At 40.7% G+C, this 60182-nt stretch overlaps 2 protein-coding genes across 5 annotated transcripts; one reads left to right on the top strand and one right to left on the bottom strand.

The window, feature by feature from the left end:
* Positions 1-2104: 2104 nt before the first annotated feature.
* SDHA (succinate dehydrogenase complex flavoprotein subunit A) lies at positions 2105-31938 on the bottom strand. The gene is made up of 15 exons (XM_038390731.2): positions 31807-31938; positions 25605-25691; positions 25043-25204; positions 24285-24428; positions 21175-21339; positions 19604-19752; positions 17512-17636; positions 13023-13191; positions 11901-12096; positions 10840-11011; positions 8269-8387; positions 5797-5908; positions 4261-4391; positions 3450-3563; positions 2105-2475 (listed from the first exon to the last, which is right to left on the bottom strand). The coding sequence occupies exons 1-15, from the start codon at positions 31873-31875 to the stop codon at positions 2389-2391; spliced, it is 2001 nt and encodes a 666-aa protein (XP_038246659.1). The 5' UTR covers positions 31876-31938; the 3' UTR covers positions 2105-2388.
* A 14-nt stretch (positions 31939-31952) lies between these two features.
* Positions 31953-58466, top strand: CCDC127 (coiled-coil domain containing 127). 4 transcript variants are annotated; one of them, XM_038390734.2, is made up of 5 exons: positions 32022-32137; positions 35086-35170; positions 36028-36099; positions 40389-40517; positions 57229-58466. In XM_038390734.2, the coding sequence occupies exons 4-5, from the start codon at positions 40397-40399 to the stop codon at positions 57897-57899; spliced, it is 792 nt and encodes a 263-aa protein (XP_038246662.1). In that variant the 5' UTR covers positions 32022-32137; positions 35086-35170; positions 36028-36099; positions 40389-40396; the 3' UTR covers positions 57900-58466. The 4 variants fall into 4 exon arrangements, with proteins under 4 accessions (XP_038246666.1, XP_043364514.1, XP_038246662.1 ...); XM_038390738.2 differs by lacking the exon at positions 36028-36099 and having other exon boundaries at positions 31953-32086; XM_038390737.2 differs by lacking the exon at positions 36028-36099.
* The last annotated feature ends 1716 nt before the right edge of the window (positions 58467-60182 follow it).

Below are 60182 nucleotides of genomic sequence, written 5' to 3'. Positions count from 1 at the left end.
TTGCCGGAAACCAGCCTCTGCCTTGGGAGACCCCGCCCGGGAGAGTTGCTTTGAGCGGGCGGCAGGTAGGAGCTGCCCGGTCCGACTGGTGTAAATGTCAGCACGCACCGAACTGCTGCACCGCTCCCGGGAACGGAGATCCGGGCCCCGCCGCTTGGCTCTGCCGGACGCACCCCTGTGTTGGAGCCGGGACCAGATCGCAACTTCCCCCTTTCTCTCCAGTGAAGACGCCGCGTCCCATGGCCAACAAGCGCCACTGAGGCTTAATTTTAAGGCGCTCAGAGAACAAATGATAAATCCTTCCTTGATTCTTTGAACACCTCCACCATCTCCTGCCTCATCCTCGGAACGCACCTAAAAGACGCTATCTTTCTTCTCAGGCGTGCCTTTGCCAGTAGTACAGGGCCATGTGTAGGACAGCTCCAGGGCCTTGCTTTGTTGACATTTGTTTTTAGCCAGGGGATACTTGCCCCTTCCTTTAAACATTAACCTAATTTCATGAGCACTCATTAAATCTTGGTCCTGTCAATACACAGACCCCCTGCCAACATGTCTATGTACCAGAAATATTTGTCCACCAGGTGCACATATAACCCACTAACTCAAGATCGTTCATTTCATGAGCTGCAATGAGAATTGAAGCACATCTGAATAGACAGCATGTCAGCCACACTAATAGAACCAGTGAGGACTAGACAACAGGCAAAAACAATTTTAAGTAGAAATAAACCATGTCCCATGTTTAAGATTGGGCTTTGAGTAAAGGACAGTTAACCTCTGCACATGAAAGGCTTTAGTCCTTCCTTTTACTTAAAAGTTTTTAAGCTAAGATGAATCATCCCTTCTTGCAAGAAACCTATTTCCAAGTTGTTCATAGTAAAAATCAATTTCAAAAAAATGGTGAAGTGCTTGTAACTCATGATACTAGAATAATTTGATATGTACTGAAAAGGACAGATGGTTGAATATAAATTAAGAGGAGGCGGGGGTCTTGAAGGTTTACCAAGTTCTCAATTGTAGCAAAAATTTTGCTAATATTCCTGAAAGTAATCCATTTCATACAACTTATAACCTGTTTAGGGGGTGGGGGCGGAGGGTTGGGATCAGGACAGTCTGAGCCTGGGTGGTGGGGCTCCAACTGGTCCCTTTATCCCCACGTCCCAGGTGCGCACAGACCTCCTGCATGAGCCCCAGCCACTGCAGGCTGACAGCCAGAGCTCTTACAAAAAGCACATAGTTCGTGCCGCCCTTGAGAGGCCCACCCCATAGTTTTGAAAACTGCTGATCACGAGTAAAGGAGTGTTTCGTAACTCAATTTTAGAGGATTACATATACTGCACTGCAGTCCTTTTGTCAGTTAACAGAAAAGGAATTCTTCATGCAAATACACAATACATAACAGTATTTAATTACAATATTCATGTTTGTCATCCCCAGCCAGATTAGCAGACAAGATGTATTTGTGTATTAAGGAAATTCTGTAGTGTATGTTTTTCATTTTATATTGTTAACATAAAGCATGGTATATGTTTTGTAGCAATGTTAAGCTATAAAGAACCCTGTTCTATATATCTAACCCTTTATTTCTTGGTAGGGAGGAAGCAAAAAGTCCTTTTCTAGGGAATTCAGTTTAATTTATCCATCCTCAGATATATACCCCATAGGAATATTCTGTAAATCTTTAATTTTTCCAGTGGTTTTGACTTGACTAAGATTATGTTCAGCTTATTCAGTCTACCTCTGAGTGGAGAATATTTGCTCAATGGAAACAATTTGCATTGTAGTAAAATAATCAGGTTTCTTTAAATAAATAAAAATAAAAAAGCCCTATTGTGCACTAATGAAGCATAATAGATACTTTAAATAATAGGTTTAGAAATTCAAAGTTATAGTTCCCACAACAACTATAACAAATAAATAATGTGCAACAGGGCAAAGTTACTGTCCTAGAAGCTTAACTTTAAATCTCACCCCTAATCATGAAATGCAAGTCTCAAGCAGCACATTACAGTAGCCCCTTATCTGAAATAAATTTAATGCATTTATTTTGATGTGCAGAGCTCCAGAGGTTAAAAAAAACAAAACTGTAAAAAGTAGGCAGGGCTGTTTTAGATTATTTTATTTTGGCATTAGTTCTGTATGTTCACTTCAGATGTTTTGACAAAGGGATGAAAGAGAATCAGTGTACGGCATTGTGCACTTTGGTTTAATGGGGATATCCTAGCCCAGCAGAGTATGAGTGAGAAATTTCTAGACAGCATTCTTCCATCATCACTAACATAACAGTAGCTTTCTGAATAAGAGAACACTTAAAATGTTCACATATACCAGCAAGCTCTGGCAGACATATACATAATTACATAAGCTAATTTACATAGCTAACCATCATTAGTAGGAACGAATAGCAGGTGGAACTGTTGCACAGTCTTCTTCATTTAAAGTTTTGTCAATTACAGGTCTGTATGTCAAAGTAACCTACAAATATAAGAAAGTGTCTTAATTAATGCAAAGCAAACCACTGCATCAAATCCAGAAGATAACATGAAAAATATTCACAATTATTGCTAAATCCCAATAATGAAAAAATTGGAACTGGCCTAATATTAAAAAAAAAAAAAAAAAAACAGAATTGGTCAAAAATTCCCAGTATCGTGGAAAGTTTAGAAAACAAATTTCTACAGTTCCTCAAAAAACATTTTTTGAGGAACAAAACTTTAGTTTTTCCATTTCTTGTACTGCATCAAAACTAGAAAATTGACTAAAAAGGAAAAAAACTCGCAAAAAAGAGTTTAGTGAAAAAGCAATGTTTTAAAATCTAAGTGTTTCAAATAAAAAAAAATAAAACTGAGCAGCTCTAAGAAGCAAGATTTATTTCTAGTTCCCTTCTTACCTCCTGAGCCAGCAGGGTCTTGGAGCATTTGGAGGCATAGTCTGTCTTTGGGGCAAGAGTGCCTCATGTCACTCAACAGTAACCCTTCTGTCCAACTAAGGAGGTTAATCACTTGGAGGGGGAGGTGATCCTCAGTATTTCACATTGGAGGGATACTGTAGATCATCTCAGGAGGAAGTTTGTAAGACCACAGATTTTTAATACATTTCTTTTTGAATCCATAAATGATATATGCTAAGCATCAAAACACGTATTATCAGTGCGTAATGAAAAGAACTTTGAACTAGTCCATTCTAAGCTGAAAAACTATTCCAATTCCTACTCCAAGTACAAAGTCAATTGCTAAAAAGCAATTCAGTGATGGTCACCAGAAATGGCTCTTGTACCATCTTGTACATTTAGTTCTTCATATACTCAAAGTAGTAGTGTTGTAATTTAGAAAAACTGAATGTGGTACTTTATGGAGAACCTTCAACTCATTTCCGCTGCAATCACACAATTTCCACCCCGACAGCAACAGGATGGGACAAAAACCCCTCCAAGCCCAGAGCTAACATACCTTCCCAGTCTTGACATCCACATAAGAAAGGGTATGTTTTCTCCAATGCTCTTCAAATGGTCTTTTCTGTTGCCCTTGGATTGGCTTGGAAAAATCATATTCATCTACTCTTACCTAAGCAGTAAAAAGAAAGTATCATGCTGTAGACCAGAAATTGCAAATTTCTGCCAGTTTGCAAATGCATTTAATAACATCCTTCAAGATTAGGTCTCTTCCGATTATAATGCCATTATACCAAGTGTAGGCTAATATTAAGCTGTTTTACTAAATTTTATGTCAATTCCTGCTTTTATTTTAAAATCATTTGCAGAGCTTCAGCAAGTTAAGTAGGATTGTAACTGAGTTTGTGGAAATTCTAGAGAGTGATGTCTGCATATAATGCTTAACTGTTTTCAATCCTTTTTACGTATCCAGTGACCAAATCATTACTATTCTTATCTTCTTTATCAGTACTTCAATAGTAAGATTCAACAGGATTGACTAGGAGCTATGCTTTCATCACATCAATACCCAGCTGACTCTGGTTACTGGATCAAGGCATGTAAAAGGGTAATTTGGATTTACTCACAATTCAGACCACAAACTAGTATCACAAGCTTTAAGCCAGCATTAGGAACGCTTAAAAATAAACACTCTCTTAAATAAGAGTCTAATTTATGTGAATTTTAGGAATAAACAATGCACACTGAAAAAAAAAACCACCCCCCAAACTCAAGTACAATTGATTGAGACCAAGAGATATTTGTTTGTTGAGAAAAGTTGGTCCCATGTATGAAAAACATATTTATGAAGTTATAAAGTACATAAGCACCTTGTAGTCTTCTCTGGCATGAGCACCACGAGATTCTTTCCGAGCCTCAGCACCATAAATAGTTTGCATAGCACACAGCATCAAATTTTGCAGTTCCAAGGTCTCCACTAAGTCAGTATTCCACACAATACCTAACAAGATATTACACTAATTTGAAAAATATTCTAGCAATAATTGTAAGAACTTCAGCTCAATTTCTCTCTCTTTTCATTGGTACTTAGGAAACAGAGCAATGTAGTCACAGTGCAAGCTTCCCTATGCAATTATCAGCACATCTCAGTCAGCCTGCAAAGCTCTCTCTTCCAGTCTTGCATCTTTCATAAACTGACAATCCTGCTTAACTGTGCAAAAGTATATAGGGGCTTTGACATATGTGCCTGTGACTACTAGAGACAATTGTGAGACCAAACTCAATTACCTCTGAGTCAAAAAGACATATTATTCAAGACTCTGTGTGCCAAAAACAAGGTAGAATCTTGCATGCTATGTGTCAAAACACAATTCTGTCCTCACACTCAAGCAGTTTGTTTCAGATCACAAGATTTGGCTGCAAAATTAAGGTCACTTTTAAAAAAAATCCTTGGGGGTAGCTGGGCAAAAGAGCTTTTCCAGCAGAATTTTATTGGTATCCTCTATCCATACAGGATGGATGCAGTCTACCTCTTTAGGACACTGTACAATTCAATTGCAGGGATCACAGATGCACTGGCATCATGCCACTCATCCCTAGGCTCTAAGTTCTACATCAGGCTTTTCCTCTTCTTGGTGTTTGGCAAGCACTACAGCCTGTAAGAGGGCCACTTCAGAATGTTCAGTTTAAGGCACATCTCTAAAAGCAGCTACAAAAAGAGACAAATTGCAGAAAAGGGAAAAAAAAAGAATTTACAGATTATCTCATGTCATTTTATTTAATAAACTCATCCTATTTTTTTTTAATTAAAGAAAAAGGTTTAAATCCTCAGAGTTCAGCAAAACTGGATTTTTGTGTGCAATGTCTGTTTTTTAAATATATACCTGAACATTGTTATAAGAACAGGTTGATATTACACTTGCATGAAAAAAACCCGTTTTCACGATTTATTTATAATAAATTGAGAAGACTCCAATAGCTTTCTGTATATTTGAGGTAAAAAATGATACACAAGTTCCCTGGGAGGTAATGGTATTTTCTATAGTTAATTTGAAAAGTGTTAGCTAGCTTACACAAAGTAGAAAACAAAAACCTCACATTCATGAACACCTGACTTTCTAATCTACACACACATTCTTTAAAACATTTAAACAAAATCTCTTTAAAATGTTTCCATGCGAATTCACAATGGTCAAGACAACCAAATAATGCTTTGAAACTGTGGCTCAAGCTAATTGATTTTTATACCTAACTCTTCTTTTTAGCTGAAAATACCTTTCAACGTAGAATTACACAGACACAGACAGACACAGACTTGGAAAATAAGTACACCCACAGGTAACAAAATGAAAATACTCAAAATACATAAACCACTGTAGAAGTATTTTCTAACGATATCTCATTACCTCTGTCAAATGTCTTCAGATCATCCAAATCACGATAAATGTGGCCGAGTTTCTCACAGCCTTCCTGTAGTACTGAGCCCGTTCGGAACACTGCAGCATGGCTTTGCATTGTCTGAAACACATCAAAATTAAGAAATAGTATACTTTCAAAAACTGTAAGAAGTTTCAAGAAAGCCATTAGAATTTGTCTTGTAACTTCACCAGTTTCTGCAGAATTTTAAGCTCTTTTAAAATTTCTAGTCATTATGGTTGCAAACATATTCTGTATGTGTAGTAATGCCATGCTACCATCCTGAACAGAAAGTCTGAAATAGTTCTAAGGGCCAAATATCCCCCCTCCTCATACACTTCTGCAGGCCCAGCAGACCCTAAAGCAGAGGTTCTCTTATTGGGGCACAGAGGAATGTTTGAGAGGGGCACGGCAGGGCATGGACCAGCCCCCCAAGGGGGAAGGGAGGGAGTGCCACCAAGCCCCGCTCCACTCCAAGCTCTGCTCTGGTCCTGTCCCCAGTAGCAGAAGCTCTGGCTACATCCCCAGCCTTAGCCCCCAACTGCAGCTCCACCCTGGCCCCACCCCCCACACCTACTGGGAGCCATGCCTCTGCTCCCGGCGGGGGGGGGGGGAGGGGGAGGAGGAGGACACAACCCTGAGAAGTTTTGGGACCACTGCCCTAAAATCTGTAAAAGCTACCAGGATTTTACAATGCAGTAGGGCAGACTATAAAGGGGTCTCAACAGGAAGGGCAGGATAGAGTGACAGAAAAACACAATTCTAGGATTGTGGGTGGGGTTTGGGAACAATCACCTTTTTGTTCACCAAATTGGATCCCTGAACAGTTTACTGATACTAGGGGCAAAGGTCACCACTTTTGCTATAGCCCCTCACTGGGTTCATGCAAGGCTTGATACATTTGGAATCTCCAATTAGTATTTTGTGATATACAGACTTTTAAAGTGGTACTGACTAAATCAATGAAAGTTTTTGAATCACTGAGCTCAACTTTCTTACAAAAAAAAAGAGGCATATTTCTGGTGGAAGTCAATTCTGTTCTGAGTGAGATTCAGGAGCACTTTAAAATGCCGCAAGTTAATGTAATGACTGCATCCTAAATTGTTTCAAATCACCTTGCCAATATTTTTGCTTACACTTGCATGTGAAATTCCAGTTCAACATGAAATGCTCCATAGGCTTTTACCTAGAGTGGATTAAAGTTCTTGAAAATCATATAGCCTTATGTTTCATTCAGCATCATCTCACTAGGTTCTGTTACAACTAAGAACAACATTCAATGAAGACATTCAATGAAATTAAAAGGTGGTACTCAACACAGACGAGGGAAATATTTTTTTTTTTTTTAATATGCAATTATAGTGTGGAACTCATTGCAACAGCACATTGTTGCAGCAAAAACTCAGCAACATTCCAAATGGGATAGGATATATGTATGGATAACAATATCCACTTATAGAAAAAAAAGTTTGGAAAGGATATTAAATCTCACGCTTTAGGTCTTATGCCAATCTCTACTAGAGATCAAGATGAGACTTAATGTGGTGAGGGAAAGTATCACACGTGTTTACTGCAGGGTTCTTATACCTTCCTCTGAATCATATAATACGGTCAGAGACAGAATATGGGACTAAATGGACCTCAGGTCACATCAAGTATGACAGTTCCTATGTTCCTAACACTGTTGAAATGGCTGTCTTACTACATATCACTTTATGTATGCAGTGTTGCTGTAGCCAAGTCAGTCCCAGGATACTAGAGAGACAAAGTGGGTGAGGTAATGTCTTTGTTGGTCCAGTAAAAGATATTACCTCAGCCTTGTACCTTGTCTACATTTCACTTTTAGTCGGGCGTTTCCTACAGGAAGTAACATTCTTGGCTACCAGTCAGATCTGTGTATGATGTGACTGCTTTGCAAATTAAGTCTTGTCTGAACATACTTACAAAACATGGTTATAGATTTGGCTTCTGGAGACAAGAATTTAGGTTCTGGGTGCCCAAACTAAGTAATGAGCACACAAGAAAACCCCTTATGGATAACACGACAATTCAGAACTTCTGAGCTCTAGGATTTGCCATCAGGTGCTGAGCTTGAAGCATGGGCTAAAGAGTAGAACAGAGCATTCTCTTTGGTAAACAAAGTATTTCATCTAGAAAGAGATCTCTCATCAGGTCACAGACAAAAAGTAGGTCAGAAGAGGAGTGACTGTTTCAAACGGAGAGAGGTGGCATTTCTTATTCCTAATTTAAAGAAAAAAAGATGATCTTTTGGGCAGCTGATTGGAGCAGAAGGATCTTTGTATGGAAAAAAGGTGGATTTTGATACATTCAAAAAGTTTTCCCAAGTTTGAGCTTCAGCTCTACTAAATAGCAACACAGTTTTCATAAACACCTACAGTATATTTTAATATCAACCTCATCTCAAGACACTGTGTTACAGTCATTGGTAGTGAGATCCTTACCTTTTGCATATTAAGCCTCAGTTCTGATGTTCTTATGTTTCCATTGGCAAATCGTAGTTTGTCAAGATTTGCAACAGATTCTTCTCCAGCATTTGGTTTAATTGAGGGAACTGATTCTCCTATTAAGGGTAAACATCTTCAGTTTTCTTATGCAATTATTTCAATAAAATCAAGATTTAATGATCCTCAGCCTGTGGCAAATTTACCCAGGAATAACAATTTTTAGTTCTTCTTTTATATTTTATATTTATCTCAAAATAAGAGAGCCTGTCATTGTTTCTTAATAGACAAGGATAACTTCGTCTTTTTTTTAAAAAGCTGCTGACGACAGTGTCTGGAAAATAATAAACCACACTTTTATACTGAGAGAAGGTATGCACATATATCTTTCCTTATATTACTTCGGATGTTTATATGAAAACAACTTCAGGATTCATCAATTAGCTACATTTATTCTCCATTTGAACTTGTTAGAATCATGTTTAGTGACTAGAGAGAGTGAAGTGAGATCGCTTGCGTTCTATTCCTGTCTGCCACTAAATTAATGTGTGACCTCAGTCAAGTTACAGCCTGTCAGTACAATGCTTCAGTTTCCCCATTTGTAAAGTGCAACTACTACTTACTTGCCTCATGGAGATGGAGACGCTCAGTTCATTTACATTAATAGAGCACTTTGAGATGCAAAGGAATAATTAAGACTGCAATGTATTAAACTTAACTGTGATGTCAAACATAGAATTTTCAACTTTTGGCAGGAGATAAACCAAGATGCATAGATGAACTAAAACATTTCAAAAAAGGCTTTCCATACTACCACTCAGTATGCAGTGTTTTACAGCTTGAAAATATTTTAAATATTAGTGCCAATTCTACAATAAGTTTGAAAAAATATATAACTTAAATAAAAGTGTAAACAGAATGTTAATTAAGATAATTAAGCTCAGAAGTAAGACAACAGTAAAAATTCCAGCCTTTACGGCCACATCATCCTTCATAACACCTCACCAATAGTCACAAAGAATAAACCAAGTTTTATCAGTGTTACAGAAGTATGCCATACCTCCACTCACATTCTGTATTGGGTCCCAGGGGGGATCTAAGGTCAATTTTCCCAGGGTTTATAAGTTATTGTGGGCTCCAGGACCCACGTGTAGGCACATTAGGGCACAAACTGATCTCCAGAACATAACTGATGGGTGAAGTCTCAAACTCATACTGAGGGAGCAAGAGATGTATAGCCCAAACTGAAGAAGTGGTAGGTAAGGATAGAGTGTCATCTCTACTCCCTACATAGAGAAGATGCAATGGTTATCATTGCTGACAAGAAACATGTGGGGGGAAGTCAGATCTCCAGCCTATAGATGGTAGGTGGATTCACAATTCTCGGAGAAACAGGTACAGTTCTAACTAGCTACAGCTTGTACTGGAGAGTTACCAATGGGGAGGGTGAGTGACAACAATTAAGTTGGTCCTGTGAACTAACAGGAATTTCTTTACTTTAATCAAATACATCTAAATTGATATGTTTTGGGTTTTTAAATGTGACGGGTTCTATTAGCATTTAACTTAATCTCAACCTTAATGCTCAGAGTTTTATGGCTGGGATTTATATAATGTCCTGGACTTCAGGGAAGCATAGGAAGTGAGCCTGCCATACAACCATGTTTAAATCCCATTTCTTCTCCCTGGATAGTGTTAATTAAGCCTTTTTAATGAGAGCTAATCCAAATCAGATTCCTAGTTTGAGTGCACATTCTTTCTGTAGCTTGGCCTATGTACCCCTCTTCAGCTCCAGCCCACTACTTCAGTAGATGTGATTTCAGTTACAGGTTTTTGTATGTTTACACCTGTAAACTAATCAGAAATAAAGGGCACTATGCTAATCCTTTTAAAGAAACTAGATGAAAGTGTTCTTCTGATCCCCAAAATCAGAAATTATTAAAATCAAAACCTGCATTAATAGTTTTAGAATGTATTATTTGCTTTCAGATCAAACTATTGAATCACAGAAGTTACAGTGGAAAGTTCTGGGTATTAAGTCAATCTGTAAATTGCCTTCCAAATTCTCAGTTATGTTGCAAACTGAGATGCACCCGAAGGAACGGATATTATGTTAAACGCTAAAAATTTAACATGTTGTATGTACAAGGCTACAGCAAATGCCATCATCTCAGACTAGTTTAATATAAGAATAAACAGTATAAGATGAGTCTGCACTGTATCATCCACCGCAAAATGCAGTATGTTGCAAGGCCTTGTTTCTTAAAACTTGTGATTACGTTAGTAATGTTAAATTTTTCTGGTTTGGGAGAAAAGCTTCTCAATCGTATTTTCCAGTTGCTTTGGCAGAATTATATTTTCCTGCAATTAGATATAGTATGGTGAGTTCTTGGTCAGTAACACTGCATGTTATGTATAACAGTAATAAAAAAAGCTACTGCAATTTTCTAATAGTCTAGCTAATAGCCCTATAATTACTTGCTAAGAGTTAAAGAAATGAGAGTGTTTTAAGGATGAGAATTTGTATCAAGATGAATTGTTATAATTTAAGTTAAACTTGTAGAATCTTACCAGGCTTGCATGATTCTGCAATACTAAGGGCACAAGCACGACCAAAGACCACCAAGTCCAAAAGAGAGTTTGCTCCAAGTCGATTAGCACCATGAACAGATGCAGAGGCTGCTTCGCCACAAGCATACAAACCAGGTACTACTTGATCTTTGCCATTCACATGTGTAATTACCTGTAATTTCAGAAGGAATTCACTCAACGTTTGCAAATTCATTTGTAAAATAAAGATCACTTGTAGTACAGTGTCAAAGTTTCATTTGAATGCATCTGAATGTCACTTATTTGTCCTGAAAGCATGAGGTCAAAGAAATCCAAATAGTAAGTGATAGATTTTAAAAGGGGGGAGGGGGGAAGACTCCATGAGAATAATTAAATTAAAAAAAGTGCTATACAAGAATGTAGTATTAACAGTTTAATTCTTATGTTTTGCCACCATCTCTGAGACACAAAGTACTACAATTCACCAAAATATTTTTGTAGTAAAATTCTGAGTAGAGTGGGAAGAACACTGGACCTTTTATAATGCCAGGCCACATTCACAAGGCAGAATTTTATAGCTATTTTAAAAACTGACTGAAAGGAACTAGTCCAAGAAATCAGACTGGTCCATTCACAGATTCACTCTGGCTGATGCTGGGACTGGTTGCCATTAAAATTTACATTTAAACAGCAGCAAACTGAAGTAACCAATTTTAGCGCAGGAATTGTAGCAGTGGCACAGATAATCCACATAACCTAAACCCTTAATGATTTGTAGTTCAGGACCAGCTATAATCCATTTTTAACGATACAGTACTACCCTCATCTGGATAAGTTTTCACATGGCCAATATAAAGAAATTCTGTAGATTTCATGCATATTTAAAGAATATATTTCATATTTTGCATACTGTCTATAGAGTTCCAGCTCCACCCAAACAACCTGAGAACTCTGACAACTTGTTTACAGGACAAACCAAATTATGATATTTTGCAGATTTTCCTTTAACATTTACTCTTAAGGTTATGTAATTTAACATGCTAGAGAAAAATGGTTTCATAATACTGATCTATGGTAGTTACCTGCCCTTTGTAGTTAGTAGGAATACCTCCCATATTGTAATGCACAGTAGGAAGAACAGGAATAGGCTCTTTTGTGACGTCCACACCAGCAAATATCATAGCTGTTTCTGAAATTCCAGGGAGGCGCATTGCTAGCTGCTGTGGTGGTAAATGGTGCAACTGCAAAAATACATGGTCTTTTTCAGGGCCACAGCCCCTAATGTAAAAGGAAACATGAGTTGCAGGTTGGAATACTGGCCTCTGCAGAATTCTCTCTATATAAAAGCACCCATTTCAAAAGCACCCCGACCATATTATCTAAAAACTATCTAGAAAGACTTTGATCTTAACGAGTCATCTGCATGGTGATGTGAAGCACTAACACCAGGAAAAAAAATTCAGAATTTAAGTCACTTTATTTCTACTCTGTTTCGAGTAATCATTTGACAGTTCAAAAGTTAAGATTTGATTCATGACCAAATTTGTGTGTCTATTTATGCATCCTATTTAGAAAAACTGATGCATCTTCAAGCACAGAAGAGAGGAAAAAAAAAAACTGACATCCTTCCTCAACTTGTGTCCACTTTAAATTTTCCCCTCACTCCACTGTCTTTCCTACCATAATCATGAGATTCATGTATTTTAAACCAAGTTTTCAGAAAACTTCAATATAAAGTCTTCTTGTCCTCCAAAGATGTTGGTGATATAGCAATTTACAAGCAATTACCATACCGTTTAGAAATTATCTAATGAATATTAAGAACATCTGTGGTATCTTATGACTTCAGCAAAATACCAAAAAGTTATGAGTCAGATTTTCAAGAGCACAACAGCTCCTCCCATTGTTTTCAATGAGAGCTGCTGCATGCTGAGCGTTTTTGAGAATCGGGCCTAAACGCTTTAATTTGACTACAACAAAAAAAGACTCTGGAGATCTTTTCTGATTACCATATTAAAAGGGAGCTTGATTTCAAATTCAAGATTTTTGCCTGAAATATATGTAAAATCTTCAGCAACCTACCTATTAAAACTGGCTGCTCAAAATGATCAAAAGACTTCCATGAACTATCATAACTCCCTATCTGCTTTAACCCAATGTAAAGATGTACTCATATCACAATGCCACTGAAAAATTAAACAAACCTTCCTTCACGGATTTCAATTGTCATAGAACGAGACACTACATCTCTGGAAGCCAGATCCTTAGCAACAGGTGCATATCTCTCCATAAATCTTTCACCTTCACTGTTAATAAGAATACCTCCTTCACCACGACAACCTTCTGTAATAAGACAGCCAGCACCATAGATACCTGCAGGAAGTAGCAATGTTATAAAATATTTACATGACAACTTTATAATCAAATTTTTGTAAGAATGGAAGTATAACACAAGTATTTTTTAATTATGGACCCATCCATGACACAGGACCTCTTGGCATAAGGTCCCCTGTTCTTTGCAAACAGCTCTCACCTCAGACCTGACAAATTCACTACATCAAACATGTCTTACAGGATGTTTATCTGTAAAAGTAAAATGTAAGGCTATAGAAAGCTTGTAACTTGTCAAGACTCAATCACTGTGAGATGTATACAAAGATAATATTTACAGATTAATGTATTTACACTGAAAGTATGTTTTATGGACTTGAAGTAAAAATTAGTCACAGGGGTAATGTGTCTCAGTGATGACCCGTTCCAGCAAGAGGGAGTTGTCACTCTACCTAGTCAATCAGTGAGGTAATGCAAGGTTCTATTAGCTACCCTTGCCACATCCCAGAACAGTTAATTAAAAACAAAACAAAAACAAAAAAAACCACAATCAAAGACTACTGCAAATGATTGAAACCACTAGAGAGGTAAGAAGGAACATTATAGCCACCTGGGGATCACCCTGGCTATGAATAAAGATAAAAGACTTTCAGCATACGGGTGGTGTGGGGAAAGTTACTATGGATCAATCCACTATGGAAAACATCTGAATAGGATTGCTTTCATGAAGGTTTGGATATGGGTTCCTGGGAACCCAGCCAGCTCCCAGCTGTATAATAGACTGAACTTTTTGGGGAAAATATACTAGCCATCTAGGTTAGCATTTTATTATTTTGTTTTGTACTTTAACTACTTGTTTTCACCACTCTCTCGTTTCTAGTTAAATTCTTTTTTTTTTAAACCTACCATGTCATTGTATTGTAAGTGCTCACAAGTGCTGTGTGGTTTACAGGAAGCAGCGGTTTAATGTAAAACTGGTAAATTAGGGTATATTGCACCTTTGCGAACAGACAATTTAGAATTTCCGAGAGTAACCAGTGTCAGGAGCTGGATATCACACGAGAAAAATTCAAAGGGCCTTGGGGATTTGAGTGCACCTATTATTAACCTGCAAGGCAAAGACGGGGCTGAAACAGCCCAAAGAAGAGTGCTTGACTTGTTGAAAGTCTGGAGGTGTCAGGGAGCTGACACCCAGCAAAACAAGAAAGATTTCCTCTCCCTGGAGGCAGGGAGTAACAAGGTGACCCACAGTCCTTGTTATCATGAGAACAGTCACACCATTGAATACTCCAAAGTTAATGTTTTAAATTGTTTTCTATTATATTCCACACTTGGTCTTCAATCCTCCTCCTCCTCAAAAAGACTGTCTAAAATTTACATTTGTGATCTCCTGCCAAAGAAGGATTTTTGTACCAAATGCGAAGTTAAAAAAAGCCAGGATTTGGACATAGGAGAGTTACAATAGAGACATTTCAATTGTTAAATTTGACCTTTGTGAACATCATCCCTCAAACTGTCTAAAATCAATTGTTTTATTTATCTGTCCCAAAAGGCAATTAGTACCTTTGAACACTTTTCCTGGAAGGGTGGTGAGTTACTTTGGGACTTGCTCACTATGATCATGTGAAACACAGAAATCTGCAGCGTCCCAGTGGAGCCTGTAAACTCTACAAGGTCTCAATGTTTCTGAACACTCTGTTGTCTGAGGACTTAACTCAAAAACCATGCTGCATACGATCAAGGATTTTATGACCATCTACAGTTCCACGTATTTACTACGACTGTAAGGAAGGAGGAGGAGTGCAACAGGTATGCTTCTAGAAAAGGAGTAATTGTGGTACCTTAGAGACTAAAATTTGAGCATAAGCTTTTGTGAGCTACAGCTCACTTCATCGGATGCACTGATGATTGAATGCATCCGATGAAGTGAGCTGTAGCTACGAAAGCTTATGCTCAAATAAATTTGTTAGTCTCTAAGGTGTCACAAGTACTCCTTTTCTTTTTGCGAATACAGACTAACACGGCTCTACTCCGAAACCTGTCAGGTATGCTTCTGTGGCTCCCTTGGTCACCTGGGGAGTAAAGATTAGCTTAGTGAGTCTTGTCTTCTCTTCCCCCAAACTTAGCAAGACCCACTTGATCATCTCACTCCTCTGGGTGATCCTAGGAAGTGAAAGTGTTGACTGATTAACAAATTTAAGGAATACTGACATTGATAATTCAATAACTTAAACTATGAAGATTCTTTGACTAAAAAAGCCTTAAAGTGATAAATGATGGCAAATATGTATGTATGTATGTATGTATACATATGTATACACAATGAAATCTCATTATAACATTATAGTTATAACACCTTTTAAAGTTAGGAAATTCAAAGATCCAAAAAACTTAACAGCCACACTCCTGATATCCAAGAACGACCATTTTACTCAGCTATGACCAAGTAACCATACCTCATCCACCTTTCCATAAGCCTTCATAACCCATATATTAAATACAGGTCCATGACTACATATAACCAATAGTCCCAAAGACACACTGTCCCTCACTTCAACACCGACAGCTAGTTTCTTACCTTCCATAAACATTTTCTACAATTCCAGTATAAGAGGCAGCCCAATAGATTTCCATCTACCTGAAAAATGCAGTTGCTGGAAGACTCCACAATATTTCAGTATACCTTCCCCTTCCCACTCACGCTGCAATTCACATACAAGCCAATTTACACAGTAGTTATGTCCCTGCACCTTCTGAAATCACAAAAATTGCACTATAATATACTTGTAACAGGCTTGGCAGGATTCAATTTAAATTGTTAATTGTCAGTAAACGTTTATTTCACCTGACACACAGTAAACGTTTATTTCACCAGACCCCACTGCCCAGTGGGAGCTTGAGGGTCAGCTTAAAATGGATGGCTGGCTGCATCCGGCCCATGGGCCACAGTTTGCTCACCCCTGACCTACAGGGATTTATGTCATGAGCCTGCAATTATGCAGGCAGCTTTCTATAGTCCTGCTGTTATGGCTCTGCACCCTCTCACTTAAGAGTATAGAAGCTGTTCCCAGGCAGGAACTGCTCAGCAGCTGGGTTGGCCTCTCCTGCAGCTGGGGGCTGGTCGTCATGGCCCTAGCCAACAACCTCTGCTCTCCCTGCCAGGATCACAGCTTTCTCTGCACCTTGCGCCTGCAGGGATCCAGTGTCACTGGCCCTGCGGGGGGCCCTCTGCAACTCTGTTGTCATTGCCCTGCTCACTCACTCACTGGCAGGCAGCAGAGCTCTCCTGAGCAAGAGCCATTTCAGCAGCGATGTGGCCTTCCCTACAGCAGGGGGCTCATCCTCCTCCTTACATCCCTGGCAGAGATCTCTGCTCCCCAGACCAAGACCGCAGAGTCCTCTACACCTTCTACCTGGGTGTCTCTGAACTCTCAGCTACATAGAGAGCCACCTGCAGCCCTGCCCTAACCCCAAACGCTAAGGCTCTCCTTAATTTCCCATAACTGGGAAAATTGTTAAAAAAAAATATCAAAAGTGCTTAAAATTAAAAAAATTGATATTAATAGTCAAAACTTCAAAACAATAAAAATCAAATTCTGTCAAATATGCTTATATACATTCAGTTCATTGGTCAAGCATCATGAGGAGCATGGACAATACATCAAAGGCAAACTTGTGTGCAGATCCTTAACTATGAAGATCTTGACTTCAGTTATTAGAATGTCTTTAATCAATACCGTATTTTTGAACTTTAATCTTATTTCTTTTGGAATTATCAACTGATTTCTTGACACTAATGCTTCCAAGGATTAAGAAACAAATGCAGTGTACAACCTAAGTTTTAAAAAATTAAAGGAATAATTCATAATTATTTTAAAGCTAGAGACAAGTGGAGGCACTAGATTACAATTTTGAAACATGAATCTAAATTTTATAAAGTAACCATATTTGGTAGAGTGTTTAAAGCCCAAAATTAATTGCATGCAAGTTTATACCAAAATGTACAACTTAAGTACTTTTTATACAACAGTTGAAGTATCTCCCACTTTATTTCATAAGACTCCTGAATTCAGGATTCTGTATTTTTCCCTACAACAGTTGCAGACAACAAACACATCTAAATAAGTTTAATGAATGTCAATTCCTTGCTCCATTTAGTTGCTTGCAATATTAAATGTTGCAGGGGAACCTGCAACTTGAAACTGGATGTTAAGGGTGAGCTGAAAAAGCTTTGAACCTGCTTAAGATACTACACCTCTTAAATACTATAAAACTGTGAGGCTTAATATTTCAGAGATGTTATTTTTTGAATACTTCAAATTCCTAGAAAACAAAGAATGCTTTTCTAGCCTTATACTGTACCTGTAGGGTGGAACTGTACAAACTCTAAGTCCTGGCAAGGAAGGCCAGCTCGTGTGACCATAGCTGTACCATCACCTGTGCTGGTATGAGCAGATGTGCAACTGAAGAAGGTGCGGCCATACCCACTAGAGAAAACATTTCAAAAATTAAAATTTGTCTGCAATATTTTCCTTAGGAAATCAGTAGAGAAGCAGTAAGATTTCATTAGGATGTTTATCTTATCTCTGCACTTTGTGCAACGACAGATTTACAATTCAACTAAAGCAGAGGACTTTCTGCATAGCATTAATGCATCCGATGAAGTGAGCTGTAGCTCATGAAAGCTTATGCTCTAATAAATTTGTTAGTCTCTAAGGTGCCACAGGTACTCCTTTTCTTTTTGCGAATACAGACTAACACGGCTGCTACTCTGAAACCAGTCAGCCACTGTACTCATTTATCACACACATTAAGCTTCTCACAAATTTAATTTATCCTAATGTGAACAAAATGCATAGGTTGTGTACTGTGCAACTTGACCAAGTGGAGGATCATCTAGTTCAACTAACATCTGAAAAATAACTTGAGACTAGTAGATGAAAGAGGAATAGCACCATACTTCCTCTAGAATGCTAACTAGGGTTCCTTTCAAAAGTTGTCAGTGGAATTATGTCCCACTAATGGGGTCAATTTTTTGAGAGAGGAATCATGTGCCATTTTCCCCTCATACACCCATTGTTTTACTTTGAGCCAGGTGATTTAGTTCTTCTCAGTTAAATACCAGAACTGTGTTTTTTTCTGAAGACGGTGCCTTTCTTCACGCAGAGTTCTTTCAGGAAGATAAGTTATTTCTCCTCTGTTTCTTATTTCCATGACACTACCTCAGATACAAAAGTTTAATGAGACTAGTGCTGTTAGCAACTTCTGGCAGGAACAGCATGTTACTATGCCCAAGGGAGATAAAAATAATGTAAAACCAGGATTGTACATCTAAGGTGCAATTTTCACGGCTTGAAATAAAGTTTAGACAAAATTTCCAAACTCAATTGCATAAATTCTGTCACCTAAATTCATTTTTACATTAAAAAAAGTCTTGATTTTCCAGAGGTTCGAGCATACAGCACTCCTATTGACTTTAATTAACTTTGACTGTGATTACTCAGTATCGCTGAAAAAAAAAAAAATCAATTCACTTATTTAGGGGCCTAATTTAAGGCACCCACGTTATGCAGCCACCAAACACAAACTGTGCTTCTCTGCACAAACTCAGTATTATTCCATTTATGCTAGAGTTGCTGATCTAAATCTAACAAGGAGACAAAAAAGACTAAATGCAGAAGAGGGCAGGACCGACAAAAGAGGACAGGGCAGAGAAGATCAATTACCCAAAATTAGGATCACATGTAATTGTTGCACCAAAATTACATGGTTACTACATTTAGTCTTTTAGTGATCCACTAGGTTACCCTGCAGTAAATCCATTTCTGTTTGTATTTTCTGAATATATTTTGACACACTGGGAGCGGCTACACTTTACCTCGCACAAAAATCTCCTGGAGGAGGACTACTCAGTAGGCCCTGTAGATACGTTGTCTTGCCACTGCCAGTTTACATCTAGTATTAAAGTTGCATTACACTTTCCGCTTTTAATTAAAATATTTTAAAGATCATCCCTTACTTCCCAGCCCATACTAACTGCCCCTAGATTTAGCTTTATAGTATTGCTTTGGAACTTAAAGCTAAACTCAGGGTAGTGAATTTACATTATGAAAGTATTCATGTTAAGGTTGAGTAAATACAGTACATTAAAGCACGGAACTAAACCCAAATGGAGTAATTAAATTGCATTTACATTGTTTTTACCCAAAAGGTAAAATGTGATTTAAGTAGAAGGATTATTATTCCCCTTTTACAGATTGGGAAATGGAGACGTATGAAATGTCTTGTGCAAGGTCACAGTATGCCATAATTTGGATTCAAACCCTTGTCTCCAGACACCCATATCCTCTCCTCTAAGTTCTAGATTATGCTACCTCACATTAAAGTTTTTTAGTTTTTTTTTTTTTTTTTTTTTTTTTTTTTTACACTTCAACATAATTTTATATCACATTACCCAGTGGCAACAACAGTGTTCTTTGCTCTTAAACGATGTATTGAGCCATCTTCTATGCAAAGTGCAATAACTCCACGACATTCTCCATTTTCCATCAGGAGGTCCAAGGCAAAATACTCAACAAAATAGCTGGTATCATATCTTAGGGACTAGAAAAGAAAAAATTTTCAATCGTTAAGGAACATGCAAAAGCTAAACAAATTTTTTTTTTCCCCCCACAGATTTGTTAAAAAGTGCCTAGTTACATAAGAATAAAATCAGACCCAGTTCTCATGGAAACTATTATCCAGATAAGCCTGTATGCAGAAAGTCTGCGGCTCTTTTAGGATAATGGTGTTCTAGAAAATACAGAACATTTAGATTGGACAGACCATTCTTAATTACCAAACCATTTAAAGGAACAGTTTCTCAAATTTGTCTGAAAACGTTGTACTTATCATTGGTATAAGTAACAACGAAGGTAGATGAGAAAAAGTCCATATTTCAGTTTACTTTGTGTAGCTGACAATACCTGGTATATGGTGAGTCTCACTTGCTGATCTCTTTCAGTTCCTGTCCCATGCACTAGCATATTACCCCTCAAATATCCTGGAGAAAGCTCACTTCCCACTTCAAGCACTATATTAGGGTGTTAACAGGGCCAAAGATACCAGCAGCTGGGCAAGTTGACTATGGGAGCTTCCTTCATCTCTGGAAGAACCAGACAGCACCTAGAAGCACGTGCCACATCTCTCTTCAGTCCCCATACTATTTATCTATATTATGGTTCCACATACAGGCCTCACTCAGGATAGAGATGAACAATTAGCTAAGCCTCTGTGAAAGAGTGCATAAAGTACATGGGCTGTTAAGTCCTTAATGAAATTAGGTCTAAGGGCCACTTACTAGTTCTTAATGATACTCTGGATATTTCCATCTTTTATGGCCTTGCACTAGAAGATGGACAGGACCTGTTAACTAGAGCTGTGGTCACCAGTAGAGGCTGATGAGACAAGCTCAGGCAGCTTCGTGGTAGCACTTTTGCATGGCCAGAACCACGCTTACCCTCCTAGTTTCCCATACTTGCTGTGAGGGTGGATGGAGGCTGATCTTACTTGCTACTTCCCTGTTGGGGTGCTCTGTCACAGTTTTTTCTTGGCCCATGAGAAGATTTAGATGAACTCTTCCTGGTACTGGCCAAGGGGTGGGTGAGTGGTTGTGGGGGGAGGGGAAGTAGGTGAGCGTGTCATGGCATAGCAGCAAAAGGAAGAGACAGCTTCCTCTGGCCACAAAATTAGCAGAGCTTACTATCTATGCATTCTCTCCGGGAAGAAGTGCAGGAAAAGCAGATTCTTTTTTCAGCCTTCTTCTGTTTCTGTCACGCTGATATCAAGCAGAGGCATGCCAGGGGAAAAAAGGAGGCCTGGGATCAAGATTAGGAATTCTCCTGGATTCCTTGCTGATTCTAAACTCATATATAGCAGAGCCCATAAGTAACAGCACTATTACTTCTAACAAGTTTTTTAAATCCCTATAGTAGCCATTAGTTAAAACAAAAGTCAAGTTCTGTTTCCCATTTCACAGCCTCTTACCCTGCCATACAGTGTATGCAACAGTGAGTGTCCTGTCCTGTCTGCGACACAACAGCATCGATGAGCCTGTCCCCCTTTTCCAAACTGAAGGCTCTGTCCACCAAAGGCACGCTGATAGATCTTCCCTTCTTCTGTTCTGCTAAACGGCATTCCATAATTTTCCAGCTATTGAGCCCAAACAAAGTATTAGAGATATAGCTGTGGACTTCAGCAACAGGCAAGTTACTGTTAGGGATGTAAAATGTTAACTGGTTAACCAATAAGCATTAGTCTTACAGGTAATCTGCATTAACTGTTAACCTGTGGGCCAGCCAACTGGCCAGCCGGAGCAGCCCCTTTAATCAGTTAACCGTTTTAACAACATATTTTTTAATCGTTTAACTTTTTAAACAATATTTACATCCCTAGTTACTGTTATAGCTGCTTTATAACACTAATAAACCTATCACTCACGCTCAAGAAGGCAACAAAGAAAGGAAAGGAGTACTTGTGGCACTTTAGAGACTAAAATTTATTTGAGCATAAGCTTTTGTGAGCTACAGCTCACTTCATTGGATGCATTCGGTGGAAAATACAGTGGGGAGTTTTACACACACACACACACACACACACACACACACACACAGAGAACATGAAACAATGCGTTTTATCATACACTTTGTAAGGAGAGTGATCACTTAAGATGAGCTATCACCAGCAGGAGGGGGGGGGGGGGAAGGAGGAAAACCTTTCATGGTGACAAGCAAGGTGGGCCATTTCCACCGAATGCATCCGATGAAGTAAGCTGTAGCTCACAAAAGCTTATGCTCAAATAAATTTGTTAGTCTCTAAGGTGCCACAAGTACTCCTTTTCTTTTTGCGAATACAGACTAATACGGCTGCTACTCTGAAACAAAGAAAGGAGTTTCTCTTTATACAAAGTTTACTATTCCAGTCTAATATCTGTATCTGTCGTCATCATGAATAAGTCCGAATATGAACAAGAGGCTGCTAGGCAGCTCTCCAGCACCACTTTTTACAAGCCATTACCCTCTGATCCCACTGAGGGTTACCAAAAGAAACTACAGCATTTGCTCAAGAAACTCCCTGAAAAAGCAAAAGAACAAATCCGCAGACACACCCCTGGAACCCTGACCAGTGGTATTCTATCTGCTACCCAAGATCCATAAACCTGAAAATCCTGGACGCCCCATCATCTCAGGCATTGGCACCCTGAGAGCGGGATTGTCTGGCTATGTAGACTTCTCAGGCCCTACGTTACCAGCACTCCCAGCTATCTTCGAGACACCACTGACTTCCTGAGGAAACTACAATCCATCAGTGATCTTCCTGAAAACGCCATCCTGGCCACTATGGATGTAGAAGCCCTCTACACCAACATTCCACACAAAAATGGACTACAAGCCGTCAGGAACAGTATCCCCGATAATGTCACGGCTAACCTGGTGGCAGAACTTTGTGACTTTGTCCTCACCCATAACTATTTCACATTTGGGGACAATGTATACCTTCAAGTCAGCGGCACTGCGATGGGTACCCCCATGGCCCCACAGTATGCCAACATTTTTATGGCTGACTTAGAACGCTTCCTCAGCTCTCGTCCCCTAATGCCCCTACTCTACTTGCACTACATTGATGACATCTTCATCATCTAGACCCATGGAAAAGAAGCCCTTGAGGAATTCCACCAGGATTTCAACAATTTCCATCCCACCATCAACCTCAGCCTGGACCAGTCCACATAAGAGATCCATTTCCTGGACACTACGGTGCTAATAAGCGAAGGCCACATAAACACCACCCTATACCAGAAACCTACTGACCGCTATTCCTACCTACATGCCTCTAGCTTTCATCCAGATCACACCACACAATCCATTGTCTACAGCCAAGCTCTACGATATAACCGCATTTGCTCCAACCCCTCAGACAGAGACAAACGCCTACAAGATCTCTATCAAGCGTTCTTACAACTACAATATCCACCTGCTGAAGTGAAGAAAGATTCACAGAGCCAGAAAAGTACCCAGAAGTTACCTACTACAGGACAAGCCCAGAAAGAAAACAACAGAACACCACTAGCCATCACCTTCAGCCCCCAACTAAAACCTCTCCAACACAACATCAAGGATCTACAACCCATCCTGAAGGACGACCCATCACTCTCACAGATCTCGGGAGACAGGCCAGTCCTTGCTTAAAGACAGCCCCCCAACCTGAAGCAAATACTCACCAGCAACCACACATCAGAACCACTAACCCAGGAAACTATCCTTGCAAAAAAGCCCGTTGCCAATTCTGTCCACATATCTATTCAGGGGACACCATCATAGGGCCTAATCACATAGCCACACTATCAGAGGCTCGTTCACCTGCGCATCTACCAATGTGATATATGCAATCACGTGCCAGCAATGCCCCTCTGCCATGTACATTGGCCAAACTGGACAGTCTCTACGTAAAAGAATAAATGGACACAAATCAGACATCAAGAATTATAACATTCAAAAACCAGTCAGAGAACACTTCAATCTCTTTGGTCACTTGATTATAGACCTAAAAGTGACAATTCCTCACCAAAAAAACTTGAAAAACAGATTCCAACGAGAGACTGCTGAATTGGAATTAATTTGCAAACTGGATACTATTAATTTAGGCTTGAATAAAGACTGGGAGTGGATGCGTCATTACACAAAGTAAAACTATTTCCCCATGTTTATTCCCCTCCCCCCCACCCCAGCTGTTCCTCAGACGTTCTTGTCAACTGCTGGAAATGGCCCACCTTGATCATCACTGCAAAAGGTTTTTTTCCCCCCCGCCGTCCTGCTGGTAATAGCTCACCTTACCTGATCACTCCTGTTACAGTGTGTATGGTAACACCCGCTGTTTCATGTTCTCTGTGTACATAAATCTCCCCACTGTGTTTTCCACTGCATGCATCCGATGAAGTGAGCTGTAGCTCACGAAAGTTTATGCTCAAATAAATTTGTTAGTCTCTAGGGTGCAACAAGTCCTCCTTTTCTTTTTGTATCATTAAAATGTCACTATGAATATTGATTTGGGTTGCAGATAATTATAATTCAAATAAACTTCAATATGAATAATTTCACCTCTACAACTGCAGCAGGTGCCTCCTCAGTCATGTAATGAATGGCATCCTGGTCTCCCAGCCAGTCAGATCCTTTCACAGTGTCATAGAAGTGCCATCTCCAGTTATCTTCCTCCATGTTTCCCAAAGCAGCATTGATCCCTCCCTGAAAATGAAAAATATATTTCCCCAAAGTGACATTTGAAATGCATAATTTCAAAAGCCAGTTCATTTCTCAATCCCATTAAAACACACAATATTAAATAATATTTAAGACAACGGACAAATTACTTTAAAATCAAATTTATGTGCTGTGCCATTTTTACAGCATACAAACCTGAAGAAACTGTGTAAACTCAAACATCTCTTTCACCAAAAGTTAGTTAGTTTAATAAGAGAGATTACTTAACCCACCTTGTCTCTCATTTATAAAGCAGAAATTATGAGTCTTTATCAACTTCCCAATGATTAACACGTCATTCTTTTTAGGTTAAAACATTTTGAACAGCAGAATATATTACAACACTATACATAACAACTGAAATCATAAAATGGAGTGGCATGTTAATACAACAAAAAATAAGAAAGACATAGAATAAAAGTCAAACATGTACAATTTTCCTAAACTGTTTTACTTAGATCCTAATCTCCATTTTTACTAATCATAATGTGGGGACTGAAATTCAGTCAATTTATGAATCATAATATTCCATACATAAAATCTGTGTTATGAAAATATTAGTATTTTTAATGTCAAAATAATTGTATTTAAATTCTTACCTGTGCAGCAACAGTATGGGATCTGGTAGGGAACAGCTTTGTAACACATGCTGTATTAAATCCAGCCTCCGACAAACCAAATGCAGCCCGCAAACCTGCCCCACCAGCACCCACAACGACAGCATCAAATTCATGGTCAACTACCGGATATTGTGTAGAAATCTGAGGAGAAAGATTACTGCATTAAGATCACAAGTCAAATGATTATAGCTCAAGCAGGGTCTCAGTTTAACTACTTTATGCATTTTTTTAACGTATACTGGAGGATATACAGAAAGTTTCTCAAACTGTGCATATCACTGATTTTATCACAAGCTTAGCATAGTGTGAATGAATCATTTAAGTAGGTTCTAGTCAATGCAGTATGTATTTCTAAAGTCAACGCATGATCCATTTTAATGATTCACTGCCCCGACTGAAATTTTCTTCAACAAAAAAGTATACAAGAAACCAGAACTCTGATAATCCTGTTCTATTCTTTCCTTCCAAATGCCAGAAACATTAAGAATATACACTGAACCAACAGGAAAGAAGACTGTCTCATAGATAAATATGAACTTACCGAATCAGAAACTTTAGCAGATGCATTCTTCTTTCCATAGACAGTAAAGTGAAAGTTACGTGCAAGAGCCTGGCAAGCTGCTGGCCACTGTTGAAACATGTTCAAAATTATGTAAAATGTTCTAGTTTACAGATGTTTTATGAGCCAGATTCCCATAATTTCCAGTTACACAATGTCTAAAACAAATATGCTTTACTTCTGACTAATTTTTTAGCACATATCTCTAAAGAATATTGGATTCAGATAGTTTTAGGGTAATTTGTAGGGGGGAAAGTCCTGCTTGTTCCTAAATACAGGCTGTGACAGAGACGAAATCCACCCAAGATTTAAAAAAATAGAGCAATCTCTGTAATTCCTGTGTTGACCCCTACTTCTCTACAACTCATACTAACCAGCTAAAACAAGTCCAATCTGCATATACTCTGACAGACAACTGTTTTTAAGCCTGGGGTAATGAGCGTTTTTTGAGACTGAACAGTATGAAAAAAAAATCACAGCTATTTCACTTTTGTAAAGCAGTTTGAACTATTTTGTAATGTCATCTCAAACTGTTTTGTCTAGAATCACAAAAATTCAGTTTATTTTGTTGGCCACAGCAAGGCATGAGACCTTTGGGAGGGTGGATAGTTATTTTTTAAATTATTCAGTAATGGGTTTTGGGGTGGTCTTTTTTCCAGGAGGAACCTGAACTAGGAGGTATTATGCACATATTGTAACATACATGAGGTCTGGCCAAAGAAAGGGTGCCCAAGCTCAGGTGTAAGTGGAGGTCTAACTACTGCAGAGAGACTTGAGGAGCAGAGAGCGGCAAGCGGAGGACATGCAGATATCAGTAATCACAAATCTCCTTTTGTTACAAAGGTGAAGCGTTTCAGATTTCAAGCAGTAATGCTCTCTATAGCTCTGCTCAGATTCCTATGTTTTCCACCTTCTAGAAGTAGTATTTTTGATTAACCAAAGCACCTCTACATCCTATACAGTCACCACACGTGTCAGGTGTTTCCTTGGTGGAAATTCTACACTTCCCAAATTTGCAAAAGATACAAACTTGAGAAGACACACACACAAAGGAAGACAGAACCAATCTACAATGTGAACGGGAGAGGTTGAGTAGCAGGAACTACAATACAACCAAAATATGGATTGATATTGTAAAATCATTTAAATGACTTAAAGGGTGACCTTTAAACAGATGTCATGAAACAAGCTTAACGATAGGAGTGCTCCAGTGCCACTATAACATGCACCCTATACAAGAAAGGTAAGAGGTACTGATACCAAAGGTAAGAATTGTAAAAGAAATATTTAAAAAAAGATTCAAGGTCATCAAAAAGCATTCAGAAAAAGATTTTTATGGGGATGAACTTTGGAACTCTCCCATTAGTCGCTGCACTTTTTTTGTATCATTAACTAGCTATATGTTAATGAACTAGATGAAAGGTTTCTAGTTCCAAACCTAAATGACTACATCTTATTGCCAAGGAAGAGTGAAACAACTAAACTGAGATTTACCAAACCAAAGAAAAAGAATAGCACAAATAACTAGTATCTTGAACAAAGACTGGAACCAACTAGAAGTGAAAGCAAGTCAGTTAATGATGGAGATATTTTATAATGTGGACTAGTTTCCATTGCAAAACAGGGTGAGACCAACTCATTTCCACTAGAAGCCTACAGAAGAATTTGCATCCTGGTTGCCGATGAGAGAGCTACTCCATTAGTCACTATACAATTATCCTCTTAATCACTGTCTTTTAGAATGGATTTTTAATTTTTTTAAATTTTTTTTTAATAGCAGCAAAGGAATATCTCATTTGCAAAATGTACTAGGATACATCAAAAACAGGACACAGTGTAAAATGTTTCCAGTATTGTTGTAGCTGTGTTGGTCCCAGGATATGAGAGAAACCTGGTGGTTGACAAAATATCTTTTACTGGACCCACTTCTGTTGGTGAAAGAGAGAAGCTTTCAAGCTACCCAGAGCTCTTCTTCAGGCCAGGTCAACGCTACAGACCTATATTGGTATAAATACATTGCTCAGGGGTGTGAAAAAAAAACCCAACAACCTGTGTAGACAGCACTACATCAGTGGGAAAACTTCTCCCATTGACATAGATACCAGCTCTCAGGGATGTAGATTAACTACAGCACTGAGAGAAGCTCCCACATTGGTATAGTAGCATCTTCATTAAAGTGCTACAATGGCACATTTGCGCCACTGTACGTGAAGGCAAGCTCTATATCTGGGAAAGGTACTCTAAGAATAAGTCTACAGTAAAAATGCTGCATTGGCACAGATGCACAGCCACTGTACCACTTTAATGAAGATGCTCTACACCGACCCAAGAGGTGGTAGCTGTGTCAGTGGGAGAAGCTCTCTAGTTCTGTCTACACAGAAGTTAGCTTGATATAACTACATAGCTCAGATGTATAAATTGTTCACACCCCAAGCGACATAGTTATAGGGATATAGGTCTGTATCGTAGACCAGTCTTTAGATTGTGACAGCTGAATACAAAGTGGCAGGGATTGTTAAGCATAAAGAGTTAACACATGTTGTATGAAACCATGCAAAATGAAGTGGGCAGTTAACACCTCTGCATTCATAGGACAAAGCTGGTCCAATAAAAGGTATTACCTCACCCCATCTCTCTCAGTGTAAAATGCATTGGGCAGCCGTTTTCTTGGCTCCAAAACCTAGCTTCAGATATATAGTTATATTGTAGTATTCCACTATATTTTACTATGTACTTTTATTTGCTTAGATAAAAGATAACATAACATTACCTTGTTTATTGCTCAGAGTGATTGATAGCACAGCTTTGCTGCATAGAAAGAAAACTCATAACTGGCAATCAAGCAATTCCAAGCAGTTCCAATTCTTACTTTGTTTTGCTAAAGATGACATGCAAATATTTTTGAAGACTCCAAGCTATAAAATGTATTAATACTCTAAAACACAGGAGGAAGTTAACTGACCTATTTTCTTTCTTTTACAGGTTTTAACATCCAAACAAATGAACTGTAACTACATGACAACCCAACACAAGCTTCTGCCTCAGAATCAGGGTCTTAGTTGACAACATAACATCCAACATGGAAGTCTAGGGCAGGCTAGAAACAGTCAGAATCTTGATGTTCAAGAAAAACTCACAATACTGTGCAGTTTTGAAATGTTTAATATCCTTATTTTACAGAAACAGTTTGCTACATGACACAGTAACTAAGCACATTCTACAGTACAAAATTAAACCAACATAATTTACATCAGCATACAGACATCGCGCTCATTACATTGCCTGTGCTTATCTACGCTTTGCTCATACCAGTGGTGCACATGCTCACCAAGAGCGCTTGCACCAATTAACTGTCATTGTGAGGTATCAGGGGGTACTTAGCTGTGTTAGTCTTTAAAGTGCCACCGGATTCGTCGTTGTTTTTGTGGATACAGACTAATGGATGTATTTGAGCATAAGCTTTCGTGCGTCTGAAGAGGTGAAGTTTTTACCCATGAAAGCTTATGCTCAAATACATCTGTTATTCTTGAAGGTGCCACTGGACTCCTGGTTGTTTTTATTATTTTTGGCTCCCTTGATATTATGTAAATTCAAAACAGCAGAGCTGCAACAACTAGAGAAAGGTAGGCAAGGCTTGAAAATGTTTTATTATTCCTGTTTGCCTAAACACTTCAATTCAATCTTTCCCCCTCTTCTAGCAAGCTCCTTCCACTGCAACATGTGAAGGCCTACTTTTTCCCTCCTTCTCCCAACAGGTCTGAGGACGGTCTTCCTCACAGCTGTTCCATGCAGTGGTGGAAGTTGCTGCCCCTGCTACTATGCAGGAGACTTTTTCCTCCCAGCTTGTCCTTTGCACTCCGAGCTCGGGACTGAGACGCTGTCAAGAAGAGGAAGGGGACAAGCTGAAAGACAGATTGCCCCCATATAGCTGAGAGGAAGGACTCTGCTTAACCAGCCTAACTCCTCAGCAATAACTAGGATAACACCCTCCAGCAACAGGCAGGAAACATACATCCTGTTCTAACACATGCTTTTGCCTTTTTTTTTTTTTTGGCGCTCCTCTGCAGCAAGGCAGAATGGCACAGGGAGTGACTTGTAGGCCAGCCTGCTTCTCTTTATTATATCTCTAAAGTCAAAATTTTGGAGTTCCATAAAATTCAGTGGAAAAAAGTTATAGACCACTAAGACACATTTCCTTCCTATTTATTTCATATGAAGGCTTTAAAAATCAATGCGTTCAAGTCACTGGCTCACTTTCAGTATTTCTCACTGAGATCCATCAGTTCTTTTCAATATTAGTTTTGAGTGAGTATAAAAGTTTTGACTGCAATAGGAAAACTGCAAGGAAAAACTGAAACTGTAATTAAGCACATATCCCTATGCAAAATGGCCCCACTATTTAGGCAGTGGCAGAACCTAAGTCCAGAAATAAGTTATAGCCTTTTTAAAATCAGTTTTTCCCCTTTGGAAATCATCTCTGTACTTCTTTGTACTTCTTGTTCAGAATGCAAAATTCCAAAAACCACAACTGTCACTGAAATAAATATTTATGATACCACAAAATGAAATGTTTTGAAACATCTTCAGTTAACCAAAGTGTCTAGAAACTTTTGGAGTAGAAAACAATTTAAGAAAAAAGTTAGATGAAGCTATTTGTCACTCAACAGCCTTTCCTACCAAACCCCTCTCCTAATCTGGCTCGGGGAGACACAGTAGGGTCCTGTAGTCAGGGCACAGGCCTGGGAGCTAGGAGACCTTACACAAGTCACTTTTCTCTGTGCCTCAATATCCCCACCGCCCTGTTTATTTAGATTGTTAATCTGTCTTGGCAGGGACTGTATCTGATTTTCTTAGTTACCGTTCTAGCACATAAAGGGGTCCCAATCCTACTTAGAGCCTCTAGGTACTACTGTAATAAATAGTAATAGTGTGTGTGGTCATTCACTACAGAAGTTTCTACTAATGAAAAGGCTGGTTACCCTGCCTTTGTTAATTTCAGTGTGACAATGGAGTAAAATAAAACAAGGACTAGCTCATTGCAGGTGGAGGAAAGAAAGTGAGCGGGGGAATGAAAAGCATCAAGTGTAGTTTCAGGGGAGCTTGGATGCACACTATCTGGTTTCATATATAATTCCTTACTTTATCAGCTCAGAGACCAGTTATTAACAACCCCACTCCAAACACTTTAAATGTATGTAACTTTCAAATATTTGTTCATAGCAAAATACTATTAATTCATTTAAAGCAACGGATGAGATACTCCGTACTCCAATAAAACCTCATACACGTTGCCTTTTTGTTTAATAAAGCACCAGGCTATTTAAAAGAGCCAGGCCATGTTGGTCTCCTTGAGAATACTGGGGTTTCTTTGAAAGCCTTTCTACTAACACACCATCATGACTGTTGTATTCCTCTGCCCACTTTTTTTAATAAGGCTGCTAAAAAAAAAGACACTGCTTCTCAAGAACTAAACTCCTGCCACTGAATCCCTGGTACCTGAGATCAAATCCCAAAAAGAGATCCCACAGAAACAGACTGCATAGGCCTTTGAAATTAAGAACCTTAAGGTGTCACTTGTCTACCTGCTAAAACAGAGGCAAAGGGGGTACTGGGGAGGCAGCAGGGACCAGTGGACAGGTCACCACACCGCGGGCTGCCAGGGCTGGGTTCTATACCGGGCTCTGCCTCCCACCAGCCGGGTGACCTTGGGCAAGTCACTTCCCCCGGCAGAGCCTCGCTTTTCTCGCCCACCCTTTGTCCATCTCGTTCGCGTCTACTCAGACTGGCGGCGAACAGAGGGATGGGTGGCAGCCAACGCCAGAGTCAGCAGAGGCTGCTGGGCCGGCGCCTCTCGCCGCAAGGGCACCCGGAGGGGCTTTAACAACAGGTCTGATCTTCGGGCTAGGCGAGCTCCGGCACGAGACTCGGACGGCAGCCCCCGCCCCAGCCGCGACGGAGGAGGGGCCGAGCCGGCGTCTGTTGCCCGGAGCGGAGCGGGGGCTGCCGGGGGAGCGGGGCAGCGCGCGGCTCCCCCCACCGCCGCGTGCGCGCGCGCGCGCTAGGCGAGCGGGTTCGACGCGTCTGAGAGGCCCCCTCGGGCTGACCAGCTCCCGCCCCGGGAGACGCCGAGCCAGACCCCGCCCTTCTGCAAGGGCCGGCTGCCCGCGAGGCGGGGCGCACTCACCGCTCCCACGGGGGGTCGGAACAGCCGCTTCGCTAACCCCCGCGACGCCGCGCCAGCTGACGCCGCCATTTCGCCCCGTCCGGAGAGTCAGTCGCTTCCTGCGCATGCGTGCGGGCGGGGCTGGCCGCGCCGTTACCGGCGCGAGCCTCCGGGAGAGACCAAGTGCCGGGGGAGGATAGTGTGACGTGCGACCAGGCTGCCGCGGATGGTGTTCCCTTTCCCCCTCTCGTTCCAATGGGCTGGGCCGGGGAGGTGGGGGCTGGACCCGCTGGCAGGTGAGGTAAGTGGCGGCGGCGGCGGCTACTCAGCTGGGCCTGGCGGGCTTCGTGCGGTGAGTCTCCTCTTCCTCGGCCGCGGTGCTCACGGGGTTGTCCCCAAGCCCGCGGGGGGTGGGAGGCGCTGTTGAGTTTCCAGGCCGCGCCTTCAGCGCGTGAGGGCGGGAGCGCCCGGGGCTGTCCAGGGCGAGCAGGACCCCGCGCGCGGATCGGTCTGGCCATGGGGGGGTCTCTGAGCGCGCGGCCTGTCCAGCCCCGTCACTGGACCCGGATCTACCAAGTGCTGCTGAGGGCGTTCTGCTCTGTGCGCACAATAGTTTACAATTCGGCAAATTTTATTTATCAAATACATGGGGAGGCTCCAGTATGGCATTGGGGAGCACGGGCCACTGGCTGCACAGAGGTGGGAGATCACTGTGCAGCTCCCCCTCTAGATAGCTGCTCCCCTCCCCCCCAGCTTCCCTCCCCCTCAGCTGCACCCAAAGCTGACACAACACAAGGACCGGGCCTGGCCCAGAAACACCCCAGGTCCCAACTCTTCCATGCCAGGTGCAGGCAGGCGGGATCCGAGTGTGGAGGCGCTGCGGGGGGGGGAGCGGGGGTTCTGTGTGAGGTAATCTGGGTGCGGGCGGCTCAGTGGGCGATCCGGGTGCAGGGGGGATCTGGCTGTACAGGGTCTTGTTGTGGGGGATCTGGGTGCAATGGAAATGGGACTCTGCAGGGGGATCCAGGTGAAGGTGGTTGGGGCTTGGTAGGGTGGGAATCCAGGTGTGGGTGGCTCATTGGGGTGGTCCAGGTGTAAGGGGGGGATTCTGGGGGTAGGGTGAGGGTCTGGGTATAGGGGGGTTGGGCAGATGGGGGAGCAGCTCCCTGTACAGGGATCCCTCCCCCTGCAGCTGAGGAGTGATGGGAAAGGGGGGAGATTCTTTCAACTGGGGGAGAAATCTGGGGGGTGGGTCTGATCCAGCCCTGGATGCCATGCTAGCAGCTGACCTCAGCACAGGGTAGGTGCCACCAGCCAGGCCTTCCCCAGTCCTGCTCTCTGCCCCACAATGATTTACCTCTCTGCTGACTGTCCTGGGCACCCAAAACATACTGCTTGAAACGGTCATGTGACCACTCTTGTGGCTTCCCTTTGCTTTCCTGTCAGAAAGTCATTTTTCTGTGGGGAAGCAAAGAAATCTTCAGGGGCCATACATTCTGCGTATGTGCAGTGGCGCAGAATTCCCTCAGGAGTAACCCAGGGATGTAGGCGGCACAGTGCAGCGCATGGTCCTGGGGAAGGGCCCAATGCCCCTGCTGCCCAGCACCACCCCAGCCCCAAGTGCTAGGGGACTCACAGTGGAACAGCTCCTGTGGGGGCACTCAGGGGCAGCCCCATGTCAGACTGACCCCACGTCCCTGATTACAGCCCTCCCAACCCCCCCCCCCCCCGAGAGGGGGCCACTCCTGTTCAAACTCTTTCTCTGCCACCAGGGGGGAACCCACACCTCCCAGCTGAGCACTCAAACTCAGTGGCTCTCAACTTTTTCAGGCTATTGTACCCTTTTCAGGAGTCTGATTTGTCTTGTGTATCCCCAAGTTTCACCTCACTTAAAAACTACTTGCCTCTGAAATCATACATAAAAATACAAAAGTGTCATAGCACACTAGTACTGAGAAATTGCTGACTTTCTCATTTTTATCATATAATATAAAATAAATTGGAATATAAATATTGTACTTACATTTCAGTGTATAGTATATAAAGCATTATAAGCAAGTCGTATGAAATTTTAGTTTGTACAGACTTCGCTGGTGCTTTTTATGTAGCCTGTTGTAAAACTAGGCAAATATCTAGATGAGTTGATGTACCCCCAGAAGACCTCTATGTACTCCCAGCGGTTACATGTACCCCTGGTTGAGAATCACTGTTCTAACTCCTGGGCTAGAGCTAAAAGTTTGGGTGGGGGAAGGGGCATCACCTCATCCTCCTTTGGTTAGATTTTCAATGGGACCTGATCTGGTTGGCAGCCTCCGAGCACACATTCAAGATCAGGCCCTGCATGTGAGATAGGCCAGCGAACGCCAAAAGGCAAATCTTCTCCCGGTTCATGAATTGTTCTGGAATTTAGGTGAGAGATAGGTGCCCAGACAGCTGCGCACAAGTGGAGAGGCTGAAATTTAGATGCGGAGGGGAACTTTTACCCTGAAAACTTACTCACTGCGTGAGTTTCGGCTCCTTTGTGATCCCCAAAACTCCTGCCAAACCCTGCGGGAGACTAACTTGAGACTTGGACACCTAAATCTCGGGTTTGGAAGTATCTTTGTGCATCAGGGCCCAGCTAACTCTTGGACTTCACTACAGCCCTTTCCATGGCAAAGTAGCCCACTCTTGGCCGGGGCAGAGCTCCCGTCCCACTTCTCTCTGTGGGCTAGCACTGTGGTAGGCTCAAAGTGTGGAGGGTGGTCTGGGTTTGCAGTGATGTGGACAAATCAGTACCTAGATGGCCCACAAGTATCTTAACACAATAAATAAATGCTTATATGCCGGGGGTGGGGGTGGGGGGGGGAATGTGAGGAGAGGTCCTAAATCCATCTACCCAACTCTGTTATCCCTGCTCCGAGCTAGAGAGACAGCCCTCCAACTCCAATGTTCTAAAGTCTTGCATACATGAATTGCACCATAATAGACTTTGATTTGGAAAACCAAAATTATAGTTGCTTGCAGCAGGGTTTTTTCCTTTTATTTCTGTAAAGAGGAATTTGTTGTAGCATCAGACCCTGATCAGAATCCATATCATGGGACAGGTCTGAAATATCTGAAAGACTGACTTGTCGGTCTGAAGCTCTAAGAAAGGTAGTACCATCTCTGTCATCACCAGCAAAACCAGTTCTATACTTCTGCCTTATCAGAGAGATCTGATTTCACCTATTATCACTTTAAATAAAGGCGAAATGTTCATATTTAAAAATCCTAATCTCGCAAATTAACTGGTTACTAAAGCAATCATTTTATTTTTAGGTCTAAAATGACTTTAATAAAGAAGCTGCAGTGTCCTATTTTCTAGGCAAGTGGCAAAGTTGTACCTAAGTCTGTTAAACTGATGGTAAGTAAATCTCAAAGTTCTGGGGTATTTTTCAGTTTTTTCTTGATATACCACAGGGATCGGCAGCCTTTCAGAAGTGGTGTGCCGAGTCTTCATTTATTCACTCTAATTTAAGGTTTCGTGTGCCAGTAATACATTTTAACGTTTTTTAGAAAGTCTCTCTCTATAAGTCTATATATTATATAACTAAACTATTGTCGTATGTAAAGTAAACAAGGTTTTCAAAATGTTTAAGAAGCATCATTTAAAATTAAATTAAAATGCTGATCTTATGCTGCTGGCCCGCTCAGCCCGCTGCCAGCCTGGGGTTCTGTTCACCTAGGCTGGCTGAGCGGGGCCGGCAGCTGGGACCCGGCAGGCAGCAGCGTGCCATTACAAATTGGCTTGCGTGCCGTCTTTGGCACGTGTGCCATAGGTTGCTGACCCCTGATGTACTACTATGCTAAAGTTCTTCCTTGTAAAGATTTTTCGGCATCATGATTATTAAACATAACAAAACGTTGCTCGTATTTAAAAGTTGGCTTGTGCCAACACTTTTAGCCAAGTTCACTTTCCATTTTAAGTAGGAAATGTAGAATACTTTTAAATAAAATTGTGTTGTAAATATGTCATTTTAGAGGTGCTGAATGGCAGAAAAAGTATTCTACAACCAATAGAACTTCTCTCTAAAAAAAAATCTAATCTTTTAGAACAATCCTTCAACATGAAGAATATTTGCTTTCCCTGAAGTGATAAAAAATATGAACATATATTTGGTAATTGAGTTGTGGTGTAAACACTTGCTTAAACACATTTCAAAGCCCCTGAAACTCTGAAGATATTTTTTTGTAAACATGATTTTTTTTTTTTTTTAAAAGAGGTACTTGTTTTGGCATCTTTGCAAGAGAGGACAACAACTCATCATATTTGTGTAATACGCAGGAGTGGAGGTGGGTAACTAACTGCACAGCTTCTTTCGTCAGATATGGACTTGGCAGTCCAGTTCTCAGTGGACATACTGACAACAAATTTTAGATTGTATAGGCTTTGGGACAGGATGATCATTTTGTTGTGTTTGTACAGCACCTAATACAGTGGGGACCAGGACTAGGGCTCCTAGGTGCTATAGTAATACAAATACCGTACAGACCCATTTACGTGCGGATGTCAGGAGTCAAGCCATCATGACCGCGTGTTAACGGACCGCGGGTCTTTGACAGAAAAGGCATCACCGAGAGCCTTCATCCAGCAGTTTTCAATGGACTTTTGTTTTACTCCGTCCCAAGCTTTTTTTAATCTAAATTAAATAATTTCCTTCATGTTTAACTGTTTCAGGAATTTGGAAATGCCTGAAGACGTGCATGACATGATCGCCAAAATCATCTCCCATTGATAACTGTTTTTAAAATTCTGAATAATGCCCTGGTCTAAAGGTTGAATTTTTGATGTTGTGTTGAATGGTAGGTATAGCACTTGAATTTTTCCATCGCTCGATACCAGTGATTTGGCTGGAGGATGGGCCGGACAATTGTCAAGTAGCAAAAGTGCCTTGGCTTCGAGTTTCTTTGACCGCAGATGCCTATGAACAGCTGGAACAAAGTTATCGTGGAACCAGTTGTTGAAAATGTGTCTCGTCATCCTAGCATTTTTGCTTTTAGCGTATATTACTGGCAGTTTGGCTCTATTGAGGTGATTAAAAGCAGTGAGGGTTATGAAAGCGGCCACCGAGAAGAGGGGCAAGCTTATGGCTGCCCCTCTTATTACTACAAAAAAGAAGAGTCGCACAATCTTTTTAAATTCAGTTGTTTTCTGTGTCTCGTAATTAAAGGCTAAAGTCTTATCAGGTAGCAGTTTTGCAAATAAAGCTGTTTCATCACAATTATAAAGTTGTTCTTTGTGGTAGTCTTCTTTTTTTAAAATAGATTTTAACTCAGTGGGAAATGCATTCGCGGCCAATTCATCGGCTGATCGTCTTTCTCCATAAATCGATACCTGCGCTATGCCATAACGCTTTTTAAAATGACTTATAAACGACTTATAAACCCATTGCTGGCTTGGAATGATTCATCCCCCATTAAATTTCCAAATTTTGTCTCTTGGGTTTGAAGAATTAGCCCACTTTAGCGGCATTCCTTTCAGCCTTTCCTGAGCAAACCACGTGCGCATGGCTTTGTCTATTGTGGGTTTTGCTGAATAGCACACGTTTTCATTTAAGCCCCATGGCAGAATTGATATTTTATACAAAGCCATTCAGTTTAGATTAGTTTTTTAGCCATCCTCAGAGAGTAGATTCGGCAATCCCAATATCTTTTGAAACTTTGGCCTGGGTTTCTCCACTATTTACTCCATCTATTGCAGCTAGTTTTTCTTCTACAGTATAGGAACGCTGACACTTGCCCTCTGCCATTATATTAGGCCTATGGTTACAATTTTCTAATGTAGTGTATATATATTGTATATCTCTCTAGCGTGACGATGACTAAGCATGCGTGTTACGTCTTTACCAATATCGGTAAAGACTTACAGCACGTTTCTGCTCCGCACTTCCTGTTGATTTCTATGTCAGTGAGTTAATGAGCAAATCTGTAGCGCTACGTAGCAAGTTCCTGTATCGCGTGTTAATGAGTCTTGCATGTTAAATAGGTAGCACTAGGAGGCCTGGCGCTACCGTGCTTTAAGCAGATTCGCATGTAAACTGGTCTGTACTGTAATACAGTTGTGATCCATGTTGACAATCTTCACGGAAATACATAGGTCTGAAATAGCATGGAGATGAACTTCTTTTTCCCCTTGATAATTCTGTACAAAGTAATGGCCAAATTGGGTCAGTGGTGGGGAGTGGGGAGAGAAGCTCACATGCCAGTGCCCACGACTCACCTGCTCCACGGCTGAACAAAGGACTTGCCTGTCTATTTGACTCCCACTGAGACCTCATCTTTCACAAGCAGTAAATTAACTGTCTTCAGCTGTATAAGCAATTCCTTTCACACTATTCTACTTTAAATTGTATTTCCTGTTGTACCAGGAAACTCTCTGGGCCGATCCATGGAGCACTGCAGGTGCAGCCAGTAGGACCTTATTGCTCCACAACCCCTCTTTTGTTTGGCTGATTAAAAGAGTGATGTTGCAATGGAGAGCCAAATTCAGCCCTGTTTTAAATAATTTTACCAATAGACAATTTTTTTTCTTTGTAGCTAATTATTCGTGGAATACACATCTGACTTTCAACACTCTTAAAGGAAGAATCAGCTTTTTGTGTTTTTTGAAGGGAGGGTGGAGGAGTAGTTGAAACTTTTGATCTTACAAGAAGAAAGCAACTCAAAACTAACCAATAACCCAGTTTGTTTTCCACCTAAAGGCAACTTTTATAACATCTGGATTCATGGTTTTACTTCTATTTAAATGACTATAGTATGACAGGGTTCCCGGGTGCAGCCTGAACTATGGGACTGCTGAGCTCTCTGTCCCCCCCAAACTGGGCTCCCTCTCACACTGTGATGTCGTTGGCAAGCTAAAACCTGTGGCAGGCACTGCACTTACACTTCACAGGCACAGACACAACCAACCGAGTTACATGAATGCTCCCACTCACTCATGAACCAACAACAGAGAGGCTCCAGCCAGTTCCCCCCAGCTTCCCAGCCTTGTACCCCAGAACTGTACCGTCTTGCCCTGGTTAGAAGCCTGACCAGTGTAAGTTCATTACCAAGTCCACCCCTCCCTCAATGTAAAGAGGACATACACTAGCCATTATAAACTGATCTGAGATTTCCCAAACACTTCAGCTAAAACACACTGTTTTAGATAAAATATAAAACAGATTTACTAACTACAGAAAGATAGATTTTAAGTGATTATAAGTAATAAGCATAGACATCAAGTTGGTTACCTAAGGAATAAAATAAATTCATAGTCTAAGTTCTATAAAGTAAATGGGGTTGGAATCAAGCAGTGCCTCAGCCTGAGAGATGGTACAAACAAGTCTGGGAACTTCAATACACAGGCTGGAACTCTCCTCCGGCCTGGGACCACCCTCCTGTGTTCAAAGTCTTTGTCCTCCAGACATGTTTCCAGATGTTGAGTTGTGCGGGGCGTGAGGCCAAGTCATGATGTCACTTCCCCTTCTTTTATAGTTTCTTCCAGCTTGCTGGAAAGTTCTATGCTTGTGACTGGGGATCCACCCTCATTGGTCAGTCATTCTCCATTATCTACAATGCTCTTTTTCAGAAGTCTTCTGGGATGGTAACTGAGAGTGTAGATTCTCTTTAATGGGCCATCAGCTTGTCTGGCTACTCCATTGCTTTACCTGAAAGACTGGGTGTGGGTGTTCCCAACCTCACAACATAGTTCAGACAGACACCACCCCCCAAAAAACTTCATAACCTCATATACAATAATAGCACATACAATCCAACAGGATATTAATGTTCAACAGATCAAGACTTTTTAAATGATGCCTCAAAAGGCACACTTTGTTCAAAACATATCATAATTATATGATCGTGAATATACGGGTTCTAGGGTGCTGCTTTGAGGTACAGAGTGCCAAACAGTGTCCAGAGACCACCAGTAGGACTGGGGCTTCATTATTTTAGTTGTCTACCCCAAAGCACTTACAACATAAGACATTTTCAAGTTTTTAAAAATTACTAAAGTGCTGGTTATCCCCACCTACTCACCATCTTAGGCATCATTAATTGGTGGGGTTTTTATATGTGCTACAGCAGCAATGGGACTCAAAGAACAGGTATCGGCCTTATGGATTAGTTATTGTACTTGTTTCCATGCTTGAGGAGTGAAATTGGCTTTCTAGGCCTTTGTCTACTGACTGGAAGTAATTTCATTAGCAAAGAATAGATAGAGTAAGATTAATACCAAAAGAGTTCATTGTGATATCTAGTCTGACCACCAGTATGCATAACACAGGTAATAGAATGCTCAGTGGTTATGCACGGCGTCCAATAGCTTGTTTTGAACTAGACTATGCTTTAAAGACTCCAAGTGATGGAGAATGTACCACTTCCCTGGTAATCTGTTTCAGTAGTTAATTACTCTTACAGTTAAAAATCCATCTCTTTAGTTCCAGTTTGATCCAGAATCTAAAATAGAAATCCTGAACCAAGTATTAGATGTGATTTTGATAGGTGCACATGTCCATGTTACCTACTGCTATCAGCGCCGTCCCTTAATCATTGGTACCACTGACATGACTTTTTTTTTCCCCCCCATGAATCTAAAGGTGTCTCCATGAATAATTTAAATGATCCTCCAAACTGGAATATCCAGCCTAATCCAAGGGATAATGGTCGTGATGGAAACAAATGGAATTATGCTTTGTTGGTTCCAATGCTGGGATTGGCTGCATTTCGTAAGTAATATTTTTAATAATTATATTTTTTCTGATCAGGCCCAGCATTCTAGTGGAAATACAATGCGTTGCCTGTATGGGGGGGGCGTCAAAACTGGCTGCTGAGTTCTCTGGACCAAAAGGTTCATGTAGCAATACACTGCTCGAGCAACCCCTCTTCTGTCCAGCTGATTGAAATGGCATTTCCACAATCCAGTGGAAAGCCAATTGTAGCCATCCTTACTAGCTGGAGGAGGGTCACCTTAGAGCCTTTGAAGGAAGAGGAGAGAATTGGGTGAATAACCCTATTTGGGAGGGAATGTATGTTTAGGAGGACTGGTATGTGCAGGTAAAGGAAGGCTAATACATAAAAATACCAATACACACATTTGTCTACACAAGCTAATTTTCCTTTGTTTTTTTTTGGGAAAAAATTGTAGACTGATACAGTCTTTCCCTTTCCCTCACTCATCCTTTCTGCTCCTCCATAATTTGCCTCTTTTTAGGGAAGTGGAAAGTTTTGTGTTTAAGGCATGTGAGTTGGAGGAAGGAGACCTGTGTTCTGCCATAGACTGAGTGACCCTGGGCAAGTAATTTAACCTCACTGTTCCTCGTTATTATCAGATAACACACTGAAATACCGTTAAGAGGCTCTAATAGAGATGAGGACACCATTGTGTTAGTTGCATTGCAATGTCACATAAAGACGTAGTCCCTTCCCCAAAGTATTTATAGTTAAGGATTTTGTCCAAAACCCCTTAAGCCAGTGGTTCTCAAACTTTTTGGTCAGGCCCCCCTTCTTTGTATCTGTAGTATTTTCCGCCCCTCTCTCCCACCTCTCCACCAGAATATATATCTCCACCAGCTCTGAAGGCAGAGTGGAGAGCAGCGGCCGCTGGCTGGGTGCCCAGCTCTGAAGGCAGTGCTGTGCCAGCAACAGCACAGATGTAAAGGAGCCAATGTGAAAAGTGATATTTGTCAATATCACTTTTCACAGCAGACTTAGTGTCCCATTGGCACCCTTACTTCTGTGCTGCTTACGCCTGGGGGGATTCTGCACAGAATTTATGTCCCCCGCAGATTTCTTTGCTCCCCTGCAGAAAAATGGCTTTCTGATGGGGAAGCCACAAGAGCAGTCGTGCGACCCTTCCCAGAAGTATGTTTTGGGTGCCCAGGGCAGCCGGCAGAGAGGTAAATCACTGTGGGGCAGAGGGCGGGACTGGGGAAGACCCGGCTGGTGGCTCCTACTCTGTCCTGGGCTCAGCTGCTAGTCCTGGTTGGGTTGGGGAGGACAGGACTTCCTCTTTCCCTGCACGGCATCCAGGGCTGGGTCAGACCTACCCCCCCCAGATTTCTCCCGTCTGGAAGCTGTGCAAAAACCCCCCACGAGCGCTTCCTGCACCCATCGCTCCACAGCTGCAGGGGAGGGATTCCTATACAGGGAGCTGCTCCTCCATCCACCCAACCCCCATGTATCCAGACCCCCTCATACCCAGATCCTCACCCCACAACCAGAACCCCCCGATGAGTCCCTTCCCCCTACACCTGGACCACCCCAGTGAGCCACCCACACCTGGATTCCCACCCTACCGAGCCTCAACCAGCTACACCTGGATCCCCATCCCACTGAGCCCCACTCCCCCAGTATCTGGATCCCCCACACCCAGACCCCCCCCCCTTTCGATCTCTATCCCTCCCACACCCAGATCCCCCGGCTGAGCCCCAACCACCTTCACCTGGACCCCGCTGCAGAGTCCCATTACCGTTGCACCCAGAACCCTCCAACAAGCCTCTGTGCATCAAGATGCCCCCCGCACCCGGATCCCTCACTGAGCTGCCTGCACCCAGATTGTCCCACCGAGAATCCTCTCAACCCACACCTGCATCCCCCACACACTTGGATCCTGCCTTGCTGAGCCTGCCTGCCCCCGCCTGTGCACTTGGAACAGAGGGGGAGGGCCCTGGGGTGTTTTTGGGGGCAGGCCCTGTACTTGCGCTGTATCAGGGTTGGGTGCAGCCTCAGTGCTGAGAGTCGGTTTCCCGGGGGGGAGCTGCAAAGTGATCTCCCACCTCTGTGCAGCCAGTGGCCCGTGCTCCCCAATGCCATGCCTCCACATTTATTTGACAAATATAATTTGCTGAATTTTAAAATATTGTGTGCAGAATTTTTAATTTTTTGGCACAGAATGCCCTCAGGAGTTACTGCTGCTTCCACTCTGGGGCTGACAGCCAGAGCCTCACCACCTCCAGTTGAGGAATTGGACAGGAGAAGGAGATCCCAAGCTTGGGCTGCCTGGCAGTAAGGGGGTGGGGAGGGAGGAGAGCCTAAGCCCCGGGTGGCAAAGCTCCCTTTATCCCTGCCTCCTGGGCGGGCACAAGCCCAGGCACCTGGGTCTGACAGCCAGAGCTCTTCCAAAAAAAAAACAAAACAAAAACAAAACAACCATACAGCTCACACCTCCCCTAGAAGCCTGCCCCATAGTTTGAGAACCACTGCCTTAAGCCATTGGATACGGGCTAGAAGTGACATGAATGGTAGCAAAAAAGAGGAATATAATTACAATTGTTATTTATAAATACTGTGTATATACATTTGTATTCTTTAAAAAAGTCTATTACCAGTTGTCCCGTAACCTAGCCATTGTTAACTAGCAGTTTTCGTCTAGGCATTGCTGCAGAGGTGAGCCTAGAGGAAGGATTTGAAGTAGGACAGTTTAGTAACCCCTAAGGATCAGTTCAGGGAGGATGTTCCATGCATAAGATGGTGTGGAGCTGTCTGTATAAGAGCTGAGTGAGGAGGCTTGAGATATTGGTGAAGTGGATGATGTGTAGGGGAGCCATGTTACAACATTTTATGTTGTGCTTCACAATATTTGAGTCAAATGTGATAGTGCCGAGAAACCCAAATCAGAGATGGGGAGCCCCATTGTGTTAGACACATACACAATACTATACTCTGCCCAAGCAGTTTGACTGTAAAACTGATTTACCTGTGGTGAATAGCATTTATCTTGGATGTTTTCAGAATGAATAAAACTACAATGTGAAAAATTATCTAATAAATTGCTCTGTTTGTGGAAAACTTCAGTGTCTTGCTGTATAAGAGTTCTAAGCAGCCCTGTACAGTAATTCACAATTGGGGACAGACCCTGTATTCTTTTGAGTACTGTATTGCTTGACTGAGTGGTGGTTTTGAGTGTTTAAGAAATGCAGGATTATTCCCTACATGCTTAAAAATAACTGCTTTCTTTTTGGCTCTGTAAATTCATAGATACTAAGGTCAGAAGGGACCATTCTGATCATCTAGTCCGACCTCCTACACAGCGCAGGACACAGAATCTCACCCACCCTCTCCTACGAAAAACCTCACCTATGTCTGACCTATTGAAGTCCTCAAATCATGGTTTAAAGACTTCAAGGAACAGATAAGCCTCCCTCAAGTCACCCATGCCCCATGCTACAGAGGAAGGCGAAAAACCTCCAGGGCCTCTCCAATCTGCCCTGGAGGAAAATTCCTTCCCGACCCCAAATATGGCGATCAGCTAAACCCTGAGCATATGGGCAAGATTTACCAGCCAGATACTACAGAAAATTCTTTCCTGGGTAACTCAGATCCCATCCATCTAATATCCCATCTCAGGGGATTAGGCCTATTTACCCTGAATATTTAAAGATCAATTACTTACCAAAATCCCATTATCCCATCATACCATCTCCTCCATAAACTTATCGAGTAGAATCTTAAAACCAGATAGATCTTTTGCCCCCACTGCTTCCCTTGGAAGGCTATTCCAAAACTTCATCTAATTTCAAGACTAAACTTCCTGGTGGCCAGTTTATATCCATTTGTTCTTGTGTCCACATTGGTGCTGAGCTGAAATAATTCCTCTCCCTCTCCTGTATTTAGCCCTTTGATATATTTATGGAGAGCAATCATATCTCCCCTCAACCTTCTTTTAGTTAGGCTAACCAAGCCAAGCTCCTTAAGTCTCCTTTCATAAGACAAGTTTTCCATTCCTCGGATCATCCTAGTAGCCCTTCTCTGTACCTGCTCCAGTTTGAATTCATCCTTTTTAAACATGGGAGACCAGAACTGCACACAGTATTCTAGGTGAGGTCTCACCAGTGCCTTGTATAATGGTACTAAAACCTCCTTATCCCTACTGGAAATGCCTCTCCTGATGCATCCCAAAACCGCATTAGCTTTTTTCACAGCCATATCACATTGGCAGCTCATAGTCATCCTATGATCAACCAATACTCCAAGGTCCTTCTCCTCTTCCGTTACTTCTAATTGATGCGTCCCCAACTTATAACTAAAATTCTTGTTATTAATCCCTAAATGCATAACCTTACACTTCTCACTATTAAATTTCATCCTATTACTATTACTCCAGTTTGCAAGGTCATCCAGATCCTCCTGTATAACATCCCGATCCTTCTCTGAATTGGCAATACCTCCCAGCTTTGTATCATTTGCAAACTTTATTAGCACACTCCCACTTTTTGTGCCAAGGTCAGTAATAAAAAGATTAAATAAGATTGGTCTCAAAACCGATCCCTGAGGAACTCCACTGGTAACCTCCCTCCGGCCTGACAGTTCGCCTTTCAGTAGCACCTGTTGCAGTCCCCCCTTTAACCAATTCCTTATCCATCTTTTGATGTTCATATTGATCCCCATCTTCTCCAATTTAACTAATAATTCCCCATGTGGCACGGTATCAAATGCCTTACTGAAATCTAGGTAAATTAGATCCACTGCGTTTCCTTTATCTAAAAAATCTGTTACTTTTTCAAAAAAGGAGATTAGGCTGGTTTGGCATGACCTACCTTTTGTAAAACCATGTTGTATTTTGTCCCATTTACCATTGACTTCAATGTCCTTAACTAATTTCTCCTTCAAAATTTTTTCCAGGACCTTGCATACTACAGATGTCAAACTAATGGCCTGTAGTTACCCGGATCACTTTTTTTCCCTTTCTTAAAAATAGGAACTGTATTAGCAATTCTCCAATCATTCGGTACTACTCCTGAGTTTACAGATTCATTAAAAATTCTTGCTAATGGGCTTGCAATTTCAGGTGCCAATTCCTTTAATATTCTTGGATGAATATTATCTGGGCCCCCCCGATTTAGTCCCATTAAGCTGTTTGTGTTTCGCTTCTACCTCAGATATGGTAATATCTACCTCTATATCCTCCTTCCCATTTGTCATGCTATCATTATCCCCAAGATCCTCTTTAGCCTTATTAAAGACTGAGGCAAAGTATTTGTTTAGATATTGGGCCATGCCTAGATTATCTTTAACCTCCACTCCATCCTCAGTGTTTAGGGGCCCCACTTCTTCTTTCTTAGTTTTCTTCTTATTTATATGGCTATAGAACCTTTTACTATTGGTTTTAATTCCCTTTGCAAGGTCCAACTCGACTCGATTTTTAGCCTGTCTCACTTTATCCCTACATGTTCTGACCTCAATTAGGTAGCTTTCCTTGCTGATCCCTCCCATCTTCCACTCCCTGTATGCTTTCTGCTTCTTCTTAATCACCTCTCTAAGATGCTTGGTCTACAACTCCTTCCTATTTATTTTTTCCCCTTTCTTGGGATAAAGGCTTCCGATAGCTTCTGCAGCTTTGATTTAAAGTAATCCCAGGCCTCGTCTACCTTTAGATCCGTAAGTTCTTCAGTCCAATTGATCAGAGTAAGGACAATAAATAGCTCAGAATACTCTTATGTTCCCTCAAAGGTAATCTATCATAGGTACACACATAGAAATGTTTCCTGTGACCCAAAATGTCTGTTAATGATGATCTTACTGTTGAGGATACTGTGCTTTAATGAGCGTTGTAGAGACTTCTAAGTTACTGTAAGTAATGGTACAGAGTTTTCAAAATGTGTGCTATTTATATACTATGGATTCTAGGTGTATGTACCTCCTAAAGAGGATTTAAAAAAAATCCTGGATATTAAAGTAATATGAGCCTGAAACTGGAGTGTGTAGCTATCAGACTTAGAGCCTATGGCTAGAAAGATCTTCCTGGATCATCTAATCCATCCTCTTATATCTAAGATAATACTACGTCACAGAGGTTGTGTGTTGCTCAAGTTCTTCAATATTTGTATTGTGATTTGAGATCCCGTTGTGGAAAGTTACAGGCAGAGTATTAAGGCAATTTTTCCCCTCAGTTCCTTGGCAGTCAGGGTTGCAAGTGGAATTCAACTAATATTTTAGTAAGCTCCATTCTGCAAATGCACCATGCTGATGGAGCAGCATGTGAAACATTAGCAAGGTGCCAACAAGCTGGGAAGGAACCCACAAAAGGTCCATGGACTGGCTCTAAAGGTATGTTATATTTCTTTCAATAGCGTTGTCGTACTGTTTCAGATAACTCACTGAAGAAGGGAGACAATGCTCTGTAGCTAGACCACAGAGAATACTGTATGCAGCCCATTTGGCAGGGAAGGAATTTGTCCAGATGAACCCTTTTTGAAAATGGAACTTAAAGGTAGCCTGCAAAAAGCTAAAAAATTTGGCTTGTGCCTTTTCTGTCTTTTAATGTACGAAGAAGGCCTGAGGTCCCCTGCTACCCCAAGCAAATTGTTAATGTTAGAAATTCAAGGCCTGTCTAGGCTGGAAGCCCCTCCTATGAAGACTAGAAAACTAGTGAAATGGTAGGTTTCAGAGTAGCAGCCATGTTAGTTTGTATTTGCAAAAAGAAAAGGAGTACTTGTGGCACCTTAGAGACTAACAAATTTATTTGAGCATAAGCTTTCGTGAGCTACAGCTCACTTCATTGGATGCATTCAGACGATGATGTGAGCTGTAGCTCATGAAAGCTTATACTCAAATAAATTTGTTAGTCTAAGGTGCCACAAGTACTCCTTTTCTTTTAGTGAAATGGTGATAGTGAAAATTTAGCAAGTGAAAGTGACTCAGACTTTTTAAAAACATTTGTTTTTAACTTAACTGCAGTAATTAATAGCATGAATAAAGGAAAAACTTTGTTAAAATTCAGTACATTAACCCTTAAGGTATTAAAACTTAGAATAAATATCCTTGGTACTTCCTTGAGATTCTCCAGGGCTAATAAGACTTGATGCTCCTGATATTTCTAAGGTTAAAAAAAAGTTAAAGCTGTCTTTAGTTTCTAAAGGAAAAAAACCTTACATTTTTAATACATCAGAAGGAAGCAAAACAGGGCAAATTCCCTTAAGAAAGGGAAGTCACCTTTGCAAGTCACCTTTAATAAATAATCTCTGAAAAGGCAGGTAGAGAAGTTTCTAAACTGTTTATTCTGGACTTCTGCCCAACAATGATCATCAGTTAGAATAGTGCAGGGGTTCCCAAACTTGGTTCACGGCTTGTTCAGGGTAAGGCCCTGGTGAGCCGCGAGATGCTTTGTTTACCTGAACATCCACAGGTACGGCCACTCAGCTCCCAGTGGCCGCGGTTTGCCATTCCCGGCCAATGGGAGCTGTGGGAAGCCGTGCAGGCCAGGCCACTGCTTCCTGCAGCTCCCATTGGCCAGGAGCGGTGAACCGCGGCCACAGGGAGCTGCGAACGACCATACCTGCGGACACTCAGGTAAACAAAGTGTCTTGTGGCCTGCCAGAGGCTTAGCCTGAACAAACCGCAAACCAAGTTTGGGAACCCCTGGAATAGTGTGATAATCTTTTTGTTTTAAACAAACTTTGAGTATGTGTAACTTAACCTTTATTTTTAGCTATAAGAGTGTAGCTTTTTTTCAGGTTCAGCAATTATTGTCATGCTATCTCCTTACACTTCCCGAAACAGACAATATTTTTATGGATCCCTTTTACATCATTCATTGACCCAAAACATCATCTTTTTAAGACTAGCCATATTACTTACTCTGGTATAAAAATCTATACTATTCCACTGCTTTGAAAATTTCCATCTTCAAGTTACTGGCCATTTCTCTTCTAAATTAGTTAATAAAATGCAGAATTCTGAGAATGAAATTGGTAAAGTCACAAAGGAGGAGGGATTTCATCTTTACATTTTCCAGTCAACATGGTGATCCATCACTAACCTACCTGACCTTTCTGGATCTCTGACTTTTACTTTTACAAACTGGACAGTCTCTACGTAAAAGAATAAATGGACACAAATCAGACGTCAAGAATGATAACATTCAAAAACCAGTTGGAGAACACTTCACTTCAATCTCTCTGGTCACTCGATTACAGACCTGAGAGTGGCTATTCTTCAACAAAAAAACTTCAAAAACAGATTCCAACGAGAGACTGCTGAATTGGAATTAATTTGCAAACTGGATACAATTAACTTAGGCTTGAATAGAGACTGGGAATGGATGAGTCATTACACAAAGTAAAACTATTTCCCCATGGTATTTCTCCCTCCCACCCCACCCCCCATTGTTCCTCTGATATTCTTGTTAACTGCTGGAATTAGCCTACCTTGCTTGTCACCATGAAAGGTTTTCCTCCTTTCCCCCTCCCCCCGCTGCTGGTGATGGCTTATCTTAAGTGATCACTCTCCTTACAGTGTGTATGATAAACCCATTGATATACACACACAGAGAACATGAAACAATCTCCCCTCTGTTTTTTCCACCAAATGCATCCGATGAAGTGAGCTGTAGCTCACGAAAGCTTACGCTCAAATAAATTTGTTAGTCTCTAAGGTGCCACAAGTACTCCTTTTCTTTTCACTTTTACTTCAAATCTTGTCTTTCTTTCCACCATATACTTGCAGTTTTTTGTCTATTCCCGGCTTGCCCTAGTCCAGTCCCTCTTTAAAAGTACTAGAACTTGTAAGTCACTTACTACACTTTCACATAAACACAAACAAAATTTGTTTATTTAAGGTTGCTGTGTTCTAACATTTTCCTCAACTACTGAAAAGCTAGCAAATACACAGTTATGGTCAACATACACACATGTAAGTCATATCAATTCTTACCTATTATCCTTCTTCCAGTGGCCTCAAGGCACCCTGTAAGTGGCCCCTCACCTCAGTTTCCCTCGAGAGTCCTCAGTAATTCCATACAAGATTATCTTCTAGTTCATCAATATAGTTTAGTAACCAAAACATAGTGCAATTAGTCCATAATCAAAACTTCCAAAACATCATCTCTCTCACACACAGTGTGTGTGTGTGTGTGTGTGTGTGTGTGTGTGTGTGTGTGTGAGAGAGAGAGAGAGAGAGAGAGAGTCTTTAAAACCCAGCTTTGTTCTCAGCATACCTAGAATCTAAGTTCTTCTCTGTCCTACTGCCGGGGTAGCCATCCCAGCCCTTCCTTCTGGGGAGCAACCCTGCTCTTCACACAGGAACTCCCACAGCCTCTCTGCTGGGAGCATCCTTGCTAGGAAAGCATCTCTCACTCCCCCTGGCCCTCTCATGGTTCCTCTGGGGCTCAGCTGTCCAGGAGGAAGACATCAGCAAGTAAGCCCATGTGCTTTTGCCCCTTGATTGAGGCCTCTGGCCCTTGGTTCCAGCTCTCCAGCTTAGAGCCAGCAGGTCTCTCCCTCTGCTCCTGCTTTCCAGCCCTCTGGCCCTGGCTCTCTAGATTGGGAACACCAACCAGCAAACTACTCTTGGTGCTCTGCTGCTTTCAGCCCTCTCCCAGGAACCACCTTCCTTCTTTTTCTCTTTCTCTTTCTCTTTGACAGTTTTCATCACTTGGTCTTCTCTGACTCAGTAGATTGCTTTCTCACCAGGCCTATTATAGCCCCCTAGGTGCTGCCCTGCCCTCTCATTTGGCACGACTGAGAGCACCTGGACTGGAATAGGAGAACTGAGAGTAGTTTAATTGAATGGGCCAGCTACCCTGTTACAGTCCCCTGTGGTAAACTATCATACAGCCTTAAGGCCAGCATACATTCAAAGAGGACATGTTAAAAGTATGAATGCTAAACATTTCTTAGGGGAAAAAAAAAGAATTTTAACGAGTGTGTCCATCTTCTATGAATGTTGAAGTTAAACAGAGATTGATTTTTGCATGAATTTCCCTAAAAAAACTGCATACATTAAAGATGAGAAATAAAAAACAAATAATACCATGGTTTACAAAGAATGACAGTATAGTGATGGCTGCAATGAATGTTCAACTATAGAGAAGTGTTCACCCTGAATGCACCTGTTGCAACCTGCACATCTGCTGTTACGGAAAAAGATATAGGATGCTGCCTATCAAATAATTTATCATCATTTATCACTGTGATTTCAAACTGGTGATTCTGAAATCGCTGACAACAAAGCTGTAAAATGGCCCATTAGAATTTTTTTAATGTGCTATTGTGTAAATACAGCTCACTGCCTAGCAAATAATGTTATCAGAGTTAATGCAGCACATTGAAACTGGATTAGCTCAAACCAGTTATGAAAAAAAAAATCACCCAAATTACAAAAGCAAAAAATCTAAAATCAGTATTTGTGTAAACTACAGAAATTCAGTTAGATACCTTAGAAGTTTTATATTGAAAGTGCCCATGTATTCATTGTAAAATGGTTCTGCAAAAAAAAAAAAAAAGACACACTTGGTAATTAGTATACATATTTTAAACAAATTCAGATGTCAGAAAATTCAGAGCCTTCATTCCCTCTCTATTGTGATTTTTTTCTAAAATAATGTAGAAGATACTTCCTTTCTCTCCTCTGTTAAACACAAATATCTGACTCAGCTGTAACTATTGCTTTACCACGATCCCATAATATGACTCATACTATTTATTTTACATCTTGTTTCTTCCTTTTCCTTTTGTCTGTTTGTCTATATTTGTGTGCAGTTTCCATGAACGGAAACTTTTTTTTCTATAAAAAGAAATGTATATTTATAGTACTATATAGTAATGGTTACTTAGTTCAGGGACTATTGCACTGGGCTGGCTGATACCTGAGCCTTTTACAGGACTATTCTTTGTAACATCCTCTTGATAAGGGGGCATTTTTCATACTCTTCTTATCATTCCTACCTACTTCACTTTAGATAAAGATCCTATGGTTCAACTGTACAGTTGAGGAAAAAAAAAGTGGTGGGTCCACATGACAAATGCGTATATAGCTAGGAAATTGAGCAGTGCTCAATGTAAGAATTGAAAGCTTTCCAAAAATCTTCATTTTCAAGGGCTTCTTGTACCTTCAAGGCAATAAATATACATAATTCCATAGTGAGAAAACTCTACCTATTGACAAAGTTACTCAGCTGACTTAACTGACCTGATTGCAAATTAATAGACAGGTATTGACTGAGGTTTAGTTTTTAAATCTCAGATCATAATTAATAAAAACTAATTCTCTATTTACACATTTGTACAATTTGTCCAGCATATTGATTCTGACTCCAATCCTGCGTGTGTCTTAAAAAAAGATGCTGGAACAAATTAATAATTTTAAAAACAATAAATCATCAGGCTGAGATAGTATCCATCCATGATTTCAGAAGGATCTGAAGCATGATGTGGCTGATCTGCTAGCAAAAATATACAAACTCATTAAAAAAAACACACAGTTTCAAAGAATTGGAGGGCAGTAAATGTACCTGTATTTTTTTTAAAAAGGCTCTAAGTGGTGATATGGGGAATTAGAGATTGTCACAATTCAGGGCAACTGCACCTGTATTTCTCCTCAGTGGTCCAGCAAGGGCACCCACTGTCATGCTTTTAGCTCCTTAGCCATTGTCTTTTTGGGCTGAGACCCATGTCTCACTCCCTTCGGAACAGTTCCCTGCTTTCACTCGGTTAGTCCCAGCAAAAACAGTCTGCTTAAACACACCTGCCTTCTCTCTTCAAAGACGAGTAAGGGGTGTAATTGCTATAGTTATAAGGTACCACATAACACTTCCTCTGCAAGCTGACTTTATTCTTAAGGTAAACAAAATATTACAGGGAAAACATATTAAAAGAACATACACACATGCTAGTAAGCTTACCAGAGTCTACCCCAATCCTAACATGGATTCTGGCAGATGCAGTCCTCCAAGCCCCAACCCCAGGGGATTCCTTGTGGTTATAAATTCATCATAGGTTCAGTTTAGAACAGGCATGCTCATGACAAGTTTAGTCCACCCTTATACAATTCAGGGCTCTTTGATCTGGAGTTTCCAGAAACTGGTAATTTGTATACAATGAGTCTATCTTCTCCTGCACAACTTCAAAAGTTGGCTTCTAGAGGAGAGAATTTGCATTCCCCTCACTCCAAGGTACTGCCTAGGAATCCACTTCACACACATTGTTCCAGAAGGTCCTTAGAAGTTCCTAATGCCATCCAGAAATTGCATTAATCTTGTCTTCTTGCTAAAGAAGTTCCATACGGTCTCACACTAGAACAAAAAGAATTGCATTTTTAATACAATGAACTCCAAAGATGTTTAATTTAATTCAGTAAAGTTTAATTAAATTTATCTTCATCTTAATTCCATAGGTTTGTTCACCATATTACAAATCCATATTACAGGATATTGTCAGTCTGTCAGAGATCAGTGAGACTTAAAAATTAAATAAAACACAATAACTGGAAGATCATGATATCGTATGGTCTAACCAGCCTGGTTTCTGCCAAGGAAAATCATGTCTCATGAAATTCTTGGAATTATTTGAAGGTATCAGTAATGTAGTAGGTAAAGGAAAACCAGTTGAGATTTATCTAGACTTCCAAAAAGAGCTTTGACAAGGTGCCTCACAAGAGGCTGTTAAAGAGGTTGAGTAGTAGTAATGTGAGAGGCAGGCATAGTATTGTCGTGGATCAAATACTGGCTAGCAGGCAAAAAGCAAAGAGTAGAATTAAGTGGCTAATTTTCATCATGGCAAAAGGTGAATAGTGGGGTGCCTCCAAGTTCCATACTAGGTCCCAGGTGGTTAAACATATTTATTATGATCTGGAAAGGAGCATGAGTTAGTGAGGTAGAAAAATTTTCAGATGACAGTTATTTAAGTTAGTGGGGACCAAAAAGAACTGTGAAGAACTTCAGAGACACCTAAGCTAAAAAGGTGAATGGACATCATAATAGCAGATGAAGTTCAGTGTCACTATATGCCGAGTAATGAACACTACGGAGAAAAATGGAGATTACTCATACCCCTTAAAGGGTTCAAAATTAACTGTATTAGCTCCGGAAAAGGACTTTGGCGTCTCTGTAGACAGGTCAATTAAGACCTCTGTTCAGTGCATAACTGTGGTCAAAAAAGTAAACAAGATATTAGGACACAAAAGAAATGGGATGGTGAATAATATGCAGAATATTATGTCATTATACAAATAATTGATATGGCCTCTCCTAGAATATTGTGGGCAGTACCCCATCTCAAAAAGATTATTGCAAAATTAGATATAGTTCAAGGAAGGGCAATGAGAATGATTAAGGGCATGGAAAAGCTCCTAGGAAGAGAGATTGAAAAATTGGGATTAAAAAGGGGATGAATAACAGGTGATATGATAAAAATATGTCAAGTATAGAATGGCATAGATCAAGAAGTTCTGTTCTCCCTGTCTCATAACTCAAGAACAAGAGGACATTAAATTAAAAGGTGGAAAATTCAAACTTATTAAAAAAAACTTCCACATACATTGGTAATTAAAAGGTGGAACTCATTGTCACAGGAAGTCAGTAAGATCAAGAATTTAACAAGATTCAAAAAGGAATTGGACATTTACATGGACATGAAGAATATCCAGTATTGTTATAAATCATGCTAACAAATCTTTTAGAGAACAGGATGATACCTAATGTTGGGAGAAGATTATTCTAGATGTTTTCCTTGTGGGGTTCTTACACCTTCCTCTGAAACTTCTGGTGCTGGACAGTGTTGGAGACAAGATACAGGACGAGATGGGCTTCGGGTCTGATCCTGTATGGTAACTCCTATGTTCCTGATTGTGCCGTGCAAGTAGCTCCCATCAAAATCAATGGCATTTCTGCATGTGGACCCCTTGGAAGATTGGACCTTGTGCTATTTTTTATGGGTTAATCAATCTAGTGGAATTATGTTTGATCTCTGAGATAATACTTCTGATTATCAGAATTCTAATACTGAAGAACAGTTGACCCATGAACTTTCTGAGGGAAGAACTATAAATTTTCAGCATAGCATGATTGTCTCAGGCCGAACAATAAAAAGGCACGTACTCAAAATGTGAACAGAAAGTTACTTTGCCTTTGAGTCTATTTCAGTATGATCATAAAAGCAGGAGTACATACTCAGAACCTCATATATTGATTCAGACGTTCCTCTGTTCTGCCTCAAATTCATTACAAAGCAAAGGATCATAAAAATAAAAGAAAGTGGCTGTACTTGCCTCTTCCAGGAATGACCATCAGAACAGCCTCTTTCCAGGGCTCTCAGCTGTCCTGTGGAAATGGTTTTGTTTATACACTTCTCCTGTTTACCATCATGCCTTGACAGAACTCGAACTACTGCTGTGATGAGCTATGTGTCTCATCCTACCCCCATCTCCAGAGTCAGAGTGAGAGAGAGAGAAGGTCTGTAACCACCAAGACCTGTCACACTGAGAGGAAAAGTAAGTTTTTTTTACTCACAAAACTCCAACCTCAGGCCCTGAAGTTAGGGGCCACAAAACAGCTTTTCTATAAACCCTAAACTGCTTCCTCAACATCACTTCCTTCCCCCATGTACACTGAGAAGCATATAAGTTTTAGGTGACAAATCTGAGGAATTGTCTCAGATTAAGATATCAGAGGAGGTTTTGGAACAAACTGATAAATTAAACAATAAGAAGTCACCGGGACCAGATGGTATTCATCCAAGAGTTATGAAGGAACTCAAATATGAAAATTGCATAACTGCCTGTGGTATGTAACCCATCGCTTAAATCAGAGTCTGTACCAGATGACTGGAGGATAGCTAATGTAAGGCCAATTTAAAAAAAAATGTCTCCAGAGGTGATCCTGGCAATTACAGGCTGGTAAGCCTAACTTCAGTACCAGGCAAATTGGTTGAAACTATAGTAAAAAACAGAATTGTCAGACACATAGATGAATACAATATGTTGGGGAAGAATCAACATGGCAATCAGATCTCATAAATCTATTGAGGGTGTCAACAAGCATGTGAACAAGGGTGATCCAGTTGATATAGTGTACATGGACTTTCAGAAAGCCTTTGACAAGGTCCCACACCAAAAGCTCTTAAGCAAAGTAAAGCAGTCTTGGGATAAAAGGGAAGGTCCTCTTATGGATCTGTAACTGTCTAAAAGATAGGAAAGAGACAGTAGGAATAAATGATCAGTTTTCACAATGAAAAAAGGTAAATAGTGAGGTCTTCCAAGGATTTGTATTGGGAACAGTTCTGTTCAACATATTCAAATGATCTGGAAAATTTGATGCCCAGTCATCCAGTTTTGTGATATCCCTTTGCAACTCTTTGCAGTCAGCTTTGGACTTAATTATCTTGAGTAATTTTGTATCATCTGCAAGTTTTATCTGGAAAAAGGGGTGAACAGTGAGATGGCTAAACTTGCAGACGATACAAAATTACTCAAGATAATTAAGTCCAAAGCTGACTGCAAAGAGTTGCAAAGGGATCTCACAAAACTGGATGACTGGGCATCAAAATGGTAGATGAAATTCAGTGTTGATAAATGTGAAGTACTGCACATTGGACAACATAATCCCATCTATACGGACAAAATGATGGGGATGTAAATTAGCTGCTACCACTCAAGAAAGATCTTGGAGTCATTGTAGATAGTTCTCTGAAAACGCCTGCTCCGGCTGCAGCAGCAGTGGAAAAAAAGCTAGTAATGTTAGGAACCGTTAGGCAATGGATAGATAATGAGACTAAAAATCATAATGCCACTATATAAATCCATGGTACACCCACACCTTGAATACTGCGTGCAGTTCTGGTCGCCCAATCTCAAAAAAGAGATATTAGAATTAGGAAAAGCACAGAGAAGGACAACAAAAGTGATGCGTATCGAACAACTTCCATGTGAGGAGAGATTGAAAAGACTGGGATTGTTCAGTTTAAAAAAGAGATGACTCGGGGATATGATCGAGGTCTATAAAATCATGTGGTGTGGAAAAGTGAATAAGGAAGTGTTATTTATCCATTCACATAACACAAGAACCAGAGTCACCCAATGAAATTAATAGGAGGCAGATTTAAAACAAACATAAGGAAGTACTTCTTCACACAACTCACATTCTACCTGCGGAACTTGTTGCCAGGGGATGTTGTTAAGGCAAAAAGTATGGCTGGGTTCAAAAAAGAATTAGATAAATTCATGGAGGAAAGATCCACCAATAACTATTGCCCAAGATGGTCAGGGACACAATCCCATGGTCTCAGTGTACCTAAACCTTTGACTGTCAGAAGATGGGATTGGGCGACAGGGGATGGATCTCTCAATAAATTGCTCTGTTCTGTTCATTCCCTCTGAAACATCTGGCACCAGCCACTGTCAGAAAACTGGGCAAGATGGACCATTGCTCTGACCCAGTATAGCCATTCTTATGTTTTAGAAATAAAGATGCATAGATTTTAAGGCCAGAAGAGAATATTCTGATAATCAAGTCTGATCTCCTCTATAACATAGACCATATAACTTCTCAGTTTTGTGGGACATCTGAACTGAAGTGAATTTCATCCTTTGTGTCTTTGGGGAGAAAAAAATAAATAAAGTTACTACTAAAAGTAGCAACAGAACTTCTTTGTGAAGTACGTCAATAATTTTGATTATCAATACTGTACATATTTTGTTTACATTTGAAATTTGTTTTATGTATGACAGGTTGGATCTGGTCCAGAGAGTCTCAGAAAGAGAGAGAAAAAGATAAAAAAGAATATTACAGAAGACTAACATCTGTACAAAGAGATCTTGAATCAAAATATCGTGACATAATCACAGAAAATCGTCGTACAGTTGCTCACTTGGAGTTGGAGCTTGAAAAGGAACACAACAGAACCCTGAGTTATCGTGAAGCCCTAATCTCCCAGAGTCGCAAATTAGTAGAAGAAAGAAGAGTTCTAGAACAGGAACATGAAAAGCTGGAGCAAGAAAAACAGGTTCTGCGGCGCTCAGGGGCAGCAGGTGCCTTGTACCAGAGTTGTCTTGCAAAGGAAGCACAATGGCAAAAGAGAGCTAATATTGTAATAAAAGAATTTGAAGAAGCACTTTTAGAAAGACAAGATATCTACTGCAGTTTTGTGCTGCCCAGAAACCAGCGACTAGAAATAGAGAAAAATTTGCTAGTTAGAGCTGCAACTGATCCTGTTGCTGTGGATATAGAAATGGAAAATGGTTTAAAAGATATTTTTAAGTATGATACATATTGTGGTAATGTGCTGAACACAAACAAGCGTCAAAATGGAAGACTAATGTGGCTTTATCTCAGATATTGGAAACTAACTGTTGAATTAAAGAAGTTCAAGAGGGTAGAGAAGGCCCTGTTGGAAAAATGATGTGTGGGGAAGTAGTGGCATTTCATGTACTATGGCACATGTAATATATGATGACTCACTGGTATTCTAAAGATGCTAATTTCCTGTAGTACATTCATATATTTTTCCCCCTCCTCATTGCAGCCACATTTGCAGGACTCCCCATCCATGAAGGTGTCTCCACTATTGGTGCCTTTCCATTGATGGGCCAACAACAAATGCTCACTAAGCAGTGCAGTTTACCCTGAGACTGTGTCAACTGAAAGATACACTTTGTGTTCACAGCCAGGTTAGCAGAGAATGCTCCCAACTCCTGATTTCCTGCATGGCAGTGCAACAAAACTCTCAGGAAAGTACTCAGAAGTGACTATAACAGTGAGATTTCTTGTTATATTATTTAAGTGTGAGATGCTTTCTCTGTACCAATGAAAAAGTGTGGAATTATGTTTTCAAATTAGATTTGCATGGTCTTCCAAGCTTGGTGTGCATATATCACTTTACACTACATTATACAAAAAAAAATTGCTTGAAATACAAAGACAAGATGCTATTTAAAATAATACAGAACAAAAATAAAAACAAGGACTTCAATCACGCCCTCATTTTTATTAACTTCAGTAAGCAGCAGATTAGTCTTAAATCAGGATTACATGAGAGTTATAATCTAAAAGTTACCACATAAGGGGAATTCATACAATGGAAAAATAAAACATTAAATCACTTATTTTTCCTTTCAGGTCTAGATTACCAGATTGGATTTTGCCCACCTTGGTATTGCTGAAGGCCCTCTTGCTTTGACTGATTGATCTCTAACAGGTTGATTTTTAAGCCCATCTCTAGTAGACCGATATCCACATCATAAAAGCCATCATCACACACAGCAGAGATTTCAAGGATTGACTGGATGTAGAGACTAAACAACTCTCTTATCCTTACAAGTAGTCCCCCCAGATCATGTGTGGGATTATATTTCCTTGGCTCATGCACAGTGAGGAGTTGGGCAGGGTGTAAAACCATCACCTGGATTGATTTTGGGGAAGTAACTGAGCAAAAGAAATTCTCATGGAATTTTCCTCCTCAACTTCCCTCATCTGGGTATTTCAGTCATACTATTACTGAGTAATCAGTAATAATGATTACAGAGTAATCAGCCCAGGATTCTGACCTAACTGTAGAATTAAACAGAAGAAATTATGTATTCACAGACAAATAAAAATAACAGCAGAGGAGTGCAGAAAATAAAATATAATGGCTTTCGTTTTTCAAGTCTGTCCTGTTTAAAGTGCCTCTTGAAATGTTTGTTCTCTTCTGCAAAGGGAGAAAACATTAATCACTTACATAAAAAAGAGCAAAAGGAAAATGGATATACAGTAACTGTATTTACATTAATTTTGTAGATGCGTTTATATCATTGTCAATTTCTATTAAATATTGTTTACATTGCAGCAAGATGAGCAATAACTGATTATTTCAGAATTAATTTTACTGATCTCTAGGACTAAATACATTATAGCATAATGTCTAACATTTAGGTAGAAAAAGAAATATGCTAAAGTGACAAACTTGGGCTAAATTTGACCCAAAATAAAGGTTTTGTAACAACTGTCATTTACAGAAACTAAGACCAACAGAAGCATATCCATGGATATTTTCCAAATGCCAGTGGTTCTGTCTGTGTTCTTATAACTGAGCACACCACTATAATTGCTGGCTGCCTCCCAAGGGATAGAGCAAATACAAAAGGCTAATGCACTATAACAGGGTTTCCTTTGTACTTCCCCTGAGGTACTCAGGCAGTGGGTTTTTCATTTTTGTTTTAATTTGATTTGATTTTCTCCTATGGATTAACAGCATTGTGCTACTTCATAAGAACCTGAAAGTTAAACTACTAAAATCCAGAGTGGAAGTGATTTGGGCCTGCCTCAATCCTACATCAGGACCCACTATCCCAGACCCTTGCATCCATACAGAGCACAGGCTGAGGGATCCATTCTAGTAGATCTCCATGTAGGACAGGGCCCAGGTCTAAGGTTGTGTTGGACGTTCCACTGTAAGCTTTATTTTGTCCCGGGTGCTTCAAATTTTGATCTGGGGAAGTAATTGATTTGCAATATAATGTAGGGTATAAGAAGATCTTTTTCAGAACATTTCATACTATGTCTCTAAACTACACTTTTCAATTAACAGTTAAAAAAAAATCAACATTTTGCTGCACTGTTTCATGGGGTTGTTTGTTGCGGGGCAGTGGAGGGATTGATCTCTTGATATAGGACAGGCTTTTATACTCCAAATTGACACTTGTAT

The sequence above is a fragment of the Dermochelys coriacea genome, chromosome 2 (genome assembly GCF_009764565.3).
Source record: "Dermochelys coriacea isolate rDerCor1 chromosome 2, rDerCor1.pri.v4, whole genome shotgun sequence".
Taxonomy (NCBI): Eukaryota; Metazoa; Chordata; order Testudines; family Dermochelyidae; genus Dermochelys; species Dermochelys coriacea.
The sequence above is the reverse complement of the archived record's forward strand: the minus strand, read 5'-3'. Positions and strand labels throughout refer to the sequence as shown.

Bases quoted from the DNA above. Each gene is read 5' to 3' on its own strand.
- SDHA (XM_038390731.2), bottom strand. From the start codon at position 31,875: ATGGCGGCGTCAGCTGGCGCGGCGTCGCGGGGGTTAGCGAAGCGGCTG. The intron at 25,205-25,604 runs GTAAGTTCATAT...CTTTCTCCTCAG, and splicing joins CTGCTAAAGTTTCTGATTCG to ATTTCTACACAATATCCGGT. The intron at 4,392-5,796 runs GTAATGAGATAT...ATATCTTGTTAG, and splicing joins TCTGAAGACATTTGACAGAG to GTATTGTGTGGAATACTGAC.
- CCDC127 (XM_038390738.2), top strand. From the start codon at position 40,397: ATGAATAATTTAAATGATCCTCCAAACTGGAATATCCAGCCTAATCCA. The intron at 40,518-57,228 runs GTAAGTAATATT...TATGTATGACAG, and splicing joins GCTGGGATTGGCTGCATTTC to GTTGGATCTGGTCCAGAGAG.